Below are 71,659 nucleotides of genomic sequence, written 5' to 3'. Positions count from 1 at the left end.
CCTGCTGTCCGCTAGGGGAAAGGGTACCTGGATTCTCTGAGCCTATGCTGCCTAGGGCTTGGGGTGGCTCGTGCCCCCAGCCCCCGCCTCGTTTCCCGACTCTCCTTCAAGCTGAGGACTCTCCCTTTCTGGTGATTGCGGTTCGACTTTAATGTCTGTGATCAGGCTGTGGCTCTCCTCTTCGCTATTGTAGCGGGGCACTTTACTGGGTCTAAATGACACAGTGCCAGTCCCTTCCTGGATGGTCTGAGTGCTGCTATCACAATACTGCACTGCCTGCTGGGGGAACTGAGGTGCGGAATCACTGACTTCCTCGACCACCTGTCTGCTGGAAGGCCTGCGGCCCCTTGCTGCAGGCTTTTGCTTCTGCTTCAGCACAGCCATGGTGACTTCCCACTCCTCTTCATCTCGAACGAGCTTCATTAACTCTAGGAAAGTGGGAGGACACCCTCTCTGATCCAGGAGCTCGAGCTTGCCTCGGAGGGTGCCGCTCAGGTTGGTACGAGACAGGACATGTTTCAGGCGAATCATATCTGTGCTTCGCGCTGATGCGGGGCTGTGCTGCAAGGCTTTCTGCAGCAGCGGCTCCAGGCGCACCAAAAACGCCGAGATTTTCTCTCCAATCTTCTGAACGGTCTGGAGGAACTTAAACTGAGAGGTTCTAGAGTCCTCTTTGCTCCCAAAGATCTGCTTCAGGGTGTCCAGGCATTCCTCTGCAGTCATAGAGTCATTGTTGGCCCGGAGCACCCGCATGATGGACAGGGCAGGGCCACGGAGGCTCTCCAGCAAACGCCGTATCTTCTCTGCCTCACACACTTGCCAGACCTGCATCACCTCAGTGACCTGCTCTAGCCAGGCTTCAAAGTTCTCTTCGCCTGGGCCTGCAAAGACGTTTCCTGAAAACGTTTTGATTTTTCGGTACCACATGCTTTCTTTCTGAGGCTGCAAATCTAGGGGTTTGTCAGGGGGAGCATCGCCTGGCTCCTGGTCCTCAGTGGGAAGGGCACACCCCAGGGCACTGGCCACATCTGACATTCTCCGGCCCTCATCCTTCAGGAAATAGCTCAGTCTATTAATGAATTCATCATCTGGGTTACGGGGTTTTACCACCACTTCCCAGGCACCTCCTTTTCCTGGTATCTGACTGGGTGTCTTAGCATAATTAACGGTGTCTCCCAATTCGATGATGACTGCCTTAGCATTGTCTTCCCTTCTGAACATTCTTCCCAGCACCCTGTATGGGCACATGGGCTGTAAGCCTGCCCTAATAGTCTCTTTAATTTCATTCTCAGTACACTCCACAGGGATCCCCACAATCAGCAGGGCCTTCCTGGGGTCCAGGTCCATCCCCTTGCACCAATCCTCTAACAGTTTCAAGGCCATTTCTCTAACTCTCTATGGACTGATCTAATACTAGGGGTAGTAATCTGCTACAGAGTTTGACCCAGACTGGGCAAGTACAAAGGCAGAAGAGTCCCAGGTTTCCACAGCCTGTAATGCAAACAGGGTGAAAGCATCGTTATTGCCCACACCCACCCTCACCAGCAGCCCCTCTTCTGTCCCAACCTCCACTCACAGGGATTCAGTCCCTGCCTCCCAGGCCCGGCTAATCATTTGGTGGTGTGTAGAGTATAGAAGGGTCTCCCCAGTCCAAACTCCCCCCACCTCATCGCTTCCCTACTGACCTCCTGCTGTGGGTTCTTCCTCAAAGTCTAAGGACTCTGCCACAGGAGCTGCAGATGCCTGCGGTGAAAAGGCAGCATTAGGAGGCAGGGCCTGACGCCTGAGGACCCTGACAAAGCCCTCCAAGCGGGAGACCAGGAGAATATTCCACTCCCTGGCACAAGGCTGTGCAGGCCCGGGGCACCTGGCACCCTCTTTGCCAGGGCAAAGGTGGGAGAAGGGAGGTGCAGAGTTCTCCTCTTTTCAGTAAATGCCCAACAGATCAGAAAGATGGCTGGAGTTCTACACAATGCAATTGAACTGCTGGGTGTGGAGAGCCCTGGAGAGGTGCAGTGTTGTCATGGATACCAAGAACAGTGGGGACTACGGGTGGGTTTCTATCACAGACAGATGTCATATGGTAAAGTTAAGACCCTCTATGAGCAACAGGTGATGTCACTGGCCTCCAACCAATTAAGTTTCTAGCAACAAAGGGGGTTGGGGGAAGTGAGGTGGGGGGGTGGTCAGCAAGGATTCAGTGCTCAAAAATCAAGAGCTTATGACTTTAAATTGCATAGGAGTTGGAATCAGAGACAGAAAAGGGACCCAGAAAAAGTCTTCAGTGCCACACTGCAGGAGACAGACAACTGTCCCTCTAGTTGTGACCCTACACCCAAGAATCTGTACACATTGACAAGCAGCCCCGCCCCCTCTTGCTCCTTGCCAGGGTTACAGAAACCCTTCCCAACATAGGCCCACGTCACAGTTGCTCACCAGTCAGCGTAGGGTGCTCTGGCAGTGCAGATGCGGGGATTCCACCCGCACTCAACGTTCAGCTCTCCAGTTCTGTCCAGTCAGGCAGTTCCTGGCCCGAGGGCAGAGGGTACTGCTCCACTGGATCTGTCCCAAGAAAAGGCAGAGGTATTTTGCTAGGGTTCTGAGCCATGTGTCCCTGCTCAGGCTGTACCCATTCTGAGTCTGCTGAGCTGTCCATAAGTACCCTGCTGCAGGGATACAAGAAACTGCTCCCTCGGGCCCACTGCTACAGCAGAAGTAATCCTACTTTAAGATTATTGCCCCACCCTCAAGTCCGCCCCCACTCCGCCCACATACCCACCCGCTGTCATGCCCCACCCCCAACGAAGCTCAGCCTCTAACCCAAGCCCACCCAGCAATCCCCGCCTCCACCAAGCCCAAGCCCTGACACCAAGCTCCAGCTCCACAGTTCAAGCATCACCCGCCCCCACCCAAATCCTACTCCTGCAACTCACTTTCCACCCCTCTCACGCCTTGCCGCCATCAAGTCCCACACCCACCCAACCCGATACTCAGCTCAAGCCCCACAGAAGCTCAATAACCTGTCCCCACACAACTCCTACCCCTGCCACTCATGTTCCACCCCCCAACCCTGCTCACACCAAGCCCCACCCCTTCTGAAGCCCCAACCCACGAAGCCCCACCCAAGCAAAAGCCCTGTCACTAAGCTCCATGGCAACAGTTTAATCCCTGCCCCCACCTAAGTCGTCCTCCTGCCATTCATGTTCCAACCCTGCCAAACCCTGCCCACCCCACGCAAAAGCCTGCCGCTAGGCCCCACCCCACGCATGTGCAAGCCCTGACGTCAAGCTCCACCCCTCCCCAAGCCACGCCTCAGCAAACCCCACCCCATGCAAAGGCAAACCCTGTCACCAAGCTCCACCCCTTTCCCAAGCCACGCCCAACCAAGCCCCACCGGATGCAAAAGCCTTGATGCTAAGCCCCACCCCATGCAAGCGCAAGCCCTGATGCCAAGCTCCACCTCTTCCCAAGCCACATTCCACCAAGCACCACCCCATGCAAAATACCTGCCGCTAAGCTCCACCCCTCCCCAAGTCACGCCCCACCAAGTCCCACCCCAGGCATGCGCAAGCCCTAACACCAAGCTCCACGGCTCCCCAAGCCACATCCCACCAAACCCCACTGGATGCAAAAGCCCTGATGCTAAGTCCCACCCCATGTAAACACAAGCCCTAACGCCTAGCCCCACCCCTCCCCAAGCTATGCCCCACCAAGCCCCACCCCATGAATGCAAAAGCCCTGACACCATGCTCCACCCCTTCCCAAGCTACGTTCCACCAGGCCCCACCCCACACAAAAGACCTGCCGCTATGTTCCACACCAGACATGCAAAAGCCCTGACGCCAAGCCCCACTCCCTCCCAAGGCACACCCTACCAAATCTCACCTCACGCAAAAGCCCTGACGCCAAGCCCCACCCCCTCCCAAGGCACGCCCTACTAAATCCCACCTCATGCAAAAGCCCTGACGCCAAGCCCCACCCCCTCCCAAGGCACACCCTAACAAATCTCACCTCACGCAAAAGCCCTGATGCCAAGCCCCACTCCCTCCCAAGGCACACCCTCTCACCTCACGCAAAAGCCCTGACGCCAAGCCCCACCCCCTCCCAAGGCACGCCCTACTAAATCCCACCTCATGCAAAAGCCCTGAAGCCAAGCCCCACTCCCTCCCAAGGCACGCCCTACCAAATCTCACCTCATGCAAAAGCCCTGATGCCAAGCCCCACCCCCTCCCAAGGCACACCCTACCAAATCTCACCTCATGCAAAAGCCCTGATGCCAAGCCCCACTCCCTCCCAAGGCACACCCTCTCACCTCACGCAAAAGCCCTGACGCCAAGCCCCACCCCCTCCCAAGGCACGCCCTACTAAATCCCACCTCATGCAAAAGCCCTGAAGCCAAGCCCCACTCCCTCCCAAGGCACGCCCTACCAAATCTCACCTCATGCAAAAGCCCTGATGCCAAGCCCCACTCCCTCCCAAGGCACACCCTACCAAATCTCACCTCACGCAAAAGCCCTGACGCCAAGCCCCACCCCCTCCCAAGGCACGCCCTACTAAATCCCACCTCATGCAAAAGCCCTGACGCCAAGCCCCACCCCTCCCAAGGCACGCCCTACCAAATCCCACCTCACGCAAAAGCCCTGACGCCAAGCCCCACCCCACGCATGCGTAACTCCTGATGCCAAGCCCCACCCCCTCCCAAGGCACGCCCTACCAAATCCCACCTCACGCAAAAGCCCTGACGCCAAGCCCCACCCCACGCATGCGTAACTCCTGATGCCAAGCCCCACCCCCTCCCAAGGCACGCCCTACCAAATCCCACCTCACGCAAAAGCCCTGACGCCAAGCCCCACCCCCTCCCAAGGCACGCCCTACCAAATCCCACCTCACGCAAAAGCCCTGACGCCAAGCCCCACCCCACGCATGCGTAACTCGACGCCAAGCCCCACCCCCTCCCAAGGCACGCCCTACTAAATCCCACCTCACGCAAAAGCCCTGACACCAAGCCCCACCCCCTCTCAAGCCCCACCCCATGCATGCGTAACTCCTGACGCCAAGCCCCACCCCTTCCCAAACCGCCCCACCAAACGCCATGACGCTAAGTTCCACCCCAAGAGAAATTCTATCCCTGCCCCGGCCCAAGTCCTCCTCCTGCCACTCATGTTGCAACCATCCCAAACCCTGCCCCCACTTATACTGCACCCCCACCCAAGTCCTGCCCCCACGTAAGCCCAACTTGTATTCCCAATACTCCCATTCCCATTCCCCTACACTCCCCACCCCACCCGAGGACGCCGCTCACCCCTTACACACCCCGTACCTCAAACACCCCCTTTCTGGTCAGCGGATTTTGGGCCAGGCCAGGTGAAGAAGGGCCAAAGCCACTTTCCCTTCAGGGGAAGGCCCGGAGCCATTTGTCCGGGATGTGTAGACTGCTATGGCTCTGGGAAGGGTTAGGTTCTGCAGTTCTCAGGCTAGTCACTATGCCTCGAACTGCAAGGAGCCGGTGGGGTGCCAGGCCTAATCTCATGGTATCCTTCTCCAGGGGAAACCTATAGCCACAGGCCCCTGGGATGCCAAGTCCGACTGCAAGGGTCATTGGGTGGGAGGAGGAGAAGCCCTGCGGTTTAGGTTGCTCTCGGTGTCCAGGGCCCCACTCCTTACCTGCTGGAGATCCGTGCAGGCCGGAGCGCCGGAGCACCACAGCCACTACGACGATGCGCACCTGCTGCTGCGACCGCTGCCGCCGCCGCCGCAATGCACACTGGGCAGGGGGCAGAAGGCGCGAGAAGTTATAGAGTGCACACGGCACGCTCACGCCTGCGCCCTAGCGACCTGGACGCCTCGAAAGGCGGGACACCTTGAAAGGGGGGGGGGCACAGGGGCTCCTTGTTCCTGCTCCTGTCCCTGCTGTGCCTGGGGGTACAGAGTTCAAATCAAGATGCGGGCAGTGTACTGCAGAGCTGGACTGCATCCAGCCTCGGGTGACCACCAGGCCGGCCACATGGCACAGCAGGCCCAGGAATCATTTGGGGGTCCTGTTGCACTGTAGCCATTGGAACGGAAGTTGAAGTGTGGCAGTCTCCCATTGGCTCCCCTTAGTTGAATGACACAATCAGTCGGCTCAGGGCCGGGTGCAAAAGTAAAGCCCCAGATCGCGCTTTCTAAAGAAAAGTCCCATCCCTGCTTATTTGTTCTTGTGCAAGCGTGGCAAAAATACAGCTGCTACCCGCCTTTTACGACGGCATGAACATTTTTAGAGTTCACCGAGAGACAGAAAGCAATCATGGATTCCATTCCGCCATTATTCTCTTGACTTCGAGAGCGAGTATTACCGCCTAGTATCCGAACTGCTTCCCGCCCTTTTTGGAAGGTTTTTTCCACTTCGGGCAGACTGGAATGTTTGCCCTGGAGTCCGCAGGACCCAAATGCTCTGTTCCGAAATAGGCGTGAGTGGGGTACAGGTGGCGCATTGGAAAGTGTGTACAAATCTCCGGCAGATCTTGATAAAAATGCAGATCCCACATTGGACGATGTGGTGGGACTAAGAATCTGCAAGCTCCTCCAAAGCGGGGCGACCCCAGTGCTGCCGATCCCTGACGGGGCTTTGGGTACCAAGGCTCTGAAACCTGTAACTACTTTTCAGGACCAGAAATTGGGGCCTTTGGTGACAGAATAGATTTCTCTTCCCTTGTTAGGGATGCAAAAGAACAGACTTTTCTATAATGTTTTAATTAAAAAAATATTTTTAAAAAAACCCAAAAGTTTATTTATCTATTTTTATTTTTCAATTACAGTTGACTTTCAACATTATATTAGTGTATTAGTTTCAGGTGTTTAGCATGATGGTTAGACATTTATATAATTTATGAAGTGATCCTCCCCCCCACCCATATAAGTCTAGTACCCACCTGGCACCATACATAGTTATTACAATATTATTGACTATATTCCCTATGCTGTACTTTATATCACTGTGACTATTCTGTAACTACTGATTTGTACCTAACTGAAATAAGTGAGAGAAAGATAATTACAATATATCACTTATCTGTGGAATTTGAAAAAACAAAATAAATGAACAAAACAGAAACAGCCTCATTGATACAGAGAACAAACTGATGGTTGCCAGATGGGAGGTGGGGAGGGGATTGTGGGGCTGGTTTAAAAAGGTGAAGAGATGAAGAAGTGCAAACAAACTTTTAAACCAAAGGTTGCTGAGCAAGATACTTGCAGACATCACCTCATTCCCCTTCAACTACAGGTGTTTGCTATGTCTGAGAAGGGGAGCCCAGACCTTAATAGACCTCACTTAATAAGAATACACTATTAAGAGTATGTTAAATCAATCTATTTCCCATGCCAAGAAAAGTCAGTTACCTGGTGCTGTCAGTGAGTCAAAGACCTCAGGTGGGACATTTTACCTGAGGGTTTTCATAACACCAAGCCACTGTGGCTCCAGGAAGCCACCACTCAAACACCTGGTATTACTGGTACAGGCAATATAAGGTGTCACACAGGGTGATGCCATGGAAAGAGGTATTCTGGCCCTGTGATTCTGGAAAATAGTGAAGCTTAAGAAATATCCCCTGCCTTAGCTGGTTTGGCTCAGTGGATAGAGCATCAGACTGTGGACTGAAGGGTCCCGGGTTTGATTCCGGTCAAGGGCACATAACTCGGCTGTAGGCTCTAACTCTGGTCGGGCTGTGTGCCGGAGGAACCAATCAATGTGTCTCTCACATAGATGTTTCTTTTCTCTGTCTTTCTGTCTCTCCACCTCCCTTCCACTCTCTAAAAAAGAAAAAAAGAAAAAAAATCCCTGAAAACATATAACGTTATATTAGTTTCAGGTGTACTACATGATGATTCCATATCTTTATATATTGCAAAATGCTCGCCATAATAAGGCTAGTAAACATCCATCACCACCCATAGTTGCAATCTTTGTTTTTGTAAAGAGAACTTTCATGCTGTACAGTGTTGTTAATAGTTACCATGCTGTAAATTATATCTCCTGGATTTACTTATTTTGTATGTATGTGTGTGTGTGTGTATGTGTGTGTGTATGTGTGTGTAATATTTAAATTTTTTTTAAAAATTATTATATTTGCCCTAGCTGGCTTGGCTCAGTGGATAGAGCATTGGCCTGCGGACTGAAGGGTCAAGGGTTTGATTCTGGTCAAGGGCACATGCCTGGGTTGGGGGCTCGATCCCCAGTGGGGGGCATGAAGGAGGCAGCCGATCAATAATTCTCTCTCATCGCCAAAACCGGTTTGGCTCAGTGGATAGAGCATCGGCCTGCGGACTGAAAGGTCCCGGGTTCGATTCCGGTCAAGGGCATGTACCTTGGTTGCGGGCACATCCCCAGTGGGAGGTGTGCAGGAGGCAGCTGATCGATGTTTCTCTCTCATCGATGTTTCTCGCTCTCTATCCCTCTCCCTTCCTCTCTGTGAAATATCAATAAAATATATTTAAAAAAATAATAATTCTCTCTCATCATTGATGTTTCTATCTCTTTCTCCCTCTCCCTTCCTCTCTGAAATCAATAAAAATATATTTAAAAATTTATTATATTGAGAGAGAGGAAGGGAGAGAGAGAGAGAGAGAGAGAGAGAGAGAGAGAGTTAGAAATTGAGAGAGAGAGAGAGAGATTCGTTTATCCACTTTGATTCTTCTGTGTGCTCTGACCTGGGATGGTGTATCAGGACAAGACTCTAACCAACAGCTACCTGGCCAGAGCACATAAGCATAATATTTTTAAGTGAACTTATTCTGACAAAACTTTACTTGAGAACCAAGCCTTCTCACTTTTTAAAAAAATTTTTTTATTGATTTCAGAGAGGAATGAAGAGGGAGAGAAATAAAAACATCAATGATGAGAGAGAATCATTGATGGGCTGCCTCCTGCACACTGGGGATGGAGCCTGCAACCCAGGCATGTGCCCTGACCGGGAATCAAACCTTGACTTCTTGGAAAATACGTTGATTCTCAACCACTGAGGCACCCCGGCTGGGCTGAGAGAACTAAGGTTCTTTACAATTGCGTTACTTCCTATATTGATTTTAAAATATTTTGTTACTTTAAATGGAAAGCCCATGTAGCGTGTCTCATTAACACATGATCTTATTTAACCAAATATTCAAATCTCCTGACAACTTTGATATTTTTCCTTCCTAAACTCAAATCCTCAGTGATATATTCTTTTTTTTTAAATAAATCTTTATTCAGATTATTACAATTATTTCTCCTTTTTCCCCCCATAGCTCCCCTCCACCCATTTCCCACCCCACCTTCTGCCCTTACCTCCCCCCACTGTCCTCATCCATAGGTGTATGATTTTTGTCCATTCTCTTCATGAACCCCCCATACCCCTTTCCCCCTGAGAATTATCAGTCCACTCCCTTTCTATGCCCCTGATTCTATTATATTCACCAGATTATTCTGTTCCTCAGGTTTTTAATTCACTTGATTTTTAGGTTCGCTTGTTGATAGATATGTATTTGTTGTTCATAATTTTTCTCTTTACTTTTTTCTTCTTCCTCTTCTTTAAGAATACCTTTCAGCATTTCATATAATACTGGTTTGGTGGTGATGAACTCCTTCAGCTTTTTCTTATCTGTGAAGCTCTTTATCTGCCCTTCAATTCTGAATGATAGCTTTGCTGGGTAGAGTAATCTTGGTTGTAGGTTCTTGCTATTCATCACATTGAAAATTTCTTGCCACTCCCGTCTGGCCTGCATAGTTTCTGTTGAGAAGTCAGCTGACAGTCGTATGGGTGCTCCCTTGTAGGTAATTAACTGTTTTTCTCTTGCTGCTTTTAAGATTCTCTCTTTGTCTTTTGCTCTTGGCATTTTAATTATGATGTGTCTTGGTGTGGTCCTCTTTGGATTCCTTTTGTTTGGGGTTCTGTGGGCTTCCTGGACTTGTAAGTCTATTTCTTTCACCAGGTGGGGGAAGTTTTCGGTCATTATTTCTTCCAATAGGTTTTCAGTATCTTGCTCTCTCTCTTCTTCTGGCACCCCCATAATTCTGATGTTGGTACGCTTGAAGTTGTCCCAGAGTCCTCTTACATTATCTTCAACTTTTTGGATTTTTTTTTTTTGCTTTTTGCTTTTTCGGTTGAGTGTTTTTTGCTTCTTTGTATTTCAATTCTTTGACTTGATTCTTGTGTTCCTCTATTCTGTTTCTGGGTCTCTGTATAATATTTTTTATTTCAGTCAGTGTATGTTTAATTTCTAGTTGTTCCTTTTTCATATCTTCGAGGGTCTCGTTATATTTATCGGCCTTTTCTAGGATATTCTTAAAAAGTCTTATAATGGTGGTTTTGAATTCTATATCCAGTCGTTTGTTTTCCTCCATTTCTTTCGTTTGTGATCTGATTCTTTGACCCCGCATTTTCACTGATTCCCTGAGTTGGTACGGTAGATTTGTGTGCTAGGTTTCCAATATGGCCCAGTGGGTCTGCTTCCCCAGTTAACCTGAGGTGGACCCTCTTGGTGCACCCCTTTGTGGACTGTGTGTACAGCCTTGTTGTAATTAAGTCTTTATTGTTGTTGGTATCACTGGGAAGAATTGACCTCCGGGCCAGTTGTCTGTAAGGATCAGCTGTGTCTATGCTGGGAGAAGTTTGGTGCTGGAGACAGCCTTATAGGATTAGACTTGCCAAATTGCAATAGCCTCTGTGCTCAGCTTGGATGGGGTGGAGTCTCAGTCTTGGCTTCCTGTCAGCCTTGCCCTTGCGCGCATGTGCGCTTTCAGTCCTCCGCCTTCCCCGGCTCCCGAGTCTCCGCCCGAGAGTCCAGACTCCCCCACAAGAGCGTGGGTCCCCAGGGGCTCGCCTGGAACTGGGGTTCACTGCAGTCAGAACTGGGGCTCAGTGCAGTCAGAATCCTCTGACTCCCTTCCACTAGGGAAAGCCTGTGGCAACTTCCGCAGCCTTTGTGCGCACTGGCGCACGCGCGCGGGCACTTTCAGTCCTCCACCTTCCCCGGCTCCCGAGTCTCCGCCCGAGAGTCCAGACTCCCCCCGTAAGAGCGTGGGTCCCCAGGGGTTCGCCCGGAACTGGGGTTCAGTGCTGTCAGAACTGGGGTTCAGTGCGGTTGGAAGCTTCCTTCCCCCTTCCGCCAGAGAAAGTCAGCCAGGCTCTCAGCCGCCCTTCCTCTCTGGGCGCACAAAGCCCCTTTGCCGTACCTCCAATTCTCTGTGAGCTTTCCTCTTTCCTTCTAGTTGTAGAATTTTCACTCAGCCAGCTTTCCTGTGGCTCTGGATGGTGTCCATTCTGTCTTTTAGTTGTAGTTTTGAAATTGTTGTGCGAGGCAGCAGTTTAGGTGTTTACCTATGCCGCCATCTTGGTTTCTCCTCCTCAGTGATATATTCTTGATCTCAATCTTTTTTGACAGACTCTGGAAAATCACAAGTGCCATTTTACCTTGTAAAAACAGAGGTGTTAGAAAGAATTAGGCTTATTTGATACTAGAGGCCCAGTGCACGAATTTGTGCATGGGTGGGGTCCCTCAGAGTGGCCTACAGAGATCGGGCCCCAGCCTTGCAGGCCACAACCCCGCCTGACACCCTGCCTTGGCCTGGCACTACCCCCTCACCTGTTCCACCATCCCACCTGAAAGGGCAATTGATTTGGGCTGGGCCCCCACCTGGCTCCCTCAGCACCTGGGAGCCGGGCGGTGGCCCCGCCCCCTGCCACCGCCACTGGTCACCATCTGCGGGGCTATCAGTCTGGGCCGGGCCCCCTGCCTGGCTCCCTCAGTACCTGGAACCTGGGCGGTGGCCCTGTCCCCGACCACCACCGCTGGTTGCTGTCTGCAGGGCAATCAGGCACCCACCTTGGCCTGGTGCCACCCGCTCACCTGATCCACTATCCCACTGCTGTCCGCTCTTGTTGGGGCCCATTGGGGCTGGCAGCACCTCCACTGCTGCTCACTGCCAGTGCCACATTGCCGACACCCGCCATGTTCCATGCCGCCCCTTGGTGGTCAGTGCACATCATAGTGAGCTGTCAAACTCCTGGTCTCCTGGTCGAACTCCTGGTCCAACAACTGCCCGAGAGTGCAATTTGCATATTAGGCTTTTATTATATAGGATATCGAGTTGGGAGGCTTTGCCAATCAATCAGAAGAGATACCTAACCTTCCTTAAGTTAAATTTGTGTGGGCAAAATATTATTAATATAAATATTTCAGAGATTGTATGAAGTTTCTTTCCTAGAGATTGGTCAATGCCTTCACTGTCCACACATGTCCTGGTTCTGCTTAGCCTGATATTAAACAACAGTATAGCATTATCAGCCATAATTCTGGTTATCTTTGAAAATGCTGCATGCCAAAGAAACAACCAAATTTCTTTGTTAACTGCATGGTTTTTGTAAGTCTTTTGTATGCACAGATAGTTTTGTATTTCACACTGAGGCTTTTCTGAAAGTGCTTGTAATCAGCTGCAGGCTAGAATGCTTCATCTTTAAGAAAAAGGCACTGCCTCAGACCCCCAGGGAAAAGGACTATGGCAGGTGATCTGGGGGCACTGGCTTCTGATGACATTGCTACATAGTTTTGAGATCCTACCACTGGACTCAGAATTTCCAGAATTCTAGTGAAGAAGCTGATGGCTTCATGAGACTGCTAGTCCAAGACTGAGCAGAACAAGAATTAATCACATAGGATTGAATCAACTCATGAAGGATGATTATGGGTTTTGCTTGGAATATTGCTGATGTTTAATGTGCTATTTTCTGGATATAATGAACTCCTTCCTCATTTCTCTTAAGCTATCCATAACTCATAACAATTTAGTAGATTATCCTATCTAATAAAAGGGTAATATGCAAATTAGCTGTCACTCTGTCACAAAGATGGCAGTGCCCATAGTGGCCAGGGCGGGACGCTGGCAGTGTCACCCTGGCGATGTGAGCCCAGCGTCCCATGCTCCGGCTACACAGAGGGAGGGAGGGGTCTCTGGGGGTGATGCGAGCCCAGCGTCCCATGCCCCAGCCACGTGGAGGAAGGGAGGGGCCTCTGGCCAGAGGCTGGGGCGTGGGATGCTGGTGTTGTTGCAGGCCAGGCTGAGGGACCCCCCCCCAACCCCCCCATGCACGAATTTTGTGCACCAGGCCTCTAGTCTATAATAATAAAAGCATAATATGCTAATTAGACCAGACATCCTTCCGGATGTCCTTCCTTCTGGACAAAGCCGCAGTGGGCGGGAGCCTAGGTACAGGTGGCAGAGGCCTCCGGCTGTGGGGGCAGTGGGCGGCGGCATGGGCCAAGGCCCTTGCATGAATTTCATGCATCGGGCCTCAGTTACTTTTATAAACAGGAATAAAACATTTTTTTTTCTGACCAATCCCTCCAGAATTTGTAATTTATTTTTATTTTTATTTTTATTACTTTCTTTTTTTATTGTTTAAAGTATTACATATGTCTCATTTTTCCCTGATTGACACCTCCCCCTGTCCCCCCAGGACAAGCCCCCACTGCCCCAGTGGCCGTGTCCATTGGTTGTACTAATATGCATGCATACAAGTCCTTTGGTTTGATCTCTTACTCCCCGTCCCTTGCCTTCTTTCTGAGGTTGGATGGTCTGTTCAGTGTTTCATTGTCTCTAGATCTGTTTTTGTTCTTCAGTTTATGTTGTTCATTATATCCCACATATGAGTGAGATCATGTGATATTTATCTTTCTCCGACTGGCTTATTTCGCTTAGCATAATGCTCTCCAGGTCCATCCATGCTGTTGCAAATGGTAAAAGTTCCTTCTTTGTTATCTTTTTATTTTCATGGTTATACAATTATTTGCCTGGGTTCAATAAGAGCCTGCCCTCCTTCTAACAGGATGTAATTGGAAACATAACCAAGGCTCTGACTGAAATGTCATATTTGAGAAAGATGCTCATAGAACCAGATATGACCTGATAATTTAAAGTAACTAACACTACACTATTATTTTTTTAGGTTTTAGGTGTGTGTTTTGTTGTTTGTTTGGTTTTTTTTTTGGGGGGGGGTGGACATACTGCCACCAAGTCCTGGAAATATCTGGTTAGGAGCTACAGTTGTAGTTCTTGTCTTTTGAAGTAGTAAAACCTCTTCTTCCTTTTCCAATTGTACTCACGTAGCCTAGAAGTTGACTGAGGTTGGGGTGAGAAAGTAGCTATAGGGGCACTAGTTCAGTAGCTATTGAACACGGAGTCCCAAGGTCCCTGCTCATTGGTGAAGGAATTTCTCTGTCATGTTTCTATCTTTGGACTTTCTTAATCATCCTTTAGAATTTTTTTTATTGATTTCAGAGAGAAAGGTAGAGGGAGAGAGAAATAGAAATGTCAGTGATGAGAATCATTGGTTGGCTTCCTCCTGCATGTGGGATGGAGCCTGCAACCTGGGCATATGCCCTAACCTGGAATCAAACTAGTGATCTCTTGGTTCATAGGTTGATGCACAACAACTGAGCCATGCTGGCCAGGATAATCCCCCTTTTTTGGTGCTTGGGCTGCATCAAGACATAGATGGCATGCAAATTGTATTTTTGGATATAAAACTCAGAAGCTTGGATCACTTGATAAACAGAATGATGATTCAACAGGATATATATATATATATATATATATATATATATATATATATATATATCCTATATAATAAAAGGTTAATATGCAAATTGTCCCCTCAGGGATTCGACTGCTTGCTATTATGTGCGCTGACCACCAGGGGGCAGTGCAGAGTGAAGGCAGGCCCTGGCCAGCAGCCAGCATCAGGGTGAAGGAATGCCCTGGGAGGCCCTGATCGCAGGCCAGGCCTAGGGACCCTACCCATGCATGAATTTTGTGCACCAGGCCTCTAGTATGTATATATTCATATATATATATATATATAATATTTCAGAGAGGAAAGGAGAGGGAGAGAGAGATAGAAACATCAATGATAAGAATCATTGATAGGCTGCCCCCTGTACACCCCCGACTTGGGATGAGCCCACTACCAGAGCATGTGCCCTGATCAGTAATCAAACCGTGACCTCCTGGTTCAGAGGTCGACACTCAACCACCGAGCCATGCCGGTCGGTCTGATTCAACAGGATTCTGATAGCCAGGGGCACTGGCATTAATGAGTAAGATGAAACTTTCTTTTTTTAAAAAAATATATTTTATTGATTTTTTACAGAGAGGGAGAGGGATAGAGAGTTAGAAACATCGATCAGCTGCCTCCTGCACACTCCCTACTGGGTATGTGCCCGCAACCAAGGTACATGCCCTCGGCCGGAATCGAACCTGGCACCCTTGAGTCCGCAGGCCGACGCTCTATCCACTGAGCCAAACCAGTTAGGGCAAGATGAAACTTGCTTGCTCATTGGTACACAGCTGGAAGGATGGGTTCAATGTATGTGGGAGGACACCTCTGAGGAAGGTTTAAAGATGCATATTCATAATTACTGCCAAAAAAGAGTTGATGGGACCAGGGGTGTTCAAATGGGAGAAGAGTTAAAAGGAGAACTTAATAAGCATCTTCATCTATTTTAGAGGCTGGCACATAGAAAGGGATTATAGATTACCAGAGGGTGATAGTTAAAGGAAACAGAACTCAACTGAAGAATGTATTTTCTAAAACTGGTCCTGTCCACAGACAGAATGGGCTTACAGAGACTGTGCTCCTGGTCATTGCAAGTATGCATTAAGGACTAGGTGGCCATTTGTCTGCAATTGTAATGAAGGGGAGGATGGCCCCCAAGGATAACATATTCTTCATTAAGATCTGACAAGTCAAGAATTCTCACTTTTTGTGCATGCATAGTTTCAAGATCTTGCTATTTTTTTCCTCTTTAGATTTGGATGCTTTTAAAAGTATTTACCAGCTTTTGTAGAGAAAATGGCTTTAGGTAACAGGAGAAAATAAATCACACAGCCAAATACACCAAGTTATTACACTTAAAAAAGGAAGCCTTAATATTGACAATGTAATATCTTAACATTTATTATAAGTGTGTACATTAATGTGGGTTAAGCAAGTGATTAAAAACATTAGGCAATTAAAAAGAAGCAAAAGTGTAATGCAACCACCCCTCTTCGAGTCTGTAGAAGTCCATGCCTTTTTAGAATTGAAAGAGGTTGTTTTGGACTGAAATCAATATTGGTCTTGCAAGCTTTCTGTCAATATCTTGCATATTGGTTTTAAAACTCCCTTAAAGGCAGAGTGTATCTTGAAGGTGGGGAAACCAGCCTATCTTGGACCTCTTTATTCTGCACTCCATCAGCTGGGCCTGTACCAAGACTCAGAGATGGCACCTCCCACCCAAAGGAGTGACCTTTCTTTCCCTTTCACTCATTCACTTAGCATCTATGTGTCAGTGCCTACCATGTGCCAAGTCCCATGCTGCAGGCTAGACTTCAGAAAGACCAGCTTACATTTAGTGTTGGTAATCATGCCACTTATTCCCTTCAGAGCAAATCTGATGCACATCTATGCAAATAACTGGATTGTTCCACTCTAATCATTTGGCAGGAAGAACAAGTCCACCAGCCAACGTGCATAGGGCTCAGAAACTGGAGAGAGATGGGAGACATTTTCTAATTAAATCAAGAGAACAGGCCCTCATTTTTCATTAGAAACACTGTGACGTTGTTCCTCCTCTCCAGGAGCTTATACAGTGATGCTGGTCCCAAAGGCAGAGGAGCACAATTGAACCTGAGTGGAGCATCACTGCACTGCATCTGTCCAGCCAGCCAATGGGTTTCCACTAGCATGGGACAGAGTCTGGACCAGAAAATAGGTCACTGAAGGCCCTGTGCTCAGATTGGCTAGCCCACTGGAGTTTTCCCTGGGTTGACAAATTCCTCTTTGGGAAGGTCTCTGAGCAAATCTCTTCCCGGATGAGAGCATCTCAGTCCAGAGGTGTTTTCATAGAAAGAGGAGAAGGAGAGGGGCAGTTTGGTACTTCATGGGGGCAGGGTGGGACTCAGGATGCCCAGAGGAGCAGTGCAACTTCTCACCTTCCCCTCTTTGTTAGAACATGCCTCAGGGGAGGTCTGGGGGGTTGTGTTACCTGGCAGGATTAAGTAAACTCTGCACAGTGCTTGGCACATACTCAACACTAAATTAATGCTGGCTGTTGTGGTTACTGTACTGGAGAGAGACAGCAATGGTTCTGCATAATTCAATGACCAATTTTCTGAGCCTCAATACCCTCATCTGTAAACTGGGGACAAGAATGCCCTCTGCACAGAATCAGTATGGGGATTGATGCCATTACTTTGTGATGTCTGGACTGTAGTAAGGCCTGAAGAAATGTTAGTTGCCTTTCTCCCTTCTTAATCCTGCTGGAGTGTATACACTCTAAAACCTACTTTAGAAGATTTCTGTGTCAAGTTTAGGGACTGGGAATTGAGGGCAAAGGTATTAATCAGCTATCAATGTTCAGCCATAGATGTTCCTTTGGTCTGTAGCCTCCTAAGAATCACATCCTATAGAATTTAAACAAAATTATGTAAACTTTCTAATACATGCCTGCAGGAAAAATAACCTCAACTATATAGTGAAAGGTGGGTAGAAGAAGATAATTAAAAACTGCTATATACTTCAATCAAAAGCAACTAGCTACTTTTAAAAGTATATGGAAAGTTTAAACATGTATATATGGCAAATAGACAAGCTAAACATTGGCCTATGCCAATCTCTAGCATTCAATGCCTGCGATTTACCCACCAGGGATCGTCATCAGTCTTTAACCTGGTCCCTCAGAAGCATCAGCGGTCTCCTTGTATTCTAAAGTCCCAAAGGTACACTCAGAGATGCGAACCAAAATGTGATTTGCTCTCTGTCCCAAGTCAGTACACACCAAACCCAATGCTCCTGCCTCTGCCTATCATACCAGGCCACCTAAACTCATCAGGAAGCCGACCTGCCTTAGGGAAGCAAAGATGGAATTCTTGTTCAATCCTCTTTGCTTACACCTGATATAAAATCATGGATGTGAAGCACTTTCTGACCTATAAAAAGCTACACACACAAGTAATTATCATAGCATCATTAACATATGCTACTAGATGTAAGCAAATTCAACTTGAGAAGGGCAAAAGCATGAAGAAATCAAATGGTGAGGGAAGAAGAGCCAGCTACTTGGGACAACTGAGGACAGCCAAACTTGTCCAGGAGTCATCAGCTTCGGGAGCTAAAAAAAAAAAAATAGCAGCAGCCATGAGATTAGAAATACACATCCCATCTAATGACCAGTCAGAGGCTTCTGGGGTGGGTGACTGCTTCAGGTATCACAAGTAACAGTGCAGGCCTATGTGCCTTCTGGAGAGACGGCAAACGGGCTTGTAGCTGGTGGAACACCTGGGTGCAACCCATTTCCAGTGCCTTCAAGGGAGATATTCTGGTCTGCGCTTCTAGCTGAGGAGGTGCTGAAGATGAAGGGCCGCCAGGATCTGGAAAGGCAGTGTCCTATGACACTGGGTCTCATGCGGCTCAGACACGGGTGGATTCTGCTGGCTTTTAGCGTGCAAATCTATCTGCAGGCAGTGTTAGACAATGTGGCTGAGAGACTGTCCAAGCAGCCCTTCCTGGTAAGGCCAGCTCCAAGATGGCACCATCCCCTCCCACAGATGCCTACTTATCCTGGCCTTTACTTACTGCTGCCCCCAGCTGTATCGTGTTTTACTGAACCCCTTGGCTATTGAGTTCTGATTTTATGCTACACAAGCAATGGTGAAGCGGCCCAAGGGCCTATAGCAGACAGCCCTGAACCTGAATCTGAAGTCCGGAGTTGAGATCCTGATGTTGCCATACACCAGCGAGGTGTTTCCCCAGGCCTTTTTTCTTCCTAGGTCTTCATTTCCTTGTTCCTGCAACAAGGCTAACAACATATGCCTGGCTGGCCTCCCAGGGCAGCTAGAGGGCTCAACTGAGGTGCTGCATCGAAGGTGCTCCTTGAGAGGAAGAGACTATAACCCCTGCAAATTGGAAGTGTTCCTGGGGAGGGTCTTTCCACGTAAGACTTCAAAGTACCATAGGGCATAGGTACAGAGGACTTGGGGCCTCCTGAACATACAGGTGAAGAGAGATAGCAGTGCCCTGGGTTGAGACTCAGAGAGAGATCAGGGCACATTTCTTCCCTCTAATAACCCTGGCTGCTTGGCCTCTGGGGTGCCAACACATACCTAGAAGAGCTTATCATAGCATTTCCCACAGTGGATGGTGTCACGGTGAATGAAGATCTGATCCAGGAGCTCACCCATCGGTTTATTGCAAATCCCACACTGAAAGAGAAAGCAAGCCAGAGGTCAGCATACAAGTGAAGCAACATAAATGAGTGCAGTGGGGAGGGAGCACCTGACCAAGGTAGGCAGGCAGACACTGAGCAGAAGGCACACCCTGGACTTTGAAGCAAACAATTGAAAAATGGCAGAAAACAGATATAAAACCAAACTAGAAATGAAACAACAAAACAAAACCCCACAAAAACTAGCAAGCAGGATGATTACATAGTGGGTAGGAGCCCTGATTTTAGAACTAGGCCTGGGATTGAGCCCTAAATCCACTAAGCAGGACCTCAAATAACATGGTTTTGTTTTAACATTGATGAGTTGCCGTAGGAACTTAATTCTTACTTCTAGTGATCAGCCTATGGTAGAATTGTGTGTGTGGTTTTTTTTAAATTTCTCAATATTTTCAATGATTTCAGAGAGGAAGGGAGAGGGAGAGAAAGACAAAAACATCAATGATGAGAGAGAATCATCGATCGTCCACCCACTGGGGATCGAGCCCGCAATCCAGGCCGACCAGGAATTGAACTGTGACCTCCTGGCCTACAGGCCAATGCTCAACCACTGAGCCACAACAGCCGGGCTTGGTTTGGTTATACATTAAAATTGGTTTAAGAATTTAACGTTATATGCTTAAAGTCGCAGAACCTATTGACAACATTAAGTGAGGACTCAATGTATTATTACTGTTTCTGTCATTTTAGTTACCGTGGACCAACACTTGAACCTCAACTTAGCCAACTGATGGTGCTGATCATTGTGGGGGTCACCTCCAGGAACACAGAAAAAATCAACAATCTGGCTTGCAATGTGCTTCACACTGTGAAGAACAGGGACACTGAAGAGTTATTATGATGCTTCAGCCCTGAATGTCCTCCCTTTTTTTCTAAATGTAACAATAGCAGCTTGTATTTTAAAATGTTATATCAACCTGATAAAGGTAAGAAAAACCTACAATTAAGGATACTAACAGACTAGTATATACAAATGAGCTTGAGCAATGGGGTGACCTTTCCTGAGAGGCAGCAGAATGTAGTGGGATAATGTTGGTTCTGATGTCGGAACCAGGATTGCTAACCCTTGGTTCTGAGCAGCTCTGTGATCCTAGAAAAATAACTCCCTTTCCACCCTGTGCTCATGGTACCTGACCTACCTTCCCAGAATCCCCCAAAATATCAGGCCTCACCATTTTGCCACACCTCCAACTTCCCCAGCTCTTATGTGAGCGCCAGTCAGTCAAGTTTAAAATCACTGCTCCTCCATGTCTACTTCCTCACACCTCCTCCCTCGCCTGTGGTCCTCTTCCTTTCCTCTTCCTATTCCCTCTGTGCCATCGGCCAGGAGGCAGCTGCCTTTGCTTATGTTCAGTCACCTGGAAAATACCTCTGTGGACCCCTTCACTCCAGACTCCAGACCCACCTCCCTCACAAAGCCTTTCTGGGGACTCCCACCTACTCTGGCTGAGCCTTCCCCTAACACTAGCGCTGTGAGACTAAATGCATTGAGAGCTACTTATTTCTCAGGCTCCTGGAATTTTGCTATTTAACAGGAGTGGTCTGCAATTAAGTATATAACCAAAAGTTGACAGCATCTTCTAGGAATTTTCACATAAGTCCAGGAATCAGGAAATTAAATGTTCTTTGTCAAACCACATGTAACAATATGTTGAAAAATGTAATCCTACTTGGAGTCCACAGAACACAATTGGCCCTCAAATTATCTCCCTTGTCCTCTTCTTATTGCAAAGATCTGCTGTCTTCTTGCACTGCTCCCCTACAAAACCAACCACACAAGAGAGTCTTCCAGACTCACTTTTTCCATTTCCACATGTCATGTCCTGTTCTCTCATTAGCTCACTCTAGTCAGGCTTCGGTCCCCAACACTTATTCACTCCCTTGGACTTGGAAGCTCATTCAGCTCCCAGTTCTGCAAAGTCGATGGAGTGCAATCATACTGAGATTAAGCCTTCTGAACCCTTAACACTCCCTAACTCTAGATCAGTGGTTCTCAACCTTTCTAATGCCGCGACCCTTTAATACAGTTCCTCATGTTCTGGTGACCCCCAACCATAAAATTATTTTTGTGGCTACTTCATAACTAATTTTGCTACTGTTATGAATTGTAATGTAAATATCTGTGTTTTCCGATGGTCTTAGGCAGGGGTCCTCAAACTTTTTAAACAGGGGACCAGTTCACTGTCCCTCAGACTGTTGGAGGGCCGGACTATAATTTAAAAAAAAAAACTATGGACAAATTCCTATGCGCACTGCGGGCCCGGGACGAGTCGGCTGCTAAGCAGGACAGGCAGCGGCACCCGGCGGGCCGGATAAATGTCCTCGGCAGGCCGCATGTGGCCCGCGGGCCGTAGTTTGAGGACGTCTGGTCTTAGGTGACCCTGCTAGCGGGGTCACTGCTGTAGAGCCTAAGACCATAGATATTTACATTACGATTCATTAATAGTAGCAAAATTACAGTTATGAAGTAGCAACAAAAATAATTTTATGGTTGGGGGTCACCACAACATGAAGAACTGTATTAAAGGGTCACAGCATTAGAAAGGTTGAGAACCACTGCTCTAGACAATGCTCTCAGCAGCTACACCCTCTTCCTTACCTTAAAGCAATAGTCATGGCAGCAGATGCCAAGGTGTTCAAGGGTAATCTTTGGACAGTCTCTGATCTCTCGGTTGCAATAGGTACAGATTCCTCCGGTTGTTCTGTGAGATGAAAAACAAGAACCTCGTGGTCAGTCTGGCATGCAGACTACTAATGTGATACAGTTACACCCTCTAGTTTGATATAGCCAGGCCTAGGTTTGCTGCCAGTGTTCTCAGCCTGCCAACTTTTTCTGTGGTGTGCAATTGGCCACACAGCCCTGGGCCAGCCTAGGCCACTGTGGATCCTCACATAATTTCCAGAAAGTGGTCATGCATCTTCATACTCACTATCAAATGTGTAGACACCCCGATGTGATTCTTATTCCAGTCAGATTTCCTCTCCCTGACCCTTGCCTAGCTTAACTGCTCCCCTCTAGAACAGGAAGACCCATGTCTTCTTCTACAGGAGACATGTACCTGTATGCCAAGCATGTCAAACTCGCGGCCTGCAGGCTGCATGCAGCCCACAATGAATATTTTTGCAGCCCAGCCAATATAACGGCATGTAAGAAACATTTTAATAAAAATCCCATAACTTGATTTTTACAATATCCTGTTATACATAATTATTAATAACGAACTACAACGTTCGCTAATGACTGATGATTATAATCGTATTGCATTCATTTCCCTTATGCGCCTTACGCGCAGGTGCACCATTTCTCTCCATTAATACTAGCAGCGAATATTTTAGCAGCCCATTGCCACCTCATTAGTCTTGTACTGACTTGTTTGGTGTGCACAACAGGAAATATTTCGCTTTTGGAGAACAAGAAAAATAGGTTTATTTGTGTTATGCTTATTAATTTATAGAGTTATTCAGTGTCTGGTAAGTTTATGTTCAAGAAAAAATATTAATTTTTATTAAAATGTTCTATTATATTAGGTTATTGATGACTCATTTATTTCAGCCCTTAATATTCATCATGTCTCTATCGAAATAAATCTACGTTTCTACGAAAATTGAAGCTTTTTTTTGTGTGGCCCACATAAACTTAAACCTTGTTTATTTGGCCTGTTTTAGCCTTTGAGTTTGACATGCTTGCTTTATGCCCTACCAGGCCACCTGTCTTGATGGCACTTCTGTTCATGCCCGGGACCGCTGAGCCCTGCCTCTCAGACCATAGACTATTGGACCCCTGTAATACTTACTGTGTGACTTACAACACATTATTTATTCTTTCCAGACCTGTTTTCTTCACTGTGACCTGAGTAAACTGCATCTCTTAGATTCCTTGCTCCCCCATGCCAAGAATTGAAAAACAAGACTTCTTGCTCTGGCAAGGTGGTTCAACTGGTTAAGTTTTGTCCCACACACCTAAAGGTTGCAGGTTTGATTCCCGGCCAGGACACATTCCTAGGTTGTGGGTTCAATCCCCAGTCAGGGTGTGTATGGAAGGCAACCAATCAATATTTCTCTCTCTCATCGATGTTTTCCTCTCTCTCCAAAATCAATAAAAAAATTAAAAAAAGAAAAACAGTACTATTTTTTCATTAAGACCATTCCAAGACTGCTGTCATCTAGTGACAGCTTTTGAAACTGCTGAATGAGATGCTCTCTGCACCTTCATTCATTTCAAATGAATGGTTCTTTCTGACTCTTTTCTGGATTCTTGATGAGAGCAACCCACGTTTCTTCATTTCCCACTCACCACTCTCTTTTATAGTTCTTTTCCTTCTAGTCAGATTTGTAAGTTCATGAGGTGATCAATTAGGTTCTAATCTCAAGGGCCTCTCCTGCTTGACAGGAGCCCCTTGGGCTTTCAGACACCACCATGTCCTTTCTCAGAAGCCCTTTGTGTCCACCTTCCAGTCTTAGCTGGGTTGAAGGCTTTAGTTGACACTAGTGTGACATCCCTATAGGGGATGCACAGTGATGTGAAAGATCTGAAAGTGGATCAGAAGCAGTAAAACAGGAGACAAAAGCAAGCAGACTTAGTGTAGACATCTCCCTCAACTGTTTCTTCTCTGTAGACCTGCGAGCTCCCTGGTAAGACAGCAGACTCACCTCTCAGAGTATGGTGTGCTGTCATATGTGGGTTTCTTTTCCATGTTGAAGGAGTCCTCAGTATTGCTGATGCTGCAGTGTGTGGTAGGGGAAGAGGACAGGAGAAAATGAGAGCCAGGTAACTACCACAGTCATGAGTGGGGATGCTTTTCTCATTAACATAGTTGAGACGTGACTCTGCATGGCCAGCTATCATCTGTTATGCAAAATGTCACAAGAAGCTTTAAACTTGGTGCCAAGGAGGCATAGTTCTCTTGGAGAGAAGCCCTTGTATGGGGGGCAAAGAGGATCTGCCCATGGCAGTGGTCGGCAAACTTATTAGTCAACAGAGCCAAATATCAACAGTACAACAATTGAAATTTCTTTTGAGAGCCAAATTTTTTAAACTTAAACTTCTTCTAACGCCACTTCTTCAAAATAGGCTCGCCCAGGCCGTGGTATTTTGTGGAAGAGCCACACTCAAGGGGCCAAAGAGCCGCATGTGGCTCGCGAGCCGCAGTTTGCCGACCACGGTGCCATGGTGAAGCATGGCTCTGATTCTTGAGGCTGTGTATGCCATGAGGGCCCCCCATTTCACTGACCAGTGGGAAAAGAGCAGGGCTTTTCTCCCCACATATGTGAGTGAGTTGTAATGTGACAGTCACCATGAGCCCACTCACAGCAGAAATTAGACACTACAGATGGGAACAAAGAAAACATTCCGACATACACCTGTGCTTGGGTTACAGAAAGTGAGATTTTTTTCCCTTTTTCATCATCATTTTTCAATAACAAGACTTCTTATAATACAAACTAATGGTTAAAAGATAAAACCATTGCCAGGGAAGGACTACTAACTACAAGCCCTGCGGGATGCTTAGTGTAGCTGCCATTCTCACAGGAGCCATATAATGACCCCCTGAGGTAGTCAGGAAAACTGTCTCAGAGGGTAAATGACCTGCCTAAAGTCACACCCAAAGGAAGGGGTGAGCTAGAGTTTCAGCCCAGGCTCTAATTTCTTCTGAGAATTAAGCTTATCTCAGAGCCTCCTGAGGCAAAAGGGGAAAACATAATGGACCGGATAATTCTCACTATCCAATCAAGAAGTCCACTGGCTTGTCGTAAGACCTACCATTTTGACTGGATGTTAAATTTAATTTTAAAATTAATTTGATTGTCAGAGTGTAAGAAATAAATTTAACAGAGTGGTGGGACTGGGAGAAGAAAAACCAAAAGAAGGGACAAAGTTCAGTCAAATGACACTCATAGAGGCAGATGCTAGGTGGCCAGGGCAGCTCCCTTGGGGGTGCTTGAGGTTTTACATACATTATTTCTAAACTCAAAGCCTCTCTGAAAAAAGCTATAGAGATAGAAAATAGATCAGTGGTGGCTAGGGGCTGTGTGGCTGGTGGTGTGGAGAGTTGCTAACGGGTACAGGATTTCCTTCTGGGGTAATGAAAATGTTCATGGGGAACTGGATAGTGCTAATGGTTGCACAACATTGTAAATGTACTAAAACACCACTGGACTGTGCATTTTAAAAAGTGAAATTTATGATATGTAAGTTATATCTCAATAAAGCTGGTGAGAAAAACCACCCTAAGGAGTTGCGGATAAAGAAACTGAGGCTCAGAAAGTTGAGTATCTTGTCCAAAATAATTTAGCCACTGGGGGTTGAGGTGGGGCTTGAACATGACCCCCATGCCTATGGTCATCATTTCATAGCACCAGTGACAACTGGTTCAGAATCCCTAGAGGCCCAATCCTCAAATAAGACCAGGATGCTTCTCTGTTTCTAAAATCCTCACCCTAGCAGTGAGATGGTGGGTCATAAAAAAAATTCCCAGGCGGGGGGATGCTGTCTCAGTGTAGGTTGTTTTCATTGATGTGGCACAGGGGAAACCCTCACATGGCTTCAGGAAACAAGAAGATGAAGAGATGATGAGTACAAAGTTACACACATATCAGGACCTACAGTCAAATGTGTGTTCAAATGAGGCAACTTGGCATGCTGGAAAGATTGTGGAAACTGAAGAGAGAATCCCTATGTTCTGGAGCAAGATGAAATTCACTACATTGTCTTGTAAAGGCCCCACCACTTCTGTAAAGAGTGATACTCTCAGTATTTCACAAAAGAAAACTTGTAGCCTACCAAGAAACAAAGACAGGCAGAAAAGGATGGCACTGAAAGTGGGGTGTAAGATGAATTAATGATAAAGGGGGAACACAAAGGCACTGAGGTAGGAAGAACAGCTGGAAATGCATAAATCATGTCCATAGGCAATTACATCATTTATCCACTCAATACATGATTACACAGAAGTTACTCTGGGCCAAGTCCTGGATGAGGTACTGGGGATGCAGGAATGAGGACGACACAGGGCCCCGCAGGAGAAGGCCATGGCATGAAAGATTCAGGGACTTGCTCTTACCTGCTGTAACGTGAAGACACCAGCTTCCCGGAAGATACCTCACTAGCATTCATGTACTCCTTCACAAAGAGAATCCCTTTGCTGTAGAAGGAGCACAGCAGAACAGAAAGAGGTATACTGGGCTCTCGCTAGGTAGCTCAGTTGGCTAGAGCATTGTCCCAATACACCAAGGTTATGGGTTCAATCTCCAGTCAAGGCACATACAAGAGTCAACCAATGAATGCATAAATAAGTGGAACAACAAATCAATGTCTCTCTCTCTCTAAAAATCAATTTAAAATTTAAGAAAAAAATAAAAGAAAGAGGTATACTGAAAGATTGCAGGGGACTAGGCCTAACCCCAAGAAGGGGTTCAGGGCTAGGAGGACTTCCAGCTGGTTTGAAGAAAGCGAAGGATAATGGGAAGGCCTGGGGGCAGAGGTGCAGGTGTGCCCCAGCTGCCACTGGGCAAGGAAAGTGGCAAGTGGAAGCTGTTGGACTGCTGAGCCTACTGGGAACTCAGACTGAAATCAAAGCCCATGGGTTCGGCTTTCTGTGTGTGGATGTGAGAGCCCTAGAAAGAAGATCCCTGCAGCCAGTGGTGGTATGTTGTCCTACTTCATACAGATCTCAATACTACCAGAGCCCACCCACCCCCTACGCCCCTCCCTGCAGACTTCAGTGCAGTGGCCCGCCCATCTCTCCTCTCTGACTGCACTTTCATCCTCTTCTACTGGGACCAGGAGAGTCTCCAAACCACAATCCTAGACTTGGTCCTCTCCACTCTCTGTGAATCGACATCAGCAATCTAACCTCTCTCTTGTCACTCACGGAGCTCCAGAGGCCCAGAAGTCACCTCATGTTGGCTAGAAACAAGGTCTGCCTCATGCTGGGCTCACCATGGTTTCCAATGTAGTCCCATTTCTGTGTCTGATGTCAGCAGAGGCCCCTTAACCAATGGTCACTAGGAGTTGGGGGAGGCACTAGAGCTAATGTGAGAGAAGTGACATAGGATAAAAGTCCAGTCCTTTAGCTCCATGGAGGAAACAGCCCAGAGAACATGTCCCAGGTTGTCCCTTCTTACCTGGTTGAGCTGGAGTCCAATTCACTAGGGGAGGCTGGGATGTAAACATGAGGCTGCTCGGCGGCAGCAGTGACTGTAACAGTGACCATACAGCTCGAGGGGTTTCTCATCCTGAAAGAAATAGAGGAAAGATGAGTGTGTCCATACTGAGAGCTGATATCATACAGGCTCAAACAGAGTTTTTGAACCCCAGTCCCCTGACTACTACCTCAAGTTTTTTTGAAAAAATTGGATGTTTTTAAAATAACCCTTGCAAATCACTGAGCTTTTGCTCTTCCAGACTCCTGAGGTCAATACGTGGTATCACTAACTTCACAGATGAGAAAATCCAGGCAAGGTGACCCAGGTCACACTGTGAATCAGAGGCAAGACCCCAATCTTCCAGTACCCACACAAAATTCTACTGTAGCCAAGTGCCTTGGCCTGTGGCTTACTTGGTTAGGTCACATCATGGGGGTACTAGAGACTTGACACTCAATTCACCCACTCATTGGATTGGAAAGCCCCTTCCTAGGATCAGCTTCCCCTCCCCATACCCTCCAGTGAACTTTCCAGTGAACACAAGGCTGAGGGAGAGAGACACATGAGTTTAAGCATCACCAAGGAAGAGACTTGGATGCAGTTAATTCTGGAAGGCACTGCCCACGAGCAGAGGCAGGGAACTGACAGGTAGAATGGTTTTTCTGAGTCGCCATCTTTCAGCTGCAACACACAGCTCTTGGCCTGGAATCTGACCTCCTAGCCAGTTCACAAGGCCTTTCTCTGGCCAGGCTCTTACTTACTCTCACTCTGCATGCTCTCAGGTCACCATTCTGATACTAAAGCTGCTGTAGCTGTCTGTTGCAAGTCAGGGCATCCTGTTTGGCACCACCACTGACACCACTGCCCCATATGTGCCATCCGTATCACATCTGCCCATTCTCCAGCAGCCTCAGGCCAGCTCTATGGGTGCACACTGCCCTGGACTGATTTTGGTTTCTCTCCAACATGCAGCTCCAGATCATGCTCTGGATGTGGTTTGCCTCCGCCTGGCATAGGCTCTGGGGCATCACTCCCTTGCCAGAGAATCCAGTGCCCAAGACCTCAACTAGTTTAAGAGTGGGGAGGGGAAAAAACAATCATGATCTAGTACTTGCCTGGCTCCCCAGCCACATCATCCCAAATGATGTCATGTGTACCTGAAGCTCTAGCCATACTGAATGACCTCTCTCGTACCTTTGCACTTAACACCACCTTCTCTTTCAGGAAGCCCTTCTGGCGTACCTGCCCTCTCACCCAAGGCCTCAATGTGCCCAGTCACTCTGTGCATACTCCTATATCACCCTATGACACAGGAATGCACCATCAAAACTGAAGGAGGTAGACTGGCTGAGAGGAAAAGCCCCATGGGAACCTGGAAAGACATAGGGGATAAATACAGAGCCAGAGAAAGATAAAAGCCTCAATACAAAGAAGCCGGCACATGCTCTCCCTCTGGGGAGCAGCCCGTGCCATTCACTTTTCAATCTTCTTCCCCCTCTTCTTCCCCCACAGTCGTGACTTTCCTAAACTCTAAGGGTCCCCAGGAGACTTGCAACCAGGGGAGCAATGGGCAGCAGCAGCTTGTTCCTGGCTAGCCCCCTGAATCTATTCCTAAGGACCCCTTTTCTCTGACTTCTCAGAGAGCTAAGCTCTCCTGTTGCTTCTTCCATGCTAAGCTCTTCCTTGTTTCACTGGCCCCAGCGTTAATAAACAATGCCTGGACTCGTGTTGTGAAATTTTTCCCGCACAAAGTCAAGCTGGCCATGGACAGACCTGCTGAAGGCCAGGTCCTCTGTCCAGTAACAGTATGCTGTGTGCTCCCTGAGGGCAGGCAGGCAGGGTCCTGTACATCTTGTTCAATGTGTATATGGCCAGTATAGCTGGCTCACATGAGGCTATTCCCTACTCATGGCCACTATTGGAAAAAATCTCTAGGGAGCAAAGGGAGCATCCAAATGCTGTCATTCAAGGCCATACTGGTGGTGGTGGCAGTGGAAGACTTCACCGAACTTCCGTTATCTCTGGCAGGGAGTCCCATCCACACCAGAGCACACCTTCCTCTGAGAACTTTCGTCTCCATGAATGGCAAAGGCAACCCATATGCCTTTTCCAACCCAGGTATTCATGGCACAAATGGCTGCCAGATAATATGGTTCTGTGTGCCAGGCTTGGTCTACCAGATTTGATGCCATGGCTTCAAAAGGAAGCCCATGTAGACCGGCCCCTCGGATGCTCTTTGCCGGTCAGCTTCCCACTGGCTCCTAAGCAGTCAACCTGCAAAAGGTAACTGGCCTGCTCAGTGTGACAGGGTTTGTTCCGGGGTGTGGAACTTGGCAAAACCCTGGCAATAGGAGCAGGAGCCCAGCACAGTATAGTTCTTACCTGCTGGCCTGGCTCTCCAATTCCATGAGCTGCTGGAGTCTTCTGGGGCTGCTCTGACGCTCTGGAGTGTTGGGGTCTTCAGGTTGCTGGGTAGGTGCAGCCGGGTCTCCCTGGCCACCTCTCGGGGCTCCGGGCTTCTCCTGCCAGGTCTCTCCCAGCTCGGTGACCACATTCTTCTCCTCAAAACCAGCCAAGGAGCTGAGGAAGAATGAGCTGAGGAGCGAGTGTTGTGGGACTAGTCCTTGCTCACCCACTGCAAGCTGATGTCACTTCCTGTGAGCACAGCAGCTCCCCTCCTGGAGGATGGAGCAGAAAGGAGCCCAAAACTGCCCCCATATCAGAAAGCAGTCTGTCTCCTCCTAGGAGGACCCCAGCACTGCTACTCCCTTCCCACTGACAAAGGCAGCATCCCCAAGAACACCTAGCAACTGACTTTAATGAGGTTTTAAAAGACAAAGTCTTCTCCTAGTTAGGAACAGTGGTATTCCTTTACCCCTCCTCCCACTGTAATCTCCCTTTCTCTAAGCCTTCCCTGTTCCAGTCCATCTGTCTTACTTAAAAGGTCCCAAGCCATATTTTATTCCCAGGCTCAGGTGCTCAGACAGGTGTATGCAGCCAGGCCCTGCAAGCTCCCTCCTCCTCTAGCTCTCCGGGAAGGAGCTTATCCCCAGGCTTCCCTGGCGGGCTGGATGGGGATACGGATAGGGAACAGAGCTGTCACTCACGCTAAAGAGGGTGACCCCGCAATAGGGGGAAGAGCCATATAAGTTAAAAGGCTCCCAGGCACCTGAGAAAGACTGCCAAGCCCATTCGTGATCCTCGATCGCCATCTGGTGGCCTGGGTGGGCAAAGCCGCAGAATAAGCCTTGCCAAAGACGATGTGGCTCAGGGCAGCCATTTTCTTTATTGAAGGTCGCATTTCCTGGCGGGCACCATGGTCCCAGCTCAGGGCTGCAAGAAATGGCAGAGCGCACAGGCGCGCACTCACCGGCCAGGAAGCTAAGCACTTAGGAGGATGGCGCTTGCGCAGGCAGGCGCACAGATATTGTGGCTGCTTTGTTTTCGAAGCCACTACTTCCTTGTCTTCTTTATTGGTAAACAGTCACTGCTATTATTACGGGGCAATAGCATTTTCTTCCCTCTTTTGGCAGACGAAAAAGCTGGGGTGAGGATCCTGTTGCCGCTCATAAATGGCAGTCACAACGGAATTTCAACCTGCTCCCCGTGGCTCAATCTGATCACGTACCAGCCTGTATACTTCTCAACTCTAATCTGAGGATTAAAGGTGGGGTGGAAGCAGGAGCGAGGGCTCATCACTTAAGCATCCGGTTCAAAACACACAAAACTGCCTTTCTCAAGCTCATCACCCCCCCCCCGCCCTTCCCTCTCAGCTGCTTCTTTTCTCTTCCAACAGCCAAACTTCTTGAAAGGGTTTTCTGCACTTTTTGCCACTTCCTCATTCTCTTCTCCCTGTCAACCTTCCACCAAACTACCATTGCTTCTCAATATCCCAAACTATCTGTGCTCCTTACCCCCATGTGTCTACACCAATATGCTACCCTTTAAGGCCCCTGCCTCCATTGGAGGTTCCCCATGATTTCAGGGACCCCAAAATCAACCATCTGAGGCTGAAAAATCTAATTGGAAAGGATCTGGATATTTTATCCAGGTAAATGAGCTTTGGAGACACCCCAACTTATATTTGCTTTATCCTTGGTCTCTCACCACAAAGCAGGGGTCCTCAAACTTTTTAAACAGGGGGCCAGTTCACTGTCCCTCAGGCCGTTGGAGGGCCGGACTATAGTTTAAAGAAAAAACTATGAACAAATTCCTATGTGCACTGCGGGCCCAGGATGAGTTGGCTGCTAAGCAGGACAGGCAGCGGCACCCGGCAGGCCAGATAAATGTCCTCGGGGGCCGCATGTGGCCCACGGGCTGTAGTTTGAGGACGCCTGGTACAGTCTCCATAAGATTACATTTCAGGGGGGGAAAAAAAATCTTAAAAGCCTCCTCTACAAATACTAGAAGGAAACTTTACTATTCATATTGAGCAGGTAACCTCAACTTGTACCATCTCCCAGAAACACAATTATGATAAAAATATAAACAGACAAAGACAAGAACCAACGCTTATATAAACCAGTGCATTTTGTATTTCTGTGTTTATACCTGACTCCTGGCTGGAAAATTTAGAATTAAAGCCATAAGATCTCTATTCCTTTTTATCTGTGTGTTTCTGTACATATGTATGTTATACATGTGTAATATTTTCTTGACTCTAGATATTATTACCAAATTAGCTTAAGAAAATCCCTTATGCTTTATTCCAAATGACTTAGAGATAAATAAGCACTTATATAAATTAAATAGTCCTAAAACTCCCATAAATTACAGAAACAATTTCTAAATACTTGGAATGAAAAAATAAAGCATTCTTATAAAAACTATTCCAAATGTTTAAAAACTTAAAGTTCAAAGGTTAGGTAAATCTCTGCCAAACAAGACGAGTTTAATATTGTTAGTTTAATTAAAAAAAACAGCTATGTCTTGTGAGTTATAAATGTTATAGCTAACACAAGCATATATTTTTTATTCTACTTGAGTATATTCTTCCTAAACATAAAACAGGTTTACTGTTTGAATAAGCTAGTATTACATCTACTAGATGTTTAAGATTACAAAAATATAAATTTGCTTTTAACCAAACTCATTATTTTGAAAACTTTATTTAAACAGTAATTATGTTTTATAATACATCACTTTTAAGACAGTTTTCAAGATCTTTTTGGTAATTTAAAACCCTAGGCATATGCTAAATTAAATGAATTAATATTCATCAAATACCTAAATCATTTTTAAGTAACATAAAATACTGACACTAACCCTATTTTTAAGCTTACATACTTTTTGCTTATTTTTTGAAGCACAGAGATGTTGTATTTAGATCTATTAATAAATGTGTTCATTTGTCCATGCTGAAAACTATACTATAAAATGTATGTAACTATAAATTTTATGGGATATTCATAAGCTTTACTAGTCTGCTAAGAAATGTTATATATAACAGTTCAAAATGACCTCTCTCCTTGTTTTTTTTTCTATAAAACAGAAGTAACTAATTGTTAAATATTATAATCAATATGTAGAAATGAGACTGCTAAAAGTAATAATGGCAAAGAGGAACAACTCTGTATGCAAGAAAAGCAAATATGTTTTTGTTAAGGAAAAAGAGAATAGTTTTGTCCTAAACTAAAATAACTAGTGGTTCCAAAAACTATGTAAGACAAAATATAAATGGATATTTTTATAATTTCAAAAGGTTCACAGAAAAGAAATTTTAATTGTCATAGTCAAAAGGAACTAAAATTTAATAAGACTACAAGATTTACACAAAAGAGCTCTAGTATCAAATCTTATACTGATGCATAACTAAAATCTGGCTTTCTCTCCAAAACTTTCTTGGATTGCTGGTCTGCTCTTAACAAAAGACCTTTATTTACTTCTGAGTAATCTGTCTAAAAGGCAAAGTTTTTATGTCTTGCCAAACAAATGCCCTATTCTGTATACTGACTACACCATGTTTTCAATTATTTTTAAAAGGCCTTTTAATTTTAAAGGAAATAAGAATCTTTAAAGTCATGTTTACTTGAAAATTTTTGTCACTTTGATTCAATAGATAATTATTATTTCTCACTATCCCATAATCTTATTTAATCAAATTTCCAGACCTCCTGATAACTTTTGACATTTTTCATTCCCTATACTAAGTGTGAGGTATCTTTTACATCTAAAACTGACAGTGGGATTTCCCAGAGTACCCAAAGGGTTTATTTGTTCTTTTGCCTTGTAACGAGAGGTGTTAAAAATAATAGGTTTATTTAATATTCTATAAATTTCATGGAATGCATTGTCCAGTCACACAGCCCCCCAAATAATGCTGAGTCTTTCCTAAATTAAATTTTAATGCCACTGAACTGTACACTTAAAATGGTTAAGATGGTGAATTTTGCTACATGTATTTTACAATTTAAAAAGACAACTTACTGGCTCCTCTTTGTCCTCTGGAGAAAGTCTGAGTCCTTGTTATGGCATAAGGATATGACCTTGCCCATCTGTCTGTGATCATATGGTCTTTGTCGTTTATTAGACTGATATGCTGTGTCGGTTTCCCTAAGACTACTCCCACGGTCTATGATTCTCTAGGAGGACTCTAGAACTCAGCATATAGTTGTCCTCAAGACTAAGATGCACTACTGCAAAAGGATACCAAACATAATTAGCAAAATGAAAATCCAGTGTTGTTAGTCACAGCCGAAGGTTTTTATTAAGGGCTGGTCACATAGGCACTTTCTGCCTGGCACCTACCCAAATTCCCAACTCCCAGAAGGCAATCAGAGATTCACCATAAAGCACATTGTTTGTACAGGCGATCTACGTCATTAGCCCAGTCTCCTATCGTTTAGGAAAAGGTTCATATGCGTGTAAAGAACTGTCTACCTTTTCAAGTTCCCAGAGGTCAGCCAATGGGTCACCTTGCAAGCAGGCCTTTCTAAGGAGAGCAGTCTGAGGCTTCCTAGGTTAACTCTTGTCTGCACACTATCCAGCTAACATCACCTCCTCCACTGCTTTCTCATCATAAACTGCAGCCATATCAAACCACAGGGCACTCCCCAAACATGTCACACTGTTACCTGTCTTCCCTCTTTCATAGGAGATTCTTCCTACTCCTGGACCCTTCCCTTCAACTCCTTGAAAACGTTTTCAAGAGGAACATCTACCATCACCTCTGTGAAGCCTTCTCTGATTCTGTGAGACCAGCTAAGTCACATTGTCCTTCTAGTATGCTGCCATAGTACCATATCCATACCCACAGGTAAACACTTACCACTGACCTCCTAAAGGGCAGTGACCAAGTCTTTTTTGTCTGTATCCCTAGTGCAGTATATGGCTTGGCAGGAGCTAGTAACTAAGTAAAATTTGGTTTAATTGTGGAATGTGTGGTTCATTAATTCACAGAACAAATCAAGTTGCTCACATTACTCTGCTCATTCCTTCCCCTGCCTTCCGACCTACATCCGCACTCAATCTTCCCTCCTGTCTCAGAGACACAGCCCTCTGTTTCCTGCTCAAGGCTCTAGAACCTGCCACACCCTGACCTCAGTGACCCTTCACCTTCAAGTTTGCTCATCTCTCTTTGAACTGCAAACTCACCTCATCTGGCAGGTATTTCCTCCCCTGGGCACATAAGCTTCATTCTATAGCTGTTCATCTGCTCACCTTTTCTACATCCATCACTTCATGGCCAATATTGTATTTTTATTTTTAAAATACGTTTTAAAATATATTTGTATTGATTTCAGAGAGGAAGGGAGAGGGAGAGAGAGATAGAAACATCAATGATGAGAATCATTGATCAGCTGCCTCCTGCACACCCCACACTAGGGACTGAGCCCACAACCTGGGCATGTGCCCTGACCGGGAATTGAACCAGTGACCTCTTGGTTCACAGGTCAATGCTTAATCACTGAACCACACTGGCCAGACCATGACCAACATTTTAGAGAGAGTTGTACACCTGTACCAACTGCACCCCATCTCCTCACTGACCAATCAATCCCTCCTCAATCGACCATAATCCAACCATAACCTTTTACTCTCCCAACATGTCCTCCTCAAGGCAGCTATAAATTCTATGTTGCTAAACCTGATGGGCCTATCTGAAGGTCCACAGCACACAGGAAAGCTAGCTCAGCCCTGCTTGGTTTTCATGACTATACTCTTTCTAGTTTCTTCCATTTATCCAAAATTGTCTTTTTCCTCAGCTCCTCTTCCTCTAGAAGACCGTTCAATATTATTTTCAAGAATTTTGATCCATCTGCCTTTGTTTCTCTCTTGTGGTTTTTTCACCTTTCTTCTTTTTATATATTCGATTAGAGTTTTAGAACGCCAATAATTATTATTCCCCCCTTTTTTTTCTTTTTGAGACAAAAGAAAAGCAGAAAATGGAGATAAACGTCAGCTGGTGAAGCAAATGGCTTTACATGTAGAGCCAAAAAGGATGACTCCCCTTGCATTCCTGAACCACAGGCTTACTCATCCAGCCAAGGGCCTGGCAAGACCACTGCCCCAGATACTTGTGGAGAAAAGCAGAGAATTCAAGGGGCACCTTCTGGGCTGTACATCTAAAGTCATCTGCTTCCAAAGACAGGGAGAATTCGGGGCCAAGCTTGGTCCCTGAAATCCCCAACTTGACAACCAAATAAGCCACTCCTTCCCAAGAGAACAGGAGGAAGAGAGACCAGTAGAATAAACAAAATGCCAGAGAAATGACATTCTACCTGGCTGCTCCAGGTAATCTCATTTTCCACGTAACCTCATTCACTGTCTAGCCCCAGATCTAATCTTCACTCAACTTCAGGCCTGTTTACTCATAGCCTATTGGACATTGTTACCTGGATTCCCTACAGGCAGTTCACATTCAACATAGCTCAAATGCCATTTGCACAACACCCTCACAACCTTGCCATAGGCCCTTAGCTAGTTCCTGTCATGGTTTGGGGCCCACACCATCCACCAAGTTGCCAAACCCTGAAAATTTTGGAACAGCCTTGGCTACTACTTTCTCTCACATTTCCCCTTAACAGGGCAACAAAATTTGTGGCCTCATAACCTCTCCCTTGGCTGAGCAGATATCTCCTAACTGGTCTCCTGAATCGTCTTGCTTTATACCCCGGGGCCTGATCCTATACATGGCAGGTGGAAGGAATCTTCCTACAAATCATGGCTGCTCTGGTCTGTCATCTTAGTCATCTCACTCTCCTGAAAGCTATCAGTGGCCCCTGGGGCATCAGAAGGTGAGTCACACTTCTTAGCCTAGGAATAGGTGCCTGCTCAGCCCCCCTCAGCACTTCCCACCAAGCCACCAATTAACCCTTCCTCCACTGCCGCCACCCCGACTCTGTCTTTCCTTCACAGCATGCATATCTGGCAAAATCTTCTAGCTCCAACCTCATGCCACCTGCAAAGAAAACCTCTCCTGACAATCCCCCACCCAACCAAAAATGAAACCCAATTGTCTCCTCCTTCATCTAAAGCTTGCACTTTTCGCACTCCCTCTCACTAATTGGTACACTAAGTGGTGTAGGAAGCCAAATGATGTGGCAGGAAGTTCAAAGGTGTTTGATCAGTAACTTTGGTCTGGGCTCCTACAGGGCCTGGGGCCAAGGACAAGAAAAGGAGTCAAAAACAAGTTGGATATTCTTAAATAAGAAAACTTTTTATTTAATAGAACAGTCTGGCCTTAAAAAAAAAAAAAAGCCTCCTATCACACTAACTATGGAATCTCTACAGTATCAGAATCTCAGTACCATGAGGATGGATGAAAATTTTTATTTTAGCCCTGCAGGAGAAGCCACAAGTACCATCTACTATCTCCTGGGGTTGTAAGAGTCTCACCTCTCCCCATTTCTGTCTTGTGTGAGAAACCATTTGCTTGGTTTGGAAGTGGTAAGAGCTTTCAATTGCTCTTTCTGAAATCTCCAAGCAATATAAGCTCACTGCATCTTAACAATCTGTCAACATTTTTGTAAGCTGTATAGGTTATGAGGTGTAGGGGCCAGCATTTCAGATGCTGTCAGGAGAGCACTGATTTGAACACTTCAACCCATAGCACATGGTCACCTCCAGTCACAGTCATACTTGTCCTCTCACTGACACACACCAACACACTGCCAATCACAATACCACTGTCACCCTCAATGGCACTGTCACCCTCTCTAATGCCTGCTTACTCATGCTTTCTTTCTTGCACTCTCACTGCTTCATCCTGTTGCTTTTTCTCAGTCACTACCATCCTCCTGTCAACACACAAATAGCCTTCACCCTACTTTGGACCTCCAACCTGAAGTGCATGTATACTGTGCCTCTCTATGCTACTTCTACCGATAGTCCACACTTTAAGTATTAGCCAGGGCTTCTTATCTCTGAGGACAGATACCCGCTCCCACAACAGGCCTCATCCTAGCTCCTTGCACCACAGGAAGCCCCCTGACACTGCTCCATGCCCAGGGAGTCACCATTCTAACCCCATACTGGGCACAAGTGTGAGCATCTGAGTGTGTGATATACCAGGCACTGGCATGAACGTGGGCTGAAAGCAGGCTACACCTGGGTCATGGAGCCTGACAAAATTCCAGCTTGGGCAGGAAGACCAGCATAGCGTTACCCTTACCTGCTGGCCTGGGTCTTCAAGTCCATTAACTGCTGGGGTCTTCTGGAGCTGCTCTGATGCTCTGGAGTGCTGGGGTCTTCAGGCTGCTGGGTAGGTGCAGCTGGGTCTCTGTGGCCACCTCTGGGGGCTGCAGGCTTCTCCTGCCAGGACTCTCCCAGCTCGATGACCACATTCTTCTCCTCAAAACCAGCCAAGGAGCTGAAAAAAATGAGTGCCCTTATGGAGTAAATATTGTGGGACTAGTCCTTGCTCACCCAATGCATACTGATGTCACCTTCTGTGGACATAGCAGGCTTCTCTCCTTGAAAGTGGGGCAGAGGGGAGCCCAGCATGGCCTCCATATTGGGGAGAAGCCTGTCTCCTCCTCAGGAGGACCCCAGCACTACTACTCTCTTCCTACAAAGGCTATCCCCACATGTACTAGCCTGAGCCTTCTATGCTTTTGCCACACCCCGAATTCAGCTGTCCCAGGCATTGAGCTCTTTGGGAAGTCTTCCTTCTTCTCTCACCTCACATCACACCAACACTTGCACCTTCCATCACCATCCCCATCCTAAGGTGCTTCCACGGGCTTTCTCAGCTGGTACCTCCTCCAGAACCTCTATCCTAAGTGATGGCGCTGCTGCCTGGTGGCCTCCAGTGCCAAAAATGTCATATGCCCACTAGGCCGAAGGCAAAGACTAAGTCAGGTTATTGAGAGCATGAGTCCAGCATCCCATAAAATGAAAACGTAGTTCACTATCACCTTGATTCTGGCTCACTCTGAACCTCCCAAAATTAGCAGTCTGCCTTCAATTGATGGTGGGGTTACCTGAGGACAAGAAGACAATACCACTAGCTACCTACAGCCCTAGGACTCTTATGAAAGTTAATCCCATAGTAGGCAGGGTCCCTGCCTTCAAGCTAGAATGACAGGGAGCAATGACGATACTTTTTGAAGAGTATGCCCTGAAAGCAAAGGGACTCTTCAGCCTCAGGTAGAGGGAACCAAAGCACCCCAGCAGGAACAAACCAAACACCACCTCCATCTGTACCTGGAAGATCTGTAGGCAAGTGAGTACTGTGCCTTTCTATGCTGCTTCTACCCATGGTCTGCTGTAGCCCAGCCAGATACCAAAAATGGTCTGCTTACATAATGCTAACCTTTTAGCCAGCAGGATTCAGTGATACATCCACTTCACTTTTGTCTGTGACATACATCTTGGGCCAAAGATAAACTTGGAAGGCCTAAAGAGTTTGTCTCCTAACTCTGGGAGCCCTGAGCTAGCTTTACCATGGATTTCATCAGAGTCCTGTTCCATCCCACATCCTCTATAGAATTATGGTAGTAGATGTTGTCCTCACCAAGTTTGTGTAAGATTCTCTGCAAAGAGCAATTTGAGGGTCTGCTGTAATACAGGGACAAGTGGGTGAATAAGTCTCCTTCACCCTTAGCCTCAGAGAGGAGTCACTACAGTTATAGGAGGTATAACCCCTCTGGCCCATAAAAAGAAAATCTTAGTAAAAATGTCACAGGAAGCCTTGCTGAAAAATGTAATAGCCTAGAGGTCTTCCAGGCCCATAATGAATTATCTGCAAGTCAAGCGTTTAGAGATAGGCAAGGTAATACTTCTGGCTGTAACTAGATCAAAGATCTAGTAGTCTAATACAGATACTGCCAATTTTTGACACAGTAACACTCTGCATAGAAGAGAATGCCCCTTTCCCCCATTGTACCACCTCCAATAGATTCTGCCACTGATTAACAACAGCTGTCCACAGTGAATAAATGTGCTTAGCTTAAAGTTCACCTGTTCTTCATGCAGAAATATCATAAACCTGCAATGCCCAGATTGCAACATAAGAGGAAAACAGCTTATGTTTTAGATGTAAAGCCTAAAAATAAAAGTTTAGTGGGGCCCTGGCCAGTGTCGCTCAGTTGGATGGACATCATCCTGTGCAACAAAAGGTTGCCAGTTTGATTCTGTCAGGGTACATTCCCGGTTGCAGGCTTGATTCCCAGTGTGAGGCATGCAGGAGGCAGTTGATTGATGATTCTCTCATCATTGATGTTTCCCTCTATCTCTCTCCCCCTCCTCCTTTCTGTCTAAAAAAAAAAACAATAAAATATTTTTTAAAAACTCAGTAGGGGGAATATGAGCTACTCTGTATTAAGTGAAATCATGCCAATAAAGCTGGTAAACAGCAGCAGAGGCCAACTTTCTGAGTGTTCTTTAATAATTACAATGGAAGGAAGTATTCTTCGGGGGTTGATTTATTTAGCTTTAAGTTTTTATAAACTTTGTGGCAGAAATGCTTTACACATTCAAACCCATTTAACCCTCACAACAACCCTGTGTGATAGGAACTATTATTATGTCTATTCTGCAGGGGAGGAAACTGGAGCACAGAGTTGATGAGCATGATACCCAAGGCCACAAAGTGACAGAGCTTAGATTGCTCTTAATCACTGTGCCCTATCACCTCTTCCTGTACGTGTGATGAGGCAGGACCAAAGTTAGAATAGAGAGAATTCCTCAAGTTTTGGACAATTCCACTGTCCTGCAGAATCTCCCCGCCCATCCCATCAGCCTTCCTCACCAAACTCTTGGAAACTAAGGCGGAGCCTCCCTAAGGAATCCCAGAGCAGGTAGGTCCGCCAGGGCGTCCCCTGCAGGGTCAATGGTCCAGCTGCCCTCCCCGTATGTCCACAGTCCCTTTCCCCGGACAGCTCTGAAGACTAGGGTCCAGTGTCACGGATGACTGACTCCAGGGCATCCTGCCAAATAGGATCAGGCTGCAGGAGCCCCTTTTGGCTCCTCGCGGGCACCCACCTCCCTTCCTCCCTCCCGCCTCCATATGGACTGCGGCAGTAGAAGGGGCTTCAACTCCAAGGACATTGGGAAGCTGGGTTCACCAGGCCAGCGGTGAAAGGGCAGTGGAAGACCAGGAAGACCAGACCCATCTATAATCCTCGCACGCCATCTGGCGGTCAGCGCGGGCTCAGCCGCAAAAGTGAAGCACCCCGGAGGCCACTCTAGCCCCGGGTAGCCATTTCGCTTTGTGACAATCGCATTTCCCAATATGCACTGAGACCAGAACTTGCCACTGCAGGAAATGGCGGCCCGCGCAGGCTTACAAACGCTGGGAGGTGGTGCACACGCCAGGCACATGCGCACGCAAGCAGGCGCTCAGTGCACGCAGGAGCTCAGGGCACGCACACACATGCGCACATAGGATGGTCTCACGCTGGGGCACATGCGCATGCTCTCTGGGCGCAGGCGCACGCACGCACCGCACGCACGCACCGCACGCACGCACCGCACGCACGCACCGCACGCACGCACCGCACGCACGCACGCCAGGCTCAGGCGCAGGCAAGCAAGCTGGTGGGGGGGGGCGGGGCCGCGCAGGGCAAACGCAGGCATGTAACGGGGAGGGCGGGGCTGGGGGCGGGGGAACCACAGGCGCAGGCGCAGGCGCAGGCGCAAGGGAATGCACACCAAGGGTAGGTGTGCACTCCAGGAGCAGGCGCAGGCATGGTTGCTGGGGTGAAGGAACAGGCGCATGCAGGCAGACTGGGCGCAGGTGCAAACGCAGGCGCAGACCCAGGCTCCTATGTGGGTGGAGGGGCGGGGCCCGCAGGCGCAGGCTCGCACGCGGTGGGGAGGGGGTTGTGTGGCGCAGGCACAGGTGCAGGCTCACACCGGAAGGTCTCATGCATGACTAAATGCAAAAGCACACCCATGCTCACATCTTCTGCACTCCTTGCCCATACCCTTGGAAGACTGTTAGCTTCTCTCTGTGTCCACCCTTTTTTCTTCCCAATCCAGAATCTCCTGGCTCCCCATAGAGATCGTAAAAGCTCTATAACCGTTGTCAACTTCACCACTTTTGACGTTTTGTATTGGATAACTGTGTGTGGGCTGCCCTGTGCATTGTAGGACTTCGGACAGTATCCCTGGTCTCCACCCACTATTTGCCAGTATCACCCTCTTGCCAGCTGCGAGAATCCACAGAATCTGCAGATGCTGCCAAGTGACCCCTAGACCAGTGGTCGGCGAACTCATTAGTCAACAGAGCCAAATATCAACAGTACAACGATTGAAATTTCTTTGGAGAGCCGAAAACCGACTTCTGCGCATGGGCCATGAAGTTTCAATCGCACTGTATGTGCGCACCTGCACGTGGCATTTTGTGGAAGAGCCACACTCAAGGGGCCAAAGAGCCGCATGTGGCTGGCGAGCCGCAGTTTGCCGACCACTGCCCTAGGGGGTAGGGAGGTATGGGGAGAATCCCCTGGTTCATAACCACTGCCCTACAACAATGGTTCTCACCTAGACTGGACATGAGAAAAAAAACTGGGAGCTTTTAAAAAGATTGATCATGGAGTCCCACCTCAGAACAATTAAATCTAATCTCTGTGTAGAGCTCAGGAAGCTTTATTTTTTTAAAACACATCCTGAGTGAGCCCTAGCCGGTTTGGCTTAGTGGATAGAGCATTGGCCTGCGGACGGAAGGGTTCTGGGTTCGATTCTGTTGCGACCCACAGGTTGAGAACCGCTAGCAGGGTTGCCTAAGACCATCGGAAAACACAGATATTTACATTACAATTCATAACAGTAGCAAAATTACAGTTACGAAGTAGCAACAAAAATAATTTTATGGTTGGGGGTCACCAGAACATGAGGAACTGTATTAAAGGGTCGCGGCATTAGAAAGGTTGAGAACCACTGGTTTACCTGTTAACCAGCTAAGAATTACTGGTTCTGGGCTTTGACTCCAAAGAAAATATTTTAAAAACTAGATTTTTAAAGTTCCCCCCCCCCCCGCCCTGAGGTTTTTCTTAGAGCCTCTTACATTGGGACTCAGCTCTGCCACTTGCAAGCCCTTGGACAAATCACAAACTCTCTATGCCTCCGTTTCCCCATCTTATCCATTTCACAGGGTTGCTGGGAATATTGTAAAGCAACTAGCAAAGCACACTATAGGTGTCAGTTATTGTTTTCACCCTATTAATTGTCAGTGCAATTTGCAACCAAAAAAAAGTCACATAATAAGGCCTCATACCTTAGAGATCCCTTGCCTACCCCACCCCCAGCATCCCAGTTTCACTGGAGGTCACAAAAGTAAAGAAGTAACTGCAATATGGCGTGAAAGTAGAAATATGCATTCACCTTTTAAAACACCTAAATTAGACCATGTTCCTCTTTGGCTTAAACTTGAAATAAGATCCAACCTCTTTATCATGGCTTACTAAGGCCCTGCTCCATCTATGGACCCCTCACTGCCCAGGATCCAGCCACTCTATGCTTTGGATCATGCTGAGCATGTTCCCACTACAGAGTTTTTAGGTTTGTAGTTCTCTATATGCAGCTCTTTTGTCCTATCTCTTCCTAGAGTTAGTTCCTTCTCCTCCTTAGAGGAGCTTCCCTGAGTTACCTCCATTTCTCTGCCCATCTAAGCAGTAGCCCTCCTCATTATCGTCACTCTATCTCAGCACCCTGGATAATTCTTGGAGAGCACTGTTCTTCCCAGGAGGCAGAGACCTGGGTTCCAAGCCTTTGTTCTTCATTATAATTAGGGGGAAATCTCACAGGATCATGGGGAGGACTGTACGTGACACTGTGAGCAGTGGGCTGTGCACCAAGTATATGCCCCAAAGTTAAGTAAGTGTTGCAATCTTTAACAATATCTGGTATTGAAGGCTAATCATCCCAGGCCTACCTCAAAAAATAACCTGTTTCACCATTCCCCCTTCAAGGGCTCTCAGCGCCAGTCATACTCAGCTACATACAGTGTCCAGGAAACACCAGGTTGTTTGGAGTCGTTTGTACACACTGTTCCCTTGGCTCAGAGGACTCCTATTCATCTTTTAAGATTCAGCTCAAATGCCGCTTTCCCCATGAAGTCACCATGCCTGCTCCCCTTCCCCTGCTCCAGCATGAGATGTTCCTGTCTGGACCAGGCTTTGCCCTCCATCATCCATGTCTGATTTGTCTGTGTGCTTCTGCCTCCAGCGCAGGGCAGTTGTTGTCCAAGTGGTTGCTGACTGAAAGAGTGGGTGACGTTCTGATTATGGAGGACTTCCTGGCTAAAGACAATGCAGTGTAGCAGAAGGCTCCACAGACCCAGAGGCAGAGGCAAGGGGGTTTCAGCTGGGGCTTCAGCCTTTGCCATGTGCCTTGGGCCAGCTCATAGACCTCGCTGGCCTCACTTTCCATCCAAAGGCTAATGCAAACCTGAGCTATCTCTCTCCACCACAAAAGCTCAGCTCTGTTGGCTGGTGCCTTACCCCTTCAAATTTGCCTTCATGTCCTCCAGGTCTGCTGGGCTGTTGCTCTTCCTGTTAGTTGGTTCAGCAGAAGCCAAAGTAGCATCGGAGCTGAGGGAGGAAGCACACAGGCCCACCGAGGCCTCAGACCAAAGGAGAATGGGGGCCCAGGCCTTTCCCTTCCCAGCTGCCTTCTCACAGGAAAGGTGATGCCTGTATTTGTCAGTCATGGGTGGTCTCTCAGTCCTGCCCTTAGTGTGGCACAGATGCCACTGTGAGCCCTGGCTGTCGCCTTAGCATCTGAGTTCCAGACAAAGCACTACCCCTGACTAGTGTGGGAGTCCCTGAGGAAGTCTCCTGATTTTGGATTCCCATGTCCTTGTCTGACCTACATCTCTTGGGAGTCCAGAAAGATTGTCCCTTGCTAAGTGCTCCACACACCCACAGCAAAATGGCTACTCCCACTGGTAGACTGGTAGATGAAATAGTGTAGAAGCTTACAGCCTGGCAAGACACAGCCTCTTCCCATTGTACTTTCATGTCCCTGGGGCCATGTGCCCTCCACAGCTGCCTCCTTCCACATGCTCCCTGGGATTCCTCCCCCTGGCCCTCCTTGCTGATCCAGGCTGCAGTACCTACAGGAGAGGTTCACTGAGACTTCCTATCAGGGTCTCTTCCTAAGCTCTGCCTCCTGATGCACCCCTTCTGCTACCTCACCTTGAGTGGGTAGGTGCTTGGCTGTCTGGGTCTCCTGACTTATCATTTGTCCTCCTGCCCCCACTGTCCCTGGTACCTGTGTTGAGCTGCATGTCAGGGACCCTCCCAACCTTCCATCTCCTGTGGTGGTCACCTGATAGGAGGGTAGCATGGAGCTAAGAAGTGTGAGGGGTATTCTGGGGCACTGGAGTTGAGGCTGAACCCTGAAGGCTATGTCTGGCAATGGGAATGGTCACCAGATAGTCACCCACCCTTACCTGGTGACCACTAGTCCAGTTTTGCGAGCATGAGAGTTGGCACCATGCACATCATCATCATCCAGGAGAGGCGTGAAGCCAGCAGCTGAGCACACCCTGTGGAAGGAGGTCAAGCTCAGTCTGGGTTCAGGACTTTGTGTCTGTATGTCTACTCTCTCCTGAGAGGGTGGCTTCTGACCCTGACAGATGATGAGTACTAAGGAGCTGCTCAAATGGATGTTCAGGGAACAATACTCATATCTCACAGCTGCCTGCCACTAGGGCAGTGAAGCCTAATGGTTAAGTGTCCTTGGAGGCACCTTGCCCAAATTCAAATCACAGCTTTGTTACCTCCCAGCTGTATGACCTTGGATATATCATCTGACCTCTTTGGGCCTTAGTTTTACCATCAATGAAATGGGGATAATAATTGTGTCTGCCTCACACATTTTCTGAGAAGAGTAAATGAGTTAATAGATGCCAGGTACTTAAAATAATGCCTGGGCCCTAGCATGTGCTAAAGTGATCCTATTATTAATACTGGGCTCTGTGGCCATTTACATTCCATCTGTATCCATAAACTTGATACAGATTGAGTGGGTGCTCTCTAACCCAGCCTTCCCACAGGTTGGCCACATTCTCTGTCTTTCAGGCAAACCGACTCTCACTGCACACCAAGCAGTCACAGCTCACAGGGCATCTTATCACCTGTGCAAGATTGCACCCTTCATTTATGTAGCACACTTACTACGAGTTCCTGGTATTTGTTCCTAAACCTGTTCATGCCAGTTGTATTTGCAACCATAATCACTAAATTAGTAAGTAAACTAATGAGAAACAATCTTTTCTTTAGAAAGACAGTAAAGGCAAGTTTCTTAAAAATCAATATAGGTAAGACAATGTAAAAAGAGTGGGTTAAAAATAATGGAAATCTAGAAGATTCTCCAGCTTATTTTGAAAGGTAATTTGAGGTTTGGCTTCATTTTAAAGAAACTGAAAGCAGAAGGCAAAATCTTCATTTTGTGAGGGTGTGGAAGCAAGAAGGATGATATGGATAACATTCAAAAATGAAGCAGCCAAGAACCAGACACAATCACATTGGCCCGGAAATCTTCCATGACAGCCACTGGCCAATTGAGTCAATCTGCATGAGTTGCTGGCCAGCACACAGTGATGCAGGCTGCAGGTGTTGGCTCTTTTCACAGTCCCCACAAGTGGCAGCTCAGAGAACTGAGGCCCCAGCCCAGTGGCCTTTCCTGGCACTTGCTGAGGCACAGTGGTCAGACTGTCCCCTTCCCATGTTGGCTAGGGCTCCTAGACTTGGAAGCTGGGACTCTGGGTCCAAACATCAGTTGCAAACTATTCAAGTGAGTGGAGGCAGAGCGCCCCCAATGGGCTTAGGGAAGCAGGGGCATCTGAGAAAGCACTGGAGAAAGCAGTAGGCAGAAGCTCCTCCCCCTTGGGATGCCTTCCAAGGCCTGACTGCCCTAGGGCAGGGTGCTAGTGAGCAGCGTGCAGTCAGGCTCTCTGCAGACACTGGCTTTGCCAATCCTCTCTGGCCATCTCCTGAACCATAAAGGTTCTAGCACAGCTTGGAGCTGAACGATTGGTGCCAAAATCTGCATACCTAACCTTTGTCAACTAGGATGACTCACACTTGATTTGGAACTACCTGGGAACAGATGGGACCTTGTTACTCCCCAAATCACCTGAGAAAGTGCTCCCTGACCCTCCCCAGGTCCAACAACTTAGGGCCCAGTTGGACATGCTTGTCTCCTAGCTAGTCTCACTGTGGAAGCTGTTTTTCCTCTCATTGAAGCTCAGTGCAGAGCTGGCCAAGGGATGGGAGTAGGGCAGGAAAAGGAGGTTTTGGGTCTTTTGGTAGGGAAGGGAGAAAGCAGCTTCTAGTTTGTTCTTAGAGCTTAGCCAATAAGCAAGAAGGTACCAATTCATCCATCATTTGGTCATTTGTCAGTTTGTCCCTTTACTCATTCTCTTCACATTCATTCTGTCCACCCAGTGCCCACCCAGGCAGGGCTAGACCTCCAGTTGTAAGTGGGCTCTTGTACCTGCTTTGGAGGAGATTGAGAGCAAGTGGCAGAGGGGATGAAGAGGAGGAATATTCAAGCACAGGGATTCCCAGAAGTGGAAATCCCAGGGACAAAGGATGTGGTGGTGGCTGAAGTGTTGGAGATGGGAGATGCAGTAGGGAAATGACCAGTGTTCCACCCCCAGCAGCCCAATAAGTTTTAGCCGCTTGACCCTGGCCTGTCACCAGGGACATGAGAGAATCAACAACTCTGTGCCACCTGCCTCCCCTGGGTAGCTCACCCTACTCTCCCAGAGCTGATGTCTGCTCCAGCCAAGCCTTCAGGTGGGGAGCCTGTGGCTCTGGATCCCATGTTGCCATCCCTTGACTGTGCACTTGACCTGTTGTGGAAAGAGAAGCATTTGCTGACTCTTGATTGGGTTTTGATCTAATTGAACTCAGATGTCCTGAGAAGTGGGTCTCAAGGACTAGTATCTTGGGCCCTGGGCTGCCATCCTGCACAGCTCCAACTTAAACCAAATCAATATCAGCAAGTATTTCTGCTTTTCTTCCAAACCTTTTGGCTAGGAGGAGGAGTGGAGCCAAGAAACTCAAGAGGAGGGTGGCACAATGCATGTGTGAGTGTGGGGGGGGTGGTGGACAATGGCTAACAGAACAAGGCATAGAAATTTGGAGCCACTTATAATTAAAACCATAGATCCCAAGTCAGAGACAAATCTCCCCCACCATTCTGGGTCCCCTTCCCTAATTCCCATGGCTAAGTCCCAGCTAAAGGTGTGGGCCTCCATACTGAGAAGATGGTGGGCTCTTATCCACTAGTGGCCACTAGCTGCCTGCTGAGTATATGCCCAACTCTCAGCCACTGATCACCACAACTGGCTTCCCCTGATTAGTGGGATGGTAGTAGGACTATCCACTCTGTACTCATCCCTTCTGGACTCATCATTCCTCATCATGCCTCCACCTTCCATCCTTGCCTCCTTTGTGCACAGGTCATTCTGGAAGTCCCTTCTAGATGCTTTGCTGGGGCCCATACATCCTTTGGTCACTGACTATCCCATACTGACAGCCTGGAGGCCTTGCTTGCCCTGGCAGTTGGCAGGGATGCTTTCAGTGGAGTAAAAGCACAGTGAGGTTGGGCCAAGTGTGGAGTGGGGGTGGCCTGGCCTGAAGTTAGTCTTCCTGTGCAAGTGGTTTCCTGAGGGGCTTTCCCCTTTCTAAGCCTCATGTATTCCTTCATTCATTCTTCCCACAGATATTAACAGCGAACACAGTGAGTAGGACAGTTCTGGTCCCAGCTCCAACCGTGGACCTTGGACTGGGGGCCACGTGGTCTCTATGTCCCTCCACTAAGTTACCTTTCAGAGTCTGGATTGGGGCCCTTAAAGGCCTCCTCACCAGCCAAATCTCTCTTGGGCTCTCCGGGACTGAGGGCTTCCCTGTCTTTGGAGTCTGGGGAAGACCTATAGAGGAAAGAAACATAAGTTAACCACCCAGAAGCCACCCACACTCAAGTGGAGGCAGTTACCTCATCTCCAAATGCCAGCTGTCTCCAAGGAGCTTAAAACCTGATATAGTAGGATTGGCCAATTCTCAAAATCTCATCTATACATATAAAGAGGTAATATGCTAATTGTCCATTACGGTGTCCCAGTAACAACCAATTTGCATATTGACAGACCAGCAGGAGGATGTGCGCGCAACAGGGGGTGGGCAGCCAGAGCCAAGTTCCCAGGAGTCTGAGGAGAGTGCCTGACAGGAGCCCGTACTGCAAAGAAGGAAGAGGAAGCAGCCACGGGGAGCTCTTCCAATCCTCCTGCATGGACACCCTACCCCAGCCGCCACACCCCTGGGGGGACAGACGAACACCCTACCCCAGCCCCTGTACTCCCGGGAGGCGGGGAGCCTGACTGGATGGGGAGAAGACCCAGCCTTGAGGGTAGCTGCAGCCTGCACCTCCAACTCCCGATATCTTCCTCTGCCACCCCTGCCAGGGGCGCCCACAACAATAGCACGCTGGCGACCACCCATCAGCACCCCCTAGGCACCTGGGGCCCACAGCCCACCACTGCTGGGCCCCCTCCGCTGGGGCCAGGCACTCCTCTCCTCCCTAAACTCCAGACCCGGGTGGAGGCAGGCCTGAGTGCCCCCCAGGGTCAGACCCTTCCTCCCGACAGCAGCAGCGCCGTCTCTGCAGCGGAAGCGCACTGAACCTCACTGGGGGCTCAGCTAAACCCACCCTCCTAGCCCGCCTGGCTCCACCCTGGCCCGGCCCCCACCCCACTTCAGGAGATTGGAGCCCCACCCTGAGCAGGTACAGCTGTGAAACAGCCACGTACAATTTAAAAAATGGCGCCAAGTGGGAAGGTTTGACAGTTACTCCCTCTTCGGCCTCACCGTCCCCCCAGCACCGCCCTAACGCCCCGCCCCCCACCAGTGCCTCCAGGGAGACCACCGCTATAGGGCTTCTGGCCAGAGCTTGCCCCTCCAAGGCCTGAGGAACCCTCTGCAAAGCTTCCATAGCTACAGTCCCAGGAAACAATCATGCCCTCCTCCCCTAATCAGCACCTGCTACCTGCGAGGGTACCCATGGGCTTAAAAATAACAATCCCTTCCCATTTAGACATCACTTACTTGATGGAACATTTCTAGGTTTATTAGCTCAGAACCTCCTCATAACAACCCAGTGAAGTAGGCGGAGAAGAGATTACAATTCCCATGGTGTATGCATATGTATTCAGAAATGAAGCTCAGAGAGGAAAAGTGTCAAGCCCACTGGTTCCCAAGGTGCAGCACATGCCCCACAGGGGTGGGGGGCAATTTGATTTTAAGTGGGGGCAATTCGAGAATGAGTTAACAGTGAATTTTTTGCATTCCTTATGGTTCTAGGGGGCCTCATCTACAGCGTATCCTACATAATAAAAGGCTAATATGCAAATGACCGAATGGTGGAATGACCAGTCACTATGATGCGTGCTGACCACCAGGGGGCAGACACTCAATGCAGGCGCTGCCCCCTGGTGGTCAGTGTGCTCCCACAGGGGGAGCGCTACCCAGCCAGAAGCCGGGCTCATGGTTGGCAAGCATAGCGGCAGTGGTGGGAGCCTCTCCCACCTCAGTGGCAATGCTAAGGATGTCCAAATGACGGCTTAGGCCAGTGGTCAGCAAACCGCGGCTCGTGAGCCACATGCGGCTCGCAAGCCTTGGTTTGCTGCTCTGTTGACTAATGAGTTTGCCGACCACTGACCTAGACTCTCGATTCCAATAATTACAGGCTGTTGTTGTTCCTTGTGGTTAAGCCTCTATCCCAGTGGTTGGCAAACTCATTAGTCAACAGAGCGGCAAAACGTGGCTCGCGAGCCGCAGTTTGCCGACCACTGGCTTAGGCCCACTAAGCCATCAGTCGGACATCCCCCAAGGGCTCCTGGACTGTGAGAGGGCACAGGCCAGGCTGAGGGATCCCCCCATGTGCACGAATTTTGTGCACCGGGCCTCTAGTTACTAATAACTACTTTTGATTGAGGGCTAGACCATAACTCTGCATGTATTAACTCTCCACATTTACCCCAGGAGAGGGGCACTGTTATTATCCATGTCCACTCTCCATAGAGAGCCCGAGTGAATTATCCCAAGTTCCACAGGTAACAAGGGGAAGAGCCGGGAATTGAACCCAAGCAGTCTGACTTCAGAGTCCTAGATTATAATCATCTGTGGTGTAAGACTAATCCTAACCTAATTCAACCTCCTTCTGTTCTCTCTGAGGTCATCAGGGAGCCCCATGGTGTCAAACCCAATAGAGATACTCCATTCAGGACTACTGACCCAGTGGGACATTTTCACTTTCTCTCCCCTGTCCATCCATCATGATACTGTGACACTCTACCTCCTTCACCACACCTTCCAAGTCTCCTTTGCCTTTTTCTCTTTGGACCCTTAAACATTGGTGTTCCCACTGTTTATCTCCTTGGCCACCTCTTCTGCTCCCATGGCATCAACTGCCTCTCTTTGCTTGTTCCCACCTCTCCTCTGTACTCCTAACCCATACCCCCACTGGACCTCCAGAAGCTAACACTGAACCTGGGAACTCAGACTGCCACTTTAGAGAGGCCACTCCAGGGTCCCCAGGAGGATGAGGGATCGGAGGAGTCAGGGAAGAGGGTGACCCTGGGTGTTGATCCTGACTACTGTCCCCCAGCTGCCCTCAGGAGCGATGACCAGGCAGCTGCCTCCTCCACACTATGGTCTGTGCTCAGCATGCGGGTCCCTCTCTCCTAGATTCCTTTGATATTGTAACCCATGTAGACATCAACATTGAGCCCCATTATATTAACTCTCATCTGTCTGCATATAATAAGGAAATATCTTGAGCCCTGACTTCTCTCCAGAACCTCAGCCACAAACCCTCAAATTCCTCCTAGTAAAATGCATTTGGATGCCTACAAATAATCTCACTAAAAAATACTAAGCATTTATATCACCCTTCCCCTTGGTTCTCACTAATGTAGTGAGTTGTGGATCAAAAGGTGCAGGATGAAAGAGAAACCAAGATGGCAGCATAGGTAAGCACCTAAACTGCTGCCTCGCACAATTTCAAAACTACAACTAAAAGACAGAACGGACACCATCCAGAACCACAGGAAAGCTGGCTGAGTGAAAATTCTACAACTAGAAGGAAAGAGAAAAGCTCACAGAGAATTGGAGGTACGGCAAAGGGTCTTTGTGCGTGCAGAGAGGAAGGGCGGCTGAGAGCCTGGCTGACTTTCTCTGGCGGAAGGGGGAAGGAAGCCCCCGACCGCACTGAACCCCAGTTCTGACTGCACTGAACCCCAGTTCCGGGCGAGCCCCTGGGGACCCACGCTCTTACTGGGGGAGTCTGGACTCTCGGGCGGAGACTCGGGAGCTGGGAAAGGCAGAAGTCTGAAGGCGCGCATGCGTGCCAGTGCGCACAAAGGCTGCGGAGGTTGCCACAGGCTTTCCCTAGTGGAAGGGAGTCGGAGGCTCCTGACTGCACTGGGCCCCAGTTCTGACTGCACTGAACCCCGGTTCCAGGCGAGCCCCTGGGGACCCAGGCTCTTGTGGGGGGAGTCTGGACTCTCGGGCGGAGACTCGGGAGCTGGGGAAGGCAGAGGTCTGAAGGCGCGCATGTGCGCGCAAGGGCAAGGCTGACGGGAAGCCAAGACTGAGACTCCACCCCATCCAAGCTGAGCACAGAGGCTATTGCAATTTGGCAAATCTAATCCTATAAGGCTGTCTCCAGCACCGAACTTCTCCCAGCATAGACACAGCTGATCCTTACAGCCAACTGGCCTGGAGGTCAATTCTTCCCAGTGATACCAACAACAATCAAGACTTAATTACAACAAGGCTGTACACACAGTCCACAAAGGGGTGCACCAAGAATGTCCACCTCAGGTTAACTGGGGAGGCAGACCCACTGGGCCATATTGGAAACCTAGCACACAAATCTACCGTACCAACTCAGGGAAGCAGTGAAAATGCAGCGTCAAAGAATCAAATCACAAACGAAAGAAATGGAGGAAAACAAACGACTGGATATAGAATTCAAAACCACGGTTATAAGGCTTTTCAAGAATATCCTAGAAAAGGCTGATAAATATAACGAGACCCTCGAAGATATGAAAAAGGACCAACTAGAAATTAAACATACACTGACTGAAATAAAAAATATTATACAGAGACCCAACAACAGACTAGAGGAACACAAGAATCAAGTCAAAGAATTGAAATACAAAGAAGCAAAAAACACTCAACCGAAAAAGCAAAAAGCAAAAAAAAAAAAAAAAAAAAAAAATCCAAAAAGTTGAAGATGGTGTAAGAAGACTCTGGGACAACTTCAAGCGTACCAACATCAGAATTATGGGGGTGCCAGAAGAAGAGAGAGAGCAAGATACTGAAAACCTATTTGAAGAAATAATGACAGAAAACTTCCCCCACCTGGTGAAAGAAATAGACTTACAAGTCCAGGAAGCACACAGAACCCCAAACAAAAGGAATCCAAAAAGGACCACACCAAGACACATCATAATTAAAATGCCAAGAGCAAAAGACAAAGAGAGAATCTTAAAAGCAGCAAGAGAAAAACAGTTACCTACAAGGGAGCACCCATACGACTGTCAGCTGATTTCTCAACAGAAACTATGCAGGCCAGACTGGAGTGGCAAGAAATTTTCAATGTGATGAATAGCAAGAACCTACAACCATGATTACTCTACCCAGCAAAGCTATCATTCAGAATTGAAGGGCAGATAAAGAGCTTCACAGATAAGAAAAAGCTAAAGGAGTTCATCACCACAAAACCAGTATTATATGAAATGCTGAAAGGTATTCTTAAAGAAGAGGAAGAAGAAAAAAGTAAAGATAAAAATTATGAACAACAAATACATATCTATCAACAAGTGAACGTAAAAATCAAGTGAATTAAAAACCTGAGGAACAGAATAATCTGGTGAATATAATAGAATCAGAGGCATAGAAAGGGAGTGGACTGATAATTCTCAGGGGGAAAGGGGTATGGGGGGTTCATGAAGAGAATGGACAAAAATCATACACCTATGGATGAGGACAGTGTGGGGGAGGTAAGGGCAGAAGGTGGGGTGGGAACTGGGTGGAGGGGAGCTATGGGGGGAAAAAGGAGAAACAATTGTAATAATCTGAATAAAGATTTATTAAAAAAAAAAGGTGCAGGATGGGAGTCAGGTAGCCTGGGTGGGTGTCCTTCACTGTGTGATGACCCTTCAGGATCTGTTTCCTCACCTGTAAAATGGACATAGTGACTGTACCTACTTGGGGCAAGGCAGGGCTTAGAGAATTCTAGCTTTCCTTTTTCTAACTTGATTCTCTTGCTGGAAAGTGGGAGAGGAGCTCTTAATGGGCTGTTGTAGCTTGGCCACTCCCAGACCAGGTGTCAGAGGCCTTATGGATTCTTTGGAGGCAGCCTGGCTCCCTCCTGCATTTCTAGGGGTCACTTTGCTCCTGTTTCTCAGAGACTGGTCACCTTCGAAAAACCAATGAAGTAGCTTCCAGAGTTGCCTTATTAAAGACATTGTCACAGTGGATGATTCTCCATCATTCCAGTAACAAACAGGTCTGCATTCCTGTCCTGGACCATGCCCTGTGCTGGGGCCCAAAGAAAATGAAGTTGCTGCCCTTCAGGTGCTCAGGGTCCTTGGGGCAAATTGATCCATGAGAGAACAACTGTGTGGATGATTCTCTGGTGGAGGTATGAACACAGCACTGTGAGAGCTCAGTGGGGAAAGCACCTTGCAGACACTGCCTCAGAAAGAAATTCAAGGAGTGAGGTTCCCCGGCGGCGGGGGTGAGGAGATCTAAGATGGGACTGAAGAATGCAGAGGAGAAAGGGCATCCCAGTCAGAGCCTACAGCCTGCAAAGAGGAATAGTGCGGGGATACATGGAGGCCTGGGAGACTGAAGTGGATGGCCCAGGGAGGGAGACTATGAGGGGAGCTTAGGAAGAGGGTGAAGGGAAGGCCAGGCAAGGTTTCGAATTCAGGCTGCAGAGCCTAAATGGGGAACCCATTGTAGGGTTTTCCCAAGTGGGCTGGCATGACTATTTCTGCCTTTAGGAATGTTGCTCAGTTAGAGATGTGGAGGAGGGTCTGAAGACAAGGCCCTAAAAGATGGTTGCAGATAGCTGGGTGAGTGATGGTGGCCTGCACCAAGGGGAGGGCAGTTAAGGACAGGAATATCTCTAAAATAGAATGTACAGGCTCGGCTGGCATGGCTCAGTGGTTGAGCGTCCACCTATGAACCAGGAGGTCATGGTTTCATTCCTAGTCATGATATATGCCTGGGTTGTGGGCTTGATCCCTGGTGGGGGGTGTGCAGGAGGCACCAATGAATGACTCTCTCTCATCAGTGATGTTTCTATCCCTGTCTCCCTAACTCTTCCTCTCTGAAATTAATACAAATACATATTTTTTAAAAAAATAGGATGGATAGGACTCAGTTACTGACTGGGGCAGAGCTGTAGAGGAGGAGTTAAGGAGGAGAGTAAAGGGACCTAGAGATTCATCAGGACTCATCTTTGATGTCACTTCCTCCTGGAAGCCTTCTCTAACCACCCCCATACTCATGCTGGTGAGAGGCCCCTGCCCAGAGCTCACAGTGCCTCAGGGATTATCTTGGGCACACACTCTGGCTTCCCTCCCCAAACTCCAGGCTTTATAAGGCAGGGTCCCTCTCTTATGCATCATGGCTGCCTCCCAGGCCCTGGCATTGGGTCAGATGTTCAGCATGGGCTCAATAATCACTAGTTGGGTAAATAGCTAAATGAGCGAGAGAGGGGAGAGAGAGAGAGAGAGAGAGAGAGAGAGAGAGAGAGAGAGAGAGAGAGAGAAGAGAGAGAGAGAGAAGAGAGAGAGAGAGAGCTAGCTGAAGAGAGGCCTGATCAGATTTCCTCTTGCTCAGCCCCCAACCCCTGAAATCCTGCCTGCCTGTTAACTGTCCATTTGCCCAATCCCCCAGGGCGGGGGCTGGGCCTGCTGTGCTCTCTTCTGGTGTGGCCCCTGTCCCTCGTCCTCCCAAGCACTGGACATGACATGGTGGCATCATGGGCTGTCAAGACTGACCCAGGAACTCCACCCCATTCCCGGCAGCTCCCCTCACACAGGCAGTGCAACTGCTCCAGTGATCTCATGGCACTTCGCAGACCCTGTGTCTCTACCAAGCACACCTGGCCTGTCTGGTGTTCAGAGCTCAGCAGGGCAGCGACACCACAGCTGGTTCATGTCTACATCTGCTTCCCCCACCAGGCAAACAGTCAGCACCTTCATCCAGGGGTTCTGCTGGGACTCTGCTGGGTCCCCAGAGCGGAGCCTGGCCTCCCACAGAGAAAGTGCTTGCTCCCCAATAGTTGTGGAGTAAAAGAATGAGATGGGGGCAGAGAACCCAGGTCGACCATGTCTCCCACCAACCAGACTCCAGGCCTCATCATTTGCCTGCTGGTTCTTCTGGCCCCATCTCTAAAATAGTGTGGAAGGATCCCGGACAACAGCAGGGTCCCCGTACCTCATTCCTTCCAGGTCTGGGGCCACCAGGCGGAGTCCTGCCCCGGGTGTCATGATCTGCAGGCGGACAATTTCCTCACCTCTTGCACTGTAGCCAAGGGAGAGAGCCATAGAGTTGCTGGTAAGAAAAGTCTCCCCATCTGTTCTGGGCATCCAAGGGCGTTCTCCCTCAGCAGCCTCCTGGCTAGTGAGGTTGGACACCCAGACCCATTGCCAACCCCCACCCCTTGGCTCCTGTTTTGTCTTGAATCTTCTTGGTGCTGCAGCTGAGCTTGGTTCACTGATATCCAGGCCCCAGAGGAAGGGAAGTGAAGGACCCCTTCACCAGTCTTCCACCCTCAAGTCCAACCCCCTTCAGGCACAGAGAGGGGCCATTTGGGTGGAAATAGAAGCACCCAGCCTCAACACCCCATTTGCAGCTGCCGCAATGAATCCTGCCTGTGGCCTGACTAGAGTGTCCAAAGAGGCTGTTTGTGAGGCCAGTAGGAATTCTGAGTTCATGAGCTAATGTGGACTGATGATTAATAAGATGCCCAGGAAACCTACAAACCAAATTTAAAGTGAGAGCCAGTCGGGGAGGGATAGTGGAGAGTGAGAGATGAAGGGAAGTGTCCAGGCCTGTGAATCCACAGAGGATCTAACATTCTCAGTGCTCACTAGTCCCCTTTGAGGGTTCCTGTGCTCAGAGCCAGGTCCCCAGGTGACGGCACACATCCCTTCAAGTCCAATGTATTTTTTGGGGCCCACTGCAGGGCCTGACACCCAGCAGCCTCAGGCCATAGTGATGGCCAGGGCTGGAGAGAACCTAGAACTCCCTGCCTTTGTGGGGGTACCCTTCACCCCAAATTACACCTATTCACATCCATTCCTTCCTTTGGATGCCTCTGGACACTGGGGTACAGATGGGGGTGAGCCCCATGCCTGCCCTGATGAAGCCCCCAGTCCAGCAGGAGGGAGATGTGGAAGAGGGAGGTGGAGGCTGGCAAATACCTTAAATTCTGAGGTCACATATGGTGCAGCAAAGGAAATGAGGGGAGTGAGGGATTTGACATGATCAGACTGCCACTTTAGAGAGGCTACTCCAGGGTCCCCAGGAGGATGAGGGATCGGAGGAGTCAGGGAAGAGGGTGACCCTGGGTGTTGATCCTGACATCTGGCTCCAACCTAGACTGAGAGTTCATGGAGGGTCAGCTCAGGGTCAGTGGGTTGTTCATCTCTGTCCTTCCTGGGGACAATGGAGATGACCAGAGTGAAATGGCAGCGTTGCCAAGGACAGGGCTTCTCCCCATGTGAAAACCAGGAGGGGCCCAGGAGAAGACAGCGCTGATCTCTGTCTGTCTCCTCCCATGACAATGATGATGACAGCATAAAGACCCTGACCGCTGCCCTACTTTGCCCCATCTAAGGCACATGGTGCCAGGGAGCAGGGACACGTTCCACTTGGAGATGTCACAGGCAAGTGAAAAATACTTTCTCACTGGTATTTCTTGTTATGCCAGAGAGGGAATAGAAAGTGTTGCCTCAGCCTGCCCAAGCTGGCATCTCTCCCTCAACACCTTCTTTTTCCTTCGTCATCCCCCTGAGAAATTGCTTTTTAAAGACCTAGGCCAAATGGGAGCCCTTCTAGAGGGGCTGTTATGGGTTGCATTGCGTGCCCCCAAGGGATGTATTGAAGTCCTAACCCTTGGTATCTGTGACCCAGTTTGGAAATGGGTCATTGCAGATGTAATTAGTTAAGATAAAGTCATGCTCCAATATGGTGGGTCCTAACTCAATATGACTGGTGTCTTTATAAAAAGGGGACATTTAGACACAGGAACACAAAGGAAAGATGGCCACATAAAGGCAGAGGCAGAGATTGGAGTGATGCACCTGCATGCTAGGAAGCACCAAGGATTGCTGACAACACCCTAAGAGAATATTCTAGAACAGTTCTCCCCCAGCACCTCTGGAGGGAGCATACAGACCTGCCCACACCTTGTATTGGTATTTCTAGTCTCCCGAATTGTGAGGATAAATCTCTGTTGTTCAATCCACTCACTTTCTGACACCTTGTCACGGCAGCTGGAGCAAATTCATACAAGAGCCTTCCAACCTCTCCTCGCCTGCAGCGCTAGACAAGCCCTGCCACCTCCCCAGACACTCAACCACAGATGGCTCTAGTCCAATCTGAAGTTCTCAGTTAGGCTAAGAGCTGCTGAAGGTCAGGAACACTTATCCAGTGCAGCCCCAGCTGCCCATGGGAATACGACTGACAGTGGCCTGTGTCAAAGAGTGTGCAACTCATCAGCTAAAAGAGGGAGAGGGGCAAGGGAGGGAGGAGGGAGTACAGGTTTTGCCAGCTATCTGAAAATAGAGTGTTTCTGTAAAACCTTTCAGAAGCCGAAATGGTGTAAAGGGAAGAGGCAATGAGCTGAATGCTATTTTTTCTTTTTGCCTTTATTTTCATAAAAGCAAAAATCCTCTTCAGATTTCTTTTTGGTTAGCGAAACAGATACTAATGTAGGACTTTTGGCTCTTTTGCAAAGCAAAGTGGCAGAAGGCAAACTTTGGAAAACCCTGGGATACCTCTACCTCCTCCAGAGCCCACAGCCGCATTTTCCTCAGGGGCCAGTAGGTGGCGATATTAGCATCTTTCGTTATTTGAAGAAGGGCTTTGCAAATTAGCAAGTCTCTAGTGGGGAGCGTCTGACAATACCAGCACCCAGGCACTACACAAAGGACTTTACAAGCTTTATCCTATTTAGTACTTGGGACAGCCTTGGGGGGTAGCTTTCACAGCTCCCTATTTTACACATGAAGAAGCTGAGGCACAGAGAGGTAAAATCACTCAAGGTCACATAGCTAGTAAGGGGCAATGCCAGGTTTTTGCCTTATACTGGAGGCTGTGCTCTTACTCACTGCTTTCCAGCTACTCTACCAGGCAGCATGCTGTGGCACAGACTGCAGGCCCTACCCTGGTTAGGTGAGGCATAGTGCCAAGGAAGCTTGAACAGTGTGCTATAACAGGGCAGCAGCCAGGCCTGGCAACCCTCAGGCCAGTCAGTGTCTCTGGGAGAAGGTATCCAAATGAGCTCAGTTTATAATGTGGGCAGGAATTATCCGACAGCAAGACAAACTAGATTAACCCAAGAAACTAGGCCCGGGGTGCATGGAGGGAGGGCCCCTTCAATGTGTGAGCAGTGTGTGTGTTGGGGAGGTGGATGTAGACACTGGAGCTGAGGGGCCTTTGGGACATCCAGGCAGGTCTGGGGTCTGGAGCAAGATTGGAATTCCAAGGGAAGGAAAGAGACAGTTGGAGAGCCCTGAGGACACAGCCTGTGGGCATCCTTGTGTGGCAATTCCCATCCCAAACTCTCAGACCTCCTTGAAGTCAGTAAAGGGTTTGACACCTAAGACAGGGGCACTCCTCCTGGTTGGCCTGATGCATGAGATGAGGAGCTGACCTTCAGACTTGAGCCAAAGGGGACAGAACAGGGTTAGGCTTGTGAAGGGGGCGGCCTCAAGAGGACCATGCCTGGGAACAAGGCTGTGATATTCTTCTGTCCCACTCTGCCATACACCAGCTTCTTCTGAGGTGCTGCAAGACCCAGGGTATGGTGAGTCACTGTTCCCCAGGGGACTTGGATTCTTTTCTTTTTCATTCTTTTTAAAAAATATGTTTTTTATTGATTTCAGAGAGAGGAAGAGAGAGAGAAACATCAATGATGAGAGAGAATCATTGATTGGCTTCCCTCCTGCACATCCCCTACTGGGGATTGAGGCTGCAACCCGGGCACAAGCCCTGAACAGGAATTGAATTGGTGACCTCTTGGTTCATGGGTCAATGCTCAATCACTGAGCCACACCGGCCAGACAGGGCTAGGATTCTTGAAGGGAATAGCAAGGCAGATAGGAGCTGGGCTTGAGAGACTGATGATGGCTGCCTGGGCCAGTTCAGGGCCTGTCTGGGTCAGGTCAGAGAGGAAGGCTGCCTAGGACTGGCCAGCAGCTCACCTGGATGCTGCCTGGTAGGGACTAGATATTTGGTGATGGCAGAATCTGAGGAAAGCAGCACCATGAGAACCATCACGCCTGCCTGACCAGTCATCCTTCCAGGAGGAGGCTGACTTGTCTTGAGATACCTCTGGTGTCTGGAACAGTCCATAATCTGGTTCTAGTTCTGTCTCCTGAAGCTTTACAGGCAAGTTTTATCTGAGATAGCCCACCTCCAGAACTGGGAGACAATACACTTCTGTTGTTTGAGCCACCAACTGGGGTACTTTGTTATGGCAGCTACCTTGCTATGACAGCCAGATAATGGATATTAGACATCTAAAGGAATTTTCTGGAATAAATGTCAAAATATCTTTCAAATCTATAATATAGTACAACTGAATTCTCCTCCTATATTCTGTTTTTAAAAGCATATAAAATCATTCATTGCTTTTTTAAAAAAGATAGAAATAAGGAAAATCAGAGCTATGCACTGTTTTGGGCTGAATTGTGTCCCCTTTTAAATTTGTATGTTGAAGTCCTAACCCCCAGGACCTCAGAATGTGCCTGCATTTGGAGATAGGATCTTTTAAGAGGTGATTAAGGTAAAATAAGGTCATTGAGGTGGGCTGTAATCCAACCTGTCTGGTGTCCTTATAATAAGAGGAGATCAGGACACAGACATTCACAGAGGGATGACTATGTGAGGATACAGTGAGGAGACAGCCCTAGCCGGTTTGGCTCAGTGGATAGAGTGCTGGCCAGCCCACAGACCAAAGGGTCCCAGTTTTGATTCTGGTCAAGGGCACACACTTCAGTTGCAGGCTTGATCCCAGGCCCTGGTCAGGGTGCATGTGGGAGGCAACCAATGGATGTGTTTCTCTCACGTCAATCTCTTTTCTCTCTCTCCATATCTCTCTCTCTCTCTCTCGCTCTCTCTCCCTCTCTCTCTTTCCCTCCATCCCTCCCTCCCTCCCTCTCTCTCTTTCCCTCCATCCGTCCCTCCCTCCCTCTCTCTCTAAAAATCAATGGGAAAATATCCTTGGGTGAGAAATAACAAAAATATAAATAAAGATAAATAAAAATAAAAGCCAAGGAGAAAGCCCTCAGGAGCCAACCCTGTCAACACCTGGATCTCAGATTCCCCACCTCCAGAACTGGGAGACAATATAGTTGTTTGATTTGCTCAGTTTGTGGGACTTGGTTACAGCAGCTCTAGCAACCTAAGACAGCTCCCATATCCTATCAGTCACCAAGTTCCATTATTGATTGCTACTTTCTGAAGAATTCTCAAATATTTCCACTTGTCCAAAAGTTCTTATGGACAAAAGTTCAGACAAACAGGGAAGATCAAAAGAGGGACTGAATGAAGGGAAGAGGCTTTCTGGCAGAGAAGCCCCTGTGGTCACCTCCTCCCCTCCTCTCCCAGCCCCAGTCCAGCAGAGAAGGTCTGCAGCCTTGCTCTCCACCACCAGTGCTGTGGCAGGTGATCTGTCTTTCTCCTGGCACTGAGGAGATGACCCTGAGGACTGTGGACACATACAAATGGTTGAGGGGCTTGAGTTGGGGAGGGGAGTGGGGCTTGCAGTGGCATTATGAGAGCTGGAACAGTCCCTGGAGTCCCCAAAAGTGACCTGTAGGGATAGGTGCTTTGCCCCTCTGGCCTCAGGGTCTTCCAGAGGTGCCACAGAGGCACAGCTTTTAGCAGACCTGGATTTGGGCAGAGCTGCCAATCCAGGCAGATGCTTTAAACAGCAGCAACAATAGGGCACTCTCGACAGGACTTCGCAGGATTTAGCACAAAGTACAAGGAGGTATTGAATGCTCTTCATCCGCAGACAAGAGAGAACCATTATCTGCTTGGACACTCAGGGCTCAGAAATCAGGGCAAATCAGGGCCCTGCCTAGAGTGAGATCACCAATGCTCGGCCTACTCCTGCCTTGTCACCCCACTGCCAGATCCTCCCATCTGACCAGCTTACAGGCCAGAGCCAGCTCACAACACCCACCTGGGCTCCAGGCTCCCGGCAGGGCTTGGCAGACTTGGCATGCGCTCAATCCAAATTGCCCGAGACACTTTGGCTCGGCCTCCATCCGCACTGGCAAAAAAGGCATCTGTGAGCGGTGCTGGGGACTGTGGATCCTCCTTCCCCAGCAGGAGCAGGAGGACAGGGTTGGCAGGTTGAACATGGCCAACTTTTAGGAGAGCCGGGAACAAACCTGAGAATGGCAGGGTTGGCGCCCCGGTGGCGGACCCGCTCCAACCCCGTGACACAGATAACCACTAAACAGACAAGAGTTCAGTGCTCTCTTCCTGGAGGCCAGGCTGTTTTGCTTCTTTCAGCCCTAGGACATCCAGCCAGATAGGCCCTCACTGATTTCCGTGCCCCATCCTGTCACTGGGCACGTGAGGACACTGACTCTGAAGCTCTGCAAGGAGGTGACCTGGCAGAGTTTCCACAGTGACTGAGTGGCAGGCAGGCCTGGCAGCCACCAGCCCCAGGCAGAGATGTGTGACTGATTGATTACCTGCTGGAGCCAGGAGGAGATCTTGTCAGAGCAGGTGGGTCCTGCCTCTTCTCAGAAGGCCCGTCCTCCTCCACCACCTCCACCCTTTGGGCAAGAAGAGAAACAGATGCACCACCTGCTCAGCTGCACCTGAAGGACATGCTTTCTTTCAGTGGAGTCAATGGCCATAAGGTGGCTCAAGCTGGGGGCTCAGCGACTCCACCTTGGGATAAGAACAGCATACTATGTGGAATAGTGTCCCTTCAAAATTCGTCTGTTTGGAACCTGTGAATGTGACATCATTTGGAAATAGCATCTTTGCAGATGTAATCATGGTTAGATTAGGTCATGCTGGAGTAGAGTGGTCCCTAAATCCAATAGTTGTTGTCCTTATTAGAAGAGGTGAATTTGCATACAGACACACAAAAGTCAAGTGAAGATGGAGGCAGAGACTGGAGTGATGCATCCACAAACCAAGGATGCACCAAGTGTTGCTTGTAGCTTTAGAAGCAAAGAGGCCTGGGACAGTTTCTCCCTCAGAGCCTCCAGAAGGAACCAACCCTGCTAACAACTTCATCTTGAGCTTCTAGCCTCCAGAACTGGGAAACAATACATTTCTGGTGTTTATGCCACACAGCTTGTGGTACTTTGTTACAGCAGCCCCAGGAACCTAATACAGCCATCAAGAGCACATCACCCTCGGCTGGCTGCATTCCCATCAGCCTTTCTGGTCTTCCAACATAGCAAAATGTTCCCACCTCTGGGCTTCTACCTGGAACACTTGATGTGCTGGCTTCTCCTTGTTTTTGTTTTAGTCCTCAGCTTATTATGAAGGTCTTCCGTGTCTACCCAATAGAATATCCCTAAAATTCAACTTTCCAGAAGTTTCTTCCTTGGCCTCCCCAAATATTCTCCTCTCTCAGAAGATGTCCTTTTCACCTAATGGTGACACCCCTCCCTCACTCAGCTGGAGTATCCTGATCATTCCTTGTTAAACCTTCTCCACCCTTTAGGGCCTATCTCCAATGTTATGGTCACTTCCAAAGGCCTGACCAACCAGGTATGGATTCCCAATGACAAGCCTCTGGACTCCTTCCCTGTGATGGCTCCTGTGTGGGCATTATCCAGCCTGTCCCTGGTCGGATGGGAGGACCAGGGAACAAATCCTATGTACTTCCATAGCTACTTATGCTTCAAAACCCCAGAGGCCCTTGAAACACTATGGGTCAGAGGCCCAGCCCTATTAGCTACTGGCAAATGGGAGTGTCCAGCCACACAGAACTGGATGCCAGGGCCATATGTGCCACCACAGCCATCCAGGTGCTCACCTGGCCTCCAGACAGAAGCCACCAGCCCGTTACAACAACCCCTACTCAGGGACAGCGGCTTCGCTGTATCCAATGACCCTCTTCCCAGTGCCCACACTACACTGTTGCCAAAAGGAAGCCTTCTCCATGGCCAGCGACAGATCTCTAAGGCTTCCCTTGCTGACACTTACCTCTTCGCAATGAATGGGGCCTGCAACTCTTGAACAGGGCTTCTGGAAAGGAGATAGAAAGGTTATGTGTTTGGCAGAATCCTGGAGTAGACAGGTGACATCATGACCACCCTGCCCCAGAGTGTCCTGGGCTTCTCTCCCATTCCTAGCACCTTGTCTGTCCTGATGGCAGCAGCCAGACCCCTCAGTTTTCCAGAAAGTACATCTGAGAATCTCAGAAGGTCCAGCTAAGAGGGCCCACTCATCCCACCCTTCACTAGGCAGAGGAATAGCGAAGCCCTGAAGGGACAGAAACTGTTCCAGAGCATGGAGCTGGATGGTGGCTGAGTTGTGTCTCTTGCTGTGCAACTCACCCTGTACTCTTCTTGGCTGCTGACAGGACGTAGGAGCGTTCCCGGGGAGCTGTCTTCCTCACCACACTACTTGCAGCTTCTGACCTGCAGTGGCAAGGGGGCATCTAGTAGACAGGTACTCAGGATGGCTTGGACCACCACAGCAAGGCAAGGGGTCAAAGCCAGCTTAGCACCTGCTCTGAGGACCACTCAGTGGAAAGTAAAGACCAAGGGAAGGGAAACCCTTGTTTATCAAGCAATGGATGCTGCCAATCCACATTGGATCATTCCTTACACCCCAGGAAGTTGGGTGCTAGTATCACCCACGATTTACGGATGAGGAAACTGAGGTATGGGGAGTTGCAGTGGCTTGCCCAAGATCACACATTTAGCTGGTGGCAGAGTGAACAATCCATGCCAGGTGGCCTGGCTCTTCCCTAGTACCTTCCAGGCTAGGGACCCCTGCCACTGCGAACTCTGCCCTTACGATTGCCCAGCTGCCAGGCCCTTAGCAGCGGCTTTGCTCTGTTTCCTGAGCCACAGAGGGGCCAGAACACATTGGGATTGGGAGGGAGGTAGACTGAACCTGGGAGCTTTATTTCCTTGGGTCCTAGCACCCAGCCTCACTTTGGGGTGAGGGACATTGGAACCTCTGGAGCCTGGCCCTGTGCCCCAGGCATGTAGGCCCTACCCTGACTCTACACACACAGCACATACATAGAGGGCTCTTCTGAATGTCCCCTTTGCTGCCTACTTTGGTCCAATTTTCTCAGAACCCTTTTTAAACAAACTGATATAAAGTCCTGAAGCACATCCCTTTCCACCCTCTGTCCACAGATAAGGCTTTCCCCCATCACTTGTTACCTAGGTTCTGCCTCATAGAATGTTCATAAGAGGTTCCCATGAGCTGGCCCAGCTACTTGGATGATTCTGGGACTCAAGGGATGACACCTGTTGCTAGCAGCCACCTTCAGCCCACAGGCCAGCAACGGTGTCCTAAGTGTTGTGCATTTCATCACCCCAACTGGCACAATTCCTATTTCACCAGACTGTGCAGGCTTGGGCCCAGCCCTGCCCATGGGATGCCCAGTGGGTACTGTTACCTCCGTTTCTGCTCATCAGAAGAGAAGGGCACATCCTCCTCTTCATCTGCCCCCGAGGCTGAGCTGCGCCTGATGTTGTAGGGTGCCCTGGGGGATGGGGAGTGGGAGGGGTTGAGGATGCTAGCAGTTATGGCTCCTCCTCATCCTTTCTCCACCCCCTGCTCCCTGTCATAGGCTGCCACTCTCAGCAGCTTGGCTTCCTGGCTTCCAACAACTGCCTCTGGGCTTTTGCTCATGCCACTCTTCCTCTTTGAGAGCCAGCCCTCCTCTCTCTCCCTGTTCCAACCCTAACTGTCCTCTAAGACCCAGTTCAAGCTTCACCCCTTCTCTAGAAAGATACCCTAGCTGCTCCATGTCACTGGACTATGATGACAAGGAACAAACAATATAAAGACTGGGGGTGGGGGGTGGGCGGGGGTGGGAACCATGGGCCCAGCCTACAATTCAGTCCAGAGCCCCCATCCCTGGGCACACAGGAGAGGGCCTTCGGTTTGGGCCACAAGTGGAACCCTAGAGGGAACCCCAAAGATTTATATTCAAAAGCAGCTTAAATTTAAGCACAAAAATGCCCATAACTGATGCCATGGCCAGAAGCATGCTTAGGATAATCAGGCCCTAGCCCAGCCTGGCCCTGCCTGGCCCAGCCCAGGCTGAAAGCCCTGCCCAGAGTACAGAGGCATGTCCAGCAAACACAGTCAGTCAGAAGCAGTCCTAGGGCCATGTTAACCTTTCCCCAGACCCACCGCCCCCTTCTACAAACTTCCTACAGATCCTGCTTTGCCTCAAATCAGAAGTGCAGTGTGCACAGACATCCAACTTTCTGGGACTTGTCACCCTCTGGTGGGCTCCAGGTCATAGCATCAACTGGCAGGGACGTCAGGCCAGCAGGACTAGCACTCTTAGACTGTGTGCTCAGAGGCAAGCAGCCCGCTGCCCTCAGAGGGCCGGTGTTTGGGCTCATCCCTTGGAGGAGGGAACTGAGCTGGGCCTGCGATTGTATACTCACAGCTTCTTGTAGTCCTCAGTGGTCATCTTGTAGCCAGAGGAGGAAGGGCGGAGAGACCCAGAGGGAGCTGCTCTCACCAGACTGGCCATGCTGCAGAAGCAAGGAGTTTTCATGTGCCCACCCCAGGCCCCTCTTGCCTCCAGATTTGCCCACACAGCCTAGCAGGCACATGGGAGGTGGATGAGAGAATGCTGGTGACCTTTCTTCTATGCTCCAAGTCCTGCCATTTACCTAGAACCTCTGCAGCACCCTGAGCAGGGAAGCCCTCCTGCCGAGAGCAACCCAATTCCCTTGACCCTGCCTTTCTGATGGAGTGTGAGTTCAGCCTGACAGCAAGGTGCCATCTCAGCCTGCTGGGAAGGTGGCTGAAAACACACAGCTCACTTTGGTCAAAGCTCCCTGAAAATCAGGACTGGCTCAAGGTCAAGGTCACCATTAGTGGCCCAGGGATTCCCAGAGACCAGAGGGCCCAAACGGGCCATGCACCCACCTGGGGGCTTCCAGTCTCTCAGGTGCAACTGCATCACCCCCCAACCCATCTCCTCTGGTCGCTCCTGTGTTGCTCTTCAAGGCCTTACCCTACACAAGGACAGAGCTGCCACCTCTCACCCCTTCAGTGACAGGCAGAGTACTCTCTCTGCCATGAGCCTGGCCCAGGCCCTCACAACTCCTCACTGGCAGGCTGGCCAGCACCCCATGGACACACCTTTTTGGAGCTCCGTTGGCCTTAGGAAAGTGCTGCTGGGGCTGGGAAGAGCTGTCGATGGGCTTGGTGAACACGCCCCTAAAAGAGAGCCCAGAAGAAGCAGCCCATTAAGCATCCAGGGAGAAGCCAGGGGGCAGTGCAGGTGGATGTGGGGAGGTGGGCAGGGTCCTGCCATCACCTACCGGATGATATAGCCAGTGGAAGCCCTTGTGCTTGAAGACCTGCCAAAGAAAAAGAAGGCATGAAGTGAATTGATGTCCTGCTGGAGGGCCCTAATTTTTCCTGTCCCCAAGGACAGCAAGTTGGATTGGCTGGTAAGTGTCCCAGTGCAGTCAGAACAAGAGGAGCAGGGGTGGCCAGGAGCTTTCCAAGAAAGCCAGCCACTATGCGCCTCTAGCCTGGTCCCTGCTCTGCTCTGCCTGTATCTCTCATGCTCCCCAAGAAAAGTACCTGTGACTGATTGTTCCAGGCCCAGCCCAGCATGGTCCTGACTCACAGTAAGTGCCTAGGAAGGTGTCCCTGGCTGGGCATTTGCTGCAGAGGTGTGCCCTTAAAATTCTGGCTTCTCCCTGGCTTACCAGACCCCAGCTATTTCCTGAGTGAGAGCTTTTCTGAGATTGCTGACAGCCCTCCCACCTTCTGTTTTCTTTCTTTCTTTTTTAAAAAATATTTTTATTGATTTCAGAGAGGAAGGAAGAGGGAGAGAGAAATAGAACCATCAATGATGAGAGAGAATCATTGATTGGCTGCTTCCTTCACACCCCCCACTGGGGATCAAGCCAGCAACCCAGGCATGTGCCCTGACTGGGAATTGAACCATGACCTCCTGGTTCATAGGTCGATGCTCAACCACTGAGCCATGCCGGCCGGGCAACCACCCTCTGTTTTCGAAGCTGACCCAGCTCAGGCTGGACACTCCGTGGCCAGAGGGTGGGGCTGAGGACATGACAGGCAGAAGCCATGGCTCCTGACCTATTCTCCACTCCACATCTCCCCCACCACCCTGACTTTTCTAGGAAAGTTCATGAGGGCCTAAGGGGCAAAGCCCAGGCATGAGTCAGCCAAGGCCACCTGACCGTCCCTTGCCCTCCTCTGGGGCTTCCCCTCCTCCAGCCCCTGGGACACCCACAACACATGTCTTTATGGAATTTGGGGACCTGGGGGCATGGTGAAGGTTAAGTAAGTGGCTGGAAAGCATTAGGCTCCATGTGCTGAGCACTTTCTAATTGGGAGCAACCGAGGGCACTCAGAGCTCAGGGGGTTGGAGGTGGGAGCCAAAGGCTGACAGTGAGGACAGGAGATAAAGACTCTGTCCATGAACAGAGGAGCTTGGGACTGAGAAGCAGGGTTGGGTCTAAGGGGACTTCGTGCAAGCAGGCAGGCAGGGCAGCACAAAGCCCAAGTGTTCTCCATCTCAACAGACACTGTACTTGACTGAGGACAGCCTCCTGGAGGTGACCAAGATCCAGGATCACTTAGGAAAGGACCGGAGAAAGAGAGGTCACTTGCACCCCTTCCAGCCACAATGGGCATTTATGGCTGAAATACCTGTGTGCTGGGGAGGCTAGGCCATGGCCCCTTGCTGGCCCTGGACACCCCTGAGAAAGAATCAGAGCCCAGGTTTATGTAGACTTATGGGCTCCCTTGCTCTGGGCACTGAGTCACAGTACCCCAGGACGTGCTTTCCAAATGCACCCCCAAACTAAAGCCCATGATAAGAACTGTACCCCCAAAGTAAACAAGCTTCACCAGTGAGTAGACTATCTTTGAACTGTCCGTAGGTCCTTGCCAACCTCGCCATTGTATGTTCATCTCTCTACTTGGGTTGTACCTGTGGTCCCTGCTAAGATGTCAGTTCCCTGAGGAGAGGGCTGTCTCCTCTCTGCTCAGCATAGGACCTGGTGGGTAGCAGGCACTAAGTCATTGAGGGATGACAGACAAGGCCACAGTTACCAAAGGCAGCCTCTGGGGCTAGCAGTGAATTTGGACCCCTTCCTTCCAGCTGCTGCCTCTGCCTCTACCACCACCTGAGAAAGGCCCTGGCAATGTATTCACTGACAAATGCCAGCTGTTTAGAGCAAGGATCAAGCCTGAATTTTTGGCTCTGTACCCCCTTACTTGTCAGGAGCAGTTCCTGTAGATCTGGGCAGATGTTCCCACGCTTCAGAGCCTCCCTGGATACCTCTTTGCAAAAGTCTTTGAAATAGAGAGGGGATTATTCCCCTTGGACAACTGTCAAAATGTGTCATCCTGAACGTGGGAGACAGTTGTTGCAAATGTGTGAGTCTTCCCTGGCGTGCCAATTACCAGGTGCACTCAGCAATCAGGGCTACCTATGGAGGGAGTCATGTGCAACTTAAAGCACCTCCCAGACATTGTCTTACTCCCAGCAGGGGGTTCTTAATGACAAAATTTTGATCACAGTTGGCAGGTGGAACCATGGAGGCCCAGAAGGGGAGGCATCTGGCCCAAAGGCCATATAGCAAGACTCCTCCTTTCCCTTTCCCAAGGGAGAGCAGAGCGGAAAAACTCATCCTTCTTGTGGATTTCAAATGTCAGGCTGCAAACCCTAATGTCCCTTCTCAGCTCAGGCTCCATCCCTGTCTCCTGAGGACTGCAGCGTGGGTCCCACCCACCAGCCATCTGGGTACCATTTCTTACCTGGCCTTCGGGACCTCCCCAGGTGATGAAAAGGATGTGGCACGACTCCGACCAGAGGGCAGCTCTCTGGGGAAAGAGAGTTCCCAAAATAGTGGTTCCCAGGCCCTGAACTGTCATCCACCCTATGGCCTCACTACTAGAGACTGCCTGCTGGGCCCCAAGGCAGCTGAGGGAGGTGCAGTACATGCACCCCAGGAACTTTGCCCACCATTCCCATTTCACCTTCTCCTTCCCTGGTTTGCCTCCACATTCCACAGGCACTCACACATGTACACCCCAGCACCCAGGGCTTTCCTGCCCTGTGACTTTGACTGAGTCTTTCCCTCAGCTGCATTGCTTTCCCCTGATCCAACCTCCCCAGCTGACCTATGGCCACATTGCCTGGCTGAGCTCTGAATGGGGGAAGCCCCTCAGCATCTCCAGATCAGGACAAGACTCGTGGATCACAACCCCAGCCCCACCCATTGCTGTTGGCCCTCCCGACCTCCTGGACTTACAGGGTGTGGCCCTCTGATTCATCCTGCTTGGTGATCCAGCTCTTGTCCCCCTTCAGAGTGGTCCGCACCTTCATCTGCCTGAGGACGTTACTGCGTTCCTCCTCGCCTGCTGAGAGAGGCTTCCCTGGCAAGGGCAAGGTTACACAGCTTCAGAAGGGGAGCCCAGCCCCAGGACCCTGGGCTTCTTTTTCAGCCCTCCCAACATGTCTCTCTCACTCTGCTATCCAGGCAGCGCTCATGGCCCTGGCAGGGCCAGCCTGGGAAAAAGCAGCCACATACCATGCCCAGGACTGCAACAAGAGGGAACCTCGACCTCACCTTTGGTGCTGCTTCCGAGAGCTGAGATGCTCATGGTGTCTGCTCTACCAGTCACTTCTCAGTTGATTCAACAGGGCTCCTGGGGCAAAGGCAAGCACATGGCTGTCACTTCATGCATTTATAATGGCTTGCAGGTCACCATGTGCCTCCTGGCACACCAAGACCACTCAGCCTGTCTTTTGGGCATTGGGAAGCAAAAACTCGTGGAGTCCTGGGTGGCAGGTACATGCAGGAGCATCCACAGTCCCCAAGAGTGAACACTTCCTGGATCTGCCACCACCAGGTGGAACAGCCACATATCTTCCCAGGGTCATTCACCTGGGGAACAAGGCACAGGCTATCAGGATCTGTCTCAGAGATGGCTGATGAGGGAATAGTACAAGTCCTCCTAGAGAGCTCTAATGGCCAGAATCCAGGCCCCAGAATGTGTGGGGGAGAGAGTGGCAGCGAGGAAACCTTCACAGTGCCACACAAAGGGCCGGCTCTCTGGAGGCCGACAGCCGTAGACTCAGAAAGAGAGACTGGGGGAAGGGCAGGGGCTGTGGTCAGCAGCAGTTTTGAAGTTGGACCATCTCTCAGCACTTATTAGCTGCCTGACAGACCTTGGGCAGGTCAGCTAACCTCTCAGGGCTGCCTCAGTGTTCTTATTTGTAAAATGAGAGTTTTAAAAGTCTACCCTTGCCCCACCAGTGTTGCTTAGTGGCTGTGAACCTATGAACC

At 48.9% G+C, this 71,659-nt stretch overlaps 2 protein-coding genes across 2 annotated transcripts; both read right to left on the bottom strand.

Moving 5' to 3' along the window:
* Nucleotides 1-51: 51 nt before the first annotated feature.
* Nucleotides 52-927, bottom strand: PNMA5 (PNMA family member 5; the record flags this gene model as incomplete). Its single annotated transcript, XM_080653199.1, has 1 exon — nucleotides 52-927. The coding sequence occupies one exon, from the start codon at nucleotides 925-927 to the stop codon at nucleotides 52-54; it is 876 nt and encodes a 291-aa protein (XP_080509325.1).
* Nucleotides 928-15,427: 14,500 nt separating this feature from the next.
* On the bottom strand, nucleotides 15,428-70,973 carry ZNF185 (zinc finger protein 185 with LIM domain; the record flags this gene model as incomplete). Its single annotated transcript, XM_080652492.1, has 24 exons — nucleotides 15,428-18,165; nucleotides 19,157-19,255; nucleotides 21,875-21,977; nucleotides 23,926-23,997; nucleotides 26,337-26,417; nucleotides 27,400-27,510; nucleotides 29,803-30,000; nucleotides 38,033-38,230; nucleotides 44,307-44,396; nucleotides 45,260-45,355; nucleotides 47,570-47,668; nucleotides 48,647-48,751; nucleotides 56,337-56,423; nucleotides 62,320-62,409; nucleotides 62,840-62,923; nucleotides 64,317-64,358; nucleotides 64,670-64,753; nucleotides 65,752-65,838; nucleotides 66,758-66,847; nucleotides 67,464-67,541; nucleotides 67,646-67,684; nucleotides 70,125-70,190; nucleotides 70,622-70,745; nucleotides 70,940-70,973. 23 exons carry the CDS (start codon nucleotides 70,971-70,973, stop codon nucleotides 19,157-19,159), a joined length of 2,157 nt encoding a protein of 718 aa, XP_080508618.1. The 3' UTR covers nucleotides 15,428-18,165.
* Nucleotides 70,974-71,659: the final 686 nt, after the last annotated feature.

This window comes from Plecotus auritus (genome assembly GCF_963455305.1).
Source record: "Plecotus auritus genome assembly, chromosome: X".
Lineage (NCBI taxonomy): Eukaryota > Metazoa > Chordata > Mammalia > Chiroptera > Vespertilionidae > Plecotus > Plecotus auritus.
This window is presented reverse-complemented; position numbering and strand designations above follow the sequence as displayed.